General features: G+C 39.7%; 2 protein-coding genes and 1 long non-coding RNA gene across 3 annotated transcripts; 1 reads left to right on the forward strand and 2 right to left on the reverse strand.

Moving 5' to 3' along the window:
* Positions 1-26121: 26121 nt before the first annotated feature.
* On the reverse strand, positions 26122-37055 carry LOC133724114 (calmodulin-binding transcription activator 3-like). Its single transcript, XM_062150868.1, has 13 exons — positions 36786-37055; positions 34901-35020; positions 33862-33977; positions 32794-32882; positions 32543-32585; positions 30964-31168; positions 30713-30802; positions 30210-30526; positions 29439-29951; positions 28568-29259; positions 27487-28045; positions 27027-27350; positions 26122-26374 (listed from the first exon to the last, which is right to left on the reverse strand). The coding sequence occupies exons 1-13, from the start codon at positions 36823-36825 to the stop codon at positions 26270-26272; spliced, it is 3213 nt and encodes a 1070-aa protein (XP_062006852.1). The 5' UTR covers positions 36826-37055; the 3' UTR covers positions 26122-26269.
* Positions 37056-37793: 738 nt separating this feature from the next.
* On the reverse strand, positions 37794-39516 carry LOC133720012 (uncharacterized). Its single transcript, XR_009851790.1, has 3 exons — positions 39250-39516; positions 38439-38574; positions 37794-38331 (listed from the first exon to the last, which is right to left on the reverse strand). It is a non-coding gene; the product is annotated as an uncharacterized LOC133720012 (long non-coding RNA).
* Positions 39517-42269: 2753 nt separating this feature from the next.
* Positions 42270-47471, forward strand: LOC133724128 (cyclin-dependent kinase C-1-like). Its single transcript, XM_062150870.1, has 12 exons — positions 42270-42548; positions 43485-43566; positions 43765-43855; positions 43961-43990; positions 44122-44231; positions 44348-44420; positions 44530-44650; positions 44763-44880; positions 45511-45650; positions 45794-45851; positions 46326-46396; positions 46726-47471. The coding sequence occupies exons 1-12, from the start codon at positions 42439-42441 to the stop codon at positions 47204-47206; spliced, it is 1485 nt and encodes a 494-aa protein (XP_062006854.1). The 5' UTR covers positions 42270-42438; the 3' UTR covers positions 47207-47471.
* Positions 47472-60948: the final 13477 nt, after the last annotated feature.

Here is a 60948-nt window from a genome sequence, read left to right on the forward strand (position 1 = left end):
ATCTTAACAGGACCCGAGGGACTGAACGCGGAATACGCGTTGAAATTCAACTTCAAAGCCTCAAACAATATGTCGGAGTATGAAGCACTCATTGCCGGCCTACTCCTCGCCATCGACTCAGGCGCTGACAGCGTCAACATCTTCAGCGACTCTCAACTAGTCGTTAACCAGGTCAACGACAGCTTCCAAGCCAAGGACCAACAGTTAGCGGCATATTTGGGGTACGTCAAGACACTGCTCAAAAAGTTCAAATTTCACACCATCACACAAATCCCCAGGGAAAAGAACGCCAAGGCTGATTCACTGGCGAGACTGGCAACCGCCCAGCCACATCAGAGTCCAGCGGACACAAGAGTGGAGTGCCTTGACAAGCCAAGTATCACAAAGACCCTGGCGGAGATCTTCAGCATTGAAGTCAATCCCAGCTTGATGGACGAGATTATCGAATACAAGCGCAACGGGACATTGCCGGAGGACAAAGTCAAGGCGCGACAGCTCAAGCGGAGAGCAACCCGCTACAACATCCAGAATGGCAAGCTCTACCGCCAGGGGTTCACCCACCCCAACCTCCGCTGTTTAACCCCAGAAGAGGGAAAGGTCGTGCTGGCAAGGATCCACGGCGGAGAATGCGGCAACCACTCGGGCGCCAGATCCTTGGCCAATCGCACAATACGACAAGGCTACTTTTGGCCCACACTCGGTGATGACGCCCGGCGGATATCTAGATCTTGCCACAAATGCCAATAGTTTGCTGATCTCCCACATGCACCGGCAGAGCCGCTGTCAATCATCATCGGCCCATGGGTTCACTCTACGTGGGGCCTCGACTTGATGGGAAAATTCCAAACCGCTAAGGGCCAGTTCAAATATATCATTGTTGCTATCGACTACAACAGCAAGTGGATTGAGGCAGAGCCACTGACGGCAATAACTACCGCCAAGGTAATTCACTTCCTCTGGAAGAACATCTATTGCCGCTATGGTGTCCCACATACAATCATTACAGACAATGGCACACAGTTCAACAATAAAGAACTCATATCCTTCACCGCCAACCTTGGCACCAAGATGAGTTTTGCTTCTGTCGCCCACCCCCAAACCAACGGCCAGGTCGAAGCAGCAAACAAGATAATCAAGAAGCTACTGAAAAAGAAACTCGACAACGCCAAGGGTTTGTGGGCGGAGAAGCTTCCAGAAGTCCTATAGGCCATCAGGACAACTCCAACTTCCGCCACCGGCGAAATCCCTTTTTGTATGATGTTCGGAACAGAGGCTGTCCTACCTATTGAGGTCACTCAACCTACCGCTAGGGTCGAAGGCTACTGCCCAGAGACCAACAGCGACAGCGTCAACCTGGACAAGGACCTCCTAGAAGAAAAACGACACAAGGCCCATTTGCACAACTTGCAAAACAAGCAGCGGGTATCGCGTTTCTACAACGCCAGAGTCAAAGCCCGGAACCTCCAATTGGGGGACTGGGTAATGAAGGAAGTCATTCCACCGCCAACAAAACTCCGCCCAACTTGGGAAGGTCCATACAAAATCGTGGAAGTCGCTAGCCCATGCACTTTCTACTTAATGGGCAAGGATGGCGTCACAACGACCCACCCTTGGAATACCGAACAACTTCGGTATCACTACAAATAGTCATGCAGCTACCCAGGAGCATCTTGACTTAGCTAAATTTTTGTTCAATATTTAGCTAAGGGAAGCTACCCAACGGGTACTACCCCACTTTTGTAAACGCTGATCAATCAGCTATCAATGAAACGAGGAATTATTCAAACCATTGTTCCCAAGTCTAGCACCGAGGGCAACTGGCAACGCCAGCAATCGTCAGCGGACCACGTCCGCTACATGGTGCACTTGGACCAATCTTAATTCCTTTAATGTTTCATTGATTGACAAAAGAAAACTCTAAGTCAAAACCCTAGCGGTACAAGCATATCATGACAAACACCAAAATTCAAAACTTCATTTCATATAAAGGGCTGGGACTCCCCACCCCAAAATGTTCATTACAAAAAAAATATATATTACGCCTCAGCGGCTACACAAAAAAAAAAAAAAAAAGAGGAAATCCCAACATCTGTCAGTGGTTGGCCTCGGCATCTTCACCTTCAGCATGCGGCGGCGGCTGTGCACGGCTTGTTTGGTCAGACCCTCGGGCGGTGGGACTTGGAGTCTCTATGGTACCATCCGCCCGAGTATGAGCTGCCAGGAAACCACCACGGGACACCTCCGACTGGGTAGGAGGAGGAGTCCGCTGGGAGCCATCCGCCGGGCGTGCGCCACTCTCTCCGCTTCCCGAGCGAGCGCCTTCAGGTTGGGCGGGGACCACACCCTTCGCCGGCGGGGCATTCTGAGCTGGCGGCACGTTGGGCTGGGACGCCTTCGCCCAGTCGATAGAGCCCTTCTGTGTCAGCATCTCCACATTGGCTAGGGCCCCAGCCTTCGCCGCCTCAGTCATTGCCTTTTTATAATCCGCCGACTGTTTGAATGCCTCAACTGAGGCGACCGCGGCGCGGCTCCCTTCAGCTTTCAAGCGGGCGACTTCACCCTCTATGTAACGTCCCGAACCTAAATTTACCCGTTTATTAGTCATTTGGACGGTAAACGACAACTACTTTCACTTTTACTGTCGTTTCTGTACTTTTAGTGGCCCTAAAAGTCAACTTTTTGTTCGGATTAGAATTTGAGAAAAGTTTCTTCACAAAAGTTGTAGAGGATGTTAAACCGAGCGCGTGCATATGTGGTTCGTAAAAATCGGAGCTCATATGCGAAAGTTATAGGCGAAAAAGGAAAAGTACTGTTCATAGTAAGTTTCTATAAAAAGGGAAAAATCACTGTGGTAAGTTTCCAATTTTGGAAACTTACCGGGCTCTCTCTCTCTCTTCTCCCCTGATCCCTTCTCCTCCGGTTCGGGGTTTTTTTTTCGAATTTCCGGCATAACTTCCGATTCCGGCCACCTGACGGCGTGCCACCGGTCATTCTGGGACCGCCTCTCCCTTCCCTACACGCTGGTACCTTGGGCTTTCGACGATTTGGCCGAAAAACCTCGATTCGAAGCAAAAACTCCTCCGGGTGCGATTTCGGTTTTTCCGGTGATTCCGCCGTTTCCGGCCGTCTCCGACCACCAAACTTGGATCGAAGGGAGCGCCTTGAGCCAGCGAACGTTTCCCCTAAGGCCTCTTGCTCCGATTTGCATCGTGGAGGTCGAATCGACGAAGAACATCCTAGGGTCCGAAGCTTGATTTCTGGGTTTTCTTCATCGGTTTAATCCGAGCTCTTAAAGGTAAAATTGGAACTTGTTGCAGTTGAGAAATTTGTTGGGTTTGTTGTTTTGCAGCTACTGTCAATTTTTGGTGGCCATCGGAGGTGGTGGCCGCCGGCACGTGGGCCCCACGCGCCGCCACTGTGGGTGGCGCGTGGAGGCGAGTAGGGTATTGATTTAATTCCAATTTTTAGTCCATTAAATTGCATAATTGTTGTGGAGCTTGTATGTGAAGTTTGGTGAATTTTGGAGGAGTTTGGAATTGTTTGTGAATTTTCAAAGTGTGGAGTTTCGGTTGTTGATTTGTGGGAATCCGACCTTCGGATTTCCCTTATTCCGTCATGGAATACCTTAATCGACGGATTGATATAAATGGTGAAGTTTGGCTTGAATTCGAAAGGAGTTGGAGTTGCTAGCTTACGTGGGGTTTTCGGGATTCAATATAGAATCGTATTGTTTTATCGAATTGTTGTTTACGGAATACAATTGTGTACAGGACGAGATACTGACTCATCGCTCGACGAGGATCCTTACCCTTGGATACCACGCTAGCCGTATACTGTGAGTGGACTTTTGTTTTCTAAATAATGATGCATGCAATTGTTTTTCCGAAATAAGTATTTATTTAATTAATGATCATATTATTATAATTCGCTTTCGGGAAATTGATATTGATTTATCTTGATTTTGATTTGGGAAATGGATTAGCGATTTAAATTAATGTTTTAAGTTATCGAGCATATTAATTGGATTTGAGTATTCATTACTTTATCGATTGTAATTCGAATTAAAATTTGTTATGCTCAATTTTGAATTTGTGATTTATATTGATTTTCGATGAAGTATTTTCCGAGGTGAATTCCGGAATTAAATATTGTTTTCATTCGTCCGTTTTTGAGTTTCCCAAAGGATCTTTGAAATTGGGATTTTCGTTGGGATTCATGAATTTACTTTAACCTCGCATATTGGTTTATGAACTCAAGAGTGTTTTGGCGTGCGGGGTCACGTCATTGAAATATTATTTTTCTTCTTGTGAAATATTGGGGAAGCCCTTTTGTTTTCGATTTTCGTGGTTTTAACCCACCATACCTGGGTCGCTATATTATATTGCTAGCTAGCCTATTAGTACTCCTCCCCACTTACTATGTGTTTGTGGGTGAGTAGAGCAGAGCATGAGATGCTCAAGAGTGTGGGACACTCCGACCCGAGCCTGGGAGGCTCCCTTTTATTCGTATGGTGAAAACGCTTTCCCCATACTCTTTATCTTTGACTAGCGGGGCTAGTCCGGTTTTCCCTTATACCAGCGGGGCTGGCTTGGTTTTACGAGATGCTTGTTTTTAAAGTTAATTGTCTTTACTCTTGTTGCGTGCATCGGTTTTTAATGAAATAAACGTGGTAAAGTATAAACTCTTTTTATTTTGCAATTACTTATTTTTGTCCACTCACGCTAACGTTTTTATATACTTTTCCCCTGGGCCCTTCGTTTTCAAATGCCCAGTCTGCAGAGTAGCTGGTTCGGCATAGTAGGATTCGGGGCATAGCATCTGCTGCTATTGTTTTCATTGTAGGTTAACTGTTGAACCTACCTGTATTGTTATTTTCTTCTTCCTCTTTTAGATTGCTCTGATAACCTGTGGGGGATAAATAATGTAAAGGTTGGAAGTTACTTTGGTGTAATGAAGAATATGTTATTTTCGGATTTCAGTTACTTATTGTGAAGTTGTTGGGTTTTGGGGAGCAGGGTGGCTCTAGGAGATTATGGATGATTTGTTAGAAGTGTGATTGTAATTCTACAGGTTTTGGGTAGTCCATTTTAGGGGTGACTCTGCCGAATTTTGGTAGAGTTATTCCTAAGGTGGGCCCCACAGGGCCACCTCGGATTTCAGGGTGAAATTCAGGGCAGGTCCTGTCACTCTAGCTTCTTCACCTCGGCTAGCCTGGCGGCGGACTCCCGCTACAGGATATCAATCTTCTTATCCTTAGCGGCCACCCGTTTCTGCAGCAGGGACATGTCTTGCTCCAGCTTGGAGACATGTTCATTCCGCTCCAAGTCCCGCTTGATGGCCACCGCCAGCTTCCCGGGGGCGTCTGCGGCGTCACAGTCCGCCTTTGTCAGGCGCCGTTCCACCTCCGCCAGCCTGTCCCTTGCCTCAGCCAGCTCTCTCTGAAGACCCTGGACCTCCTCCCTGAGCTCCCGCTTAACCCGGGGCTGCTTCGACGCCGCCAGGAACATTGCGTGGAGCCCAACCGACAGGTGACCAAAGGCCGAGCTAAAGGGCGACTAGTCAATGGCCGTTGGGCTCGAGATCCCCGCTAGGCCGCCAAACCCCAGCCGCTAGCAGAGGTGGTAGATAAATTCCCGCTCACCATCGGTCATGAACTCCGCGTACGCGGCGAACGAGTCCAGGTCACTCGCCGGCGTCTCTCTCTCCTCGACCACGGGAGCCTTGAGCGGAGCTTGTCGAGCCCTCTTCTGCTGGCGGGCCCCAATGGTCTCCATGTCGTCCCCCTCTTCCTCATCAGGGGAGTCATTCTGCCGGCGCTTTCGCTGGAGCACCCTTGTGTTCCCAGCGGCAGGCCTCGATCCCCTCGCCGGCGGCTCCTCCCTTGCAACGGTAACGGTCTCCGCTGGCGGCACCGTCTTCTCCTTATGAGAGCCGCGCCTGTTGGCAGGCACCCTCTCTTTCTGCGGCGCGGCGGTAGCAGATCCCTTCTTCCCGCCATCCACATTGGCCCCTGCCTGAACGACCGGCAGGCCGTCACCACCAAGGTGGGAGTGGTGCGGCATAGGTAGCACCACTGGAACCTCGGACGGGCTCAGCGCCAGTGTTTCGGGGTTCACGACCGTCTGCTGGGCCGCCAGCCCGGAGGCATACATGGTCTCCAGGAAGTTGTCGATCTATGCGCAGTCCATAGCCTTATCGAAAGCGTCGCGGCTCGCTTTGTTACCTGGCGGAGTTTCTAAAAAAAAAAAAAAAAAAAAACAAAACAAAACAAACCAGTCAGCCTGAGGCACTCTGATCGAAAGTACAATGTGGCGGAGATTTCTTACCAACGACGCGAGTCAGTCGTTGATCGACCAACAACTCCCAACCGGTAAGAAGGCGAAAATCCAACAAGTTGCGATTCCGCCAGCAGCCTCTGATGCGTGCCACGCGACACTCTTCTTCACGCGTCAGGTTATAGCGCAAGCCCGCTGCACAAACACAGTAATCGTTAGTAGAAACACAAGTCCATGCATAACAGAAACCGCCAGCTATGTTCAGCGGAGACCGGTAAGCAACCTCGGATATGTTGAAACTCCGACTTAATCCTAAACGTCGGCTCCCCCTCGTTGGACCCAGCTTGGTATTCCCACCCCGCCGTGGCAACACAGAAGCTCCCCCGCCAGTAGGACATGGAATCCCTTAGATTCTCGATCAGCTTAGGTGCTCCCTGGCGGCGGCTCAAGTTCACCTGCCCTCTGCAACCTTGGCGCTTCACGTACACCAGCTCATAGAAATGAAGCACTTCCGCCACAGTAGGTCCCTCACAACCGGACAACCGCCATAGTGAGTTCAGCGCCAGCATTAACCGCCACATATTGGGACAAATTTGCCCAAAAGCAAGGCCAAATTTGCACACCAAGATTTGCAGATTTGGCACCAGCGGGAGTGTCACTCCTTGGCGAAATATCGCTTCATGCACGGCGGCAAACCTCTCCGGCAGAATCGATGCCTTCTCGTCCACCGTCGGCGGATGCAGCTTCACCGAACCTGGCAACCGGAACATCCGCTTCACCCGATTGACGGCGGCAACATTTATCCGCCCTCCTGCCTCGTCAACAGGGGTGCCGTCTTGGATGACCCACGCTGACTCAGCATCCTCCCCCGCCGTCTCTCCCCCGCCAGCGAAGCCACTGGCAGCACTGTTACTTGCCAACCGCTCGTCAAGCCTATTTTTGGCAGCGACGGCCTCCCCTGCCCTAGAACTCTCTGGACGCGAGGCACGACCCATAGCTACTTCCCAAGGTATGGTTTGTAGCGGTTCTGGCAGTGAGGTTCCTGCATGGGCAGATGGACGCAACGAGTCAATAAATATTCTATCCGCCACGCTGAACGACACGTCAGACCCGGAATCCTCACTGCTCGAAATCTCTACGACGTTAGCCATCCCAAACCTTAAAACCCAAATCAGTTAGCTCAAACAAAGATCTAGCTTATGCCTATATCAGTTATAGCCAAGAACATCAAGAACAGTTTACCCAGAAAATACCAAAACAAGAGCAAGCACACTCAACCCAGATTCGACCATCTAGCAAATCCCTAAACACCAACCCTCTGCCAAACACCGTAACCCACCCCCAAATCTCACTTCACACCCTAAGGGCACACCGGAGAAGAACAGATAGCACCCCAAAACCAGAAACAACAAAACCCAGAAACCAACAGATCCAATGAAACAGGGAAAAGAATCAAAATACCAACCTTAGTGGCGAAAACTCCGGTGTGATGGTGAGCAATGGTATTCAGTGGGGAAAATCTTCGTTTTTCTGGGAACGATATCTCCAAACTCCAGCAGCCTCTTTCTTCAGTCTCGGACGAGCAGAGCGTGAAGACGACGAGTAAGAGTTTGAAGCCTTAGCAAAGTGTCAAATCTCGCTGAGTTCCCCCCCTTTTATGTCAACATCAACGAATTCTAGACCGTCCACTGAAAAACGACATCGCACACTAGCCGTACACATGTCCCACGTCTCCACTTACTCTCCGGATTAACCGAGGCGTCGCCTGCGTTACGGAATCCATAATTACTCGCATTAATGACGAGAAGACGACCAGACTTAGAAGACAAGCCTCCAGACGCTAACCCTCTACGAGTCGGCCACGTGTCGACCACCATCAGACGAAGCGTCTAATGGAAGTAACCACTTGGGAAGAAATCACTAACCGTCCGAAGTCTCCGCTGAGCGAAACCCCGCCAGCAGCACTTCTCCCTTGTCACCTTCCAAGTGACGAAGTCTCCGCTGAGCGAAACCCCGCCAGCGGAACTTCTCCCTTGTCACCTTCCAAGTGACGAAGTCTCCGCTGAGCGAAACCCCGCCAGCGGAACTTCTCCTTTGTCACCTTCCAAGTGACGAAGTCTCCGCTGAGCGAAACCCCGCCAGCAGAACTTCTCCCTTGTCATCCTGCAAGCGGGGCGTCTTCCGCTACACACCTCTAGCGGAACCCCTTTTCATCTTGTAAGCTGCGTATTTTGTTCAGCGCAATATCGCTCAATAAAATACCGCCAGGCACGTCTACTGGACGCTGCTTCCTGCTACAGTCAGCAGGGGGATATCCGCCAGCGGTGAATCCCGAGGCCACGCCTCACTCTGACAACGACCGCCACGTGGCGTTACGGTCAGACCGTCCCTATGGGACACGGGGACTTGTCAACAGTCTACGACGGCCCTGATCAGGCACGTTGACCCCCGTCACTTGGGTACTAAAGATTGGGCTCGCTACCCAACACCCTCTGCTCCGTGCAGCTCCCCCTCAACAAACAATTTGCCGACCATCCGGAGGTCTATCTTCGCCGGGGAGTGGGGGACTCCCTGGGGGGCCTAGCAGGGGCCCACCCGAAAGGGTATAAGGCATTTGCTCAGTAAATCCATGGTTGACAACGCACTGACGCTAATTATGCTGTTGCAAGTCTAGCGGAAGATAACGCTTCAAACCGCTGAACAACTCCCCAACCAAGATTGCCCTCCTTGACTGGGGACTTGGGGGACTTGTACATACATGTACATTTACAAGCATAATTAGCTATAATGGGCTACGCTCATTGTACCGCCAGAGGTACTAATTCCCGCCAAAGGAATAACATGCAGATACACAGCCAGGCGGGCTACAGCCTGAGCCTCGGATCACCCCCAGATCACCGCCGACGCGCCGCCACGCGCCGTGCCAAAATGGCATCAGAAGCTCCCAAAGCTGGGGACTGAAGCACATCAGTCCCACATCGAAAACAAGGAGAAGATCAGACTCCTCCTCACCTATAAAAGGTTCTCTCCTCTCTCCTCATTAATTACGCATTTACTACTCATTTATTGTTATGCTGTCTATATGTTTGGACTGACTTAGGCATCGGAGAAGTGAAGACCGCCCAACGCGGTCTCCCTCTGACGCCCTGTCTTTCATTTGACAGCTAGCGAAGTTCACCAAGTCTACAGAGTAGCGGTCCGCCCACCGGACCCGCATTAAACGAAGGTTTGGCTACCGCCAGACTTTAAGCATTAACAGAGAGGTAGGTAAGTGGTGCTAGAGGGTATATGGGGTTTAGACCTGGAAGAGATATAAAGCAGCCGTTGAGGAGCAGAACCAGGAGACCAACCCCATGATGAAATCTAGGGGGAGGGGAGGGAGGAGCTTAAGAGCTTTGAAAGTTTGGTTTGGGGTCTGGGAGAGCTGCAAATGCGGTGATGATGTACGGGATGAGATAATACACTTACACAGTAGAATTACTGCCGAATTGGAATTTTGGGATGAGAACTAGGTTTTGCAAAATTTAAGGAACCGAGTGCGATTAATTAAATATAAAACAATAAATTTTAATCCAAATTATCCATATATATGTCAACCCTTGAATTGAATTTTAAAAAAGAGTCCTTGACCCAAAGCACCAAAAATTGGCCAAAATTATCTCACTTACCCCAACAACAGATTTTTATTCTCACTTACCCAATTTCAAGTAAAATGACAATGTGGCCCTCGGCTTAATTAAAAAACTACATCCATGCCATTGATCTCTCTCTCTCTTCTCTCTCATCCATCTCCGATCAGACTCTCTCTCTTCTCTCTCATCCCTCTCCGATCAGACACACACACACATACCACACTCTCTCTCTCTCTCCGACACCACCAACCAACGCAGCTGAGATGACCGGCTCGACGGTCTCCTGTTTCACAATCATGGCGTGAATCCTTCCGCAGCTGGCCTCGCTTCCGTTTCCTGAGCGAAGAATCGACGCCGGAAATCGCACCTGCCAAGGCGCCGAGTGAAGGCTTCGGCGCAGCGCGGATTTTGTACTGCACGGTTGCTGTGATTTGGAGGGGGATGGAGGGGATTGGGCCCGGCCATTGGAGGGGATTGGATCTGGTACTGGTGCTGGTCCCATGAACTAAGGGTTTTCGATGGAGGTGATGCAACACTTGCAAATTGAGGTTGCTAAGGTCGGCCATGACGTCCTCCATCTTCGTTGCCAATTGAGGTCCCCGGTTCTGCACACTCTCTCTCCGATCTATACTGTTTTATTTGAGATTCGATATCGGGTCGTAGCTTAGATTCGATTCGATGGTTGTGAGAAATGTTGTTAGTTCGAATGCAATAATTACCGGGTATATGATGTTGGGGAGTACTTGATCGGAATCCATGGTTATCTAGTTAAGCGGTTATGTACAAGTATTAAGGCTTTGTTTGGCCTAATAGATCGAGAGAAGAAGATTGGGAAGATTGAGGGGTGCCCAAATCAAATTCTTGCTTCTTCTTCTTCTTTTTTTATGTTTTTTTTTTTGCGGTAAATTGGTTCAGAAGCTCAAAATGAAAGAAAAATGGAAGAAAAAAAAAAAAAAGTTCTATTGGGGCAATAGAGGCCGGTTAAAGATCTATTGGGGGGTAATAGACGTTTTGAATTGATGTAATCTTTTTTTTTTTTATGTAATCAAAGTGTTATTTGTCTAAATTTAGGGATATTAGTTCTCATTCTGGCGACTGAAAGTCCTATTGAGGGGCAATAGACGTCTATTGAGGGGCAATAGACGTCTATTGGGGGGCAATAGACGTCTATAAAGGGGAAATAGACGTCTATTGGGGAGCAATAGAGGCCTATTGCCCCCGAATGGCAATAGATGTCTATTGGGGGCAATAAACCTTTCCGGTAAGGTTTTCAGAAAAGTCCAGTGGGCGGCGGCCGGTGACCGGATTCCGGTGACGGCGCTCCGGCGAAGTTCCCTATGATTTCTCTCTCTTCCATTTTTTCTCTCTCTCTCTCTAAGTAACAAAGGTGAGGGTAAAATGGTATTAAAAAAAAATTAAAAAAAATCTTAATGGGGTATTAGGGAAGACCTCCTTAGAGTGTTTTGGGTAAGAGAAAATTAAAAAAACTTAATGGGGTAAGTGGGAAAAAAAATCTCTAGAAATGGGGTAAATGGACAAAAACCCTTTAAAAAATCGTCTGCGTCCCTGAAGTACTCAAATTTGCCAAATTATCCATTTAGGCAGATTTAGTCAGCGTCCCAATGATGTAAATTAGTTTGCTAAAGCTTGGATAGGTTTCACTGGTTTTTCTTGCCGGATTTTGTATGTAAGCTTTGTAAGCTATGGCCAATTGACTGTTGATTATTGAATAACAATCAGCCTCTATTCAAAAAAAAAAAAAAAAATTACTATGTATTTGATCGCTCATTACCTATTTGACAATTTCCCATTACATATGTAGCACTCGTAGTGCAAAGTTAGGGCTGCCACTTGGTTTGGTAATTACCAAACTGACCGAATACCAACTGATGTTTTAAGTTGGTAAATCGACTTTTTAGTAATCGAGACCGATAAAACCGAAATCGAAAATTACCGAAAAAGTTGGTTTGGTTCTGGTAAATACCGAATCTACCGATTATCTAAATATTAGCTTTATATACTATGGTTTTCAATACACATACATGTATATTAAGAAATAAACATAAAATTTTTCATAATAGTATGAACATTACTACATATACTACATTAATAATACATGTATTTTACTACATATACTACATTAATAATACATGTATTTTAAGTATACAAAAGAAAGCTATAATTAGGAGATGAGTACAAAGTTTATGACTATAAAATTGAAGAACCTAGTTTTGTTCGTTCTAATTTTAATTACAAAGAATTAGTTGTTCTAAAGTTGGTAATACCGAAAACCGAAATACCGAATTTGGTAGTTATGATTAAAAACCGAAAATTTTGGTTGGTAATTGATAGCTCAATTTTGAAACCAAGCTTTGGTTTTGAAGTTGGTAATACCTATAACTATAACTGATTCAAACCGACCAAGTGACAGCCCTATGCAAACTACAAAGAAGAGTTAAAAGCTTTAAAATCTACAGTTTGCTGATGAGCTTGAGAGGACTTGGCTATGTATCCATTTATGTTTCCCTCTGTTAGACCATAGAGTGAAATTTGAAAGGACAAGTTAAACAATTTTCGGGTTAATATTAAACTAAATATTATCGTTTTTATTTCGGTAATTATAGACTGATACTGTAAATGTAAGAGTAAAGCCAAAGCAGAGTAAAGCAGCAGGAGTCCATTTATAAACAGTCTTCATTCAGGCCAGAAAAAGAAAATAAAGAAACAACCCTTCATCAAAAGTCAAAACTCAAAACAGAGTAAATCTAGCAAAGCACCTGTCGCTTTCTACTCTCTGGTCTAATATTAGCATAATCTTATGGTAAAGTTATAATATGCAGAGTCTCAAAACTAATGTTTTGTATGCAGAGTATGGATGCAGAGTATAAATTAGCCGGACAATTAAAAAGAGTACATAGATATAATATCCAATAAGTCGTCGTCGAAGACGCTTACGTGGTTACTCTGAAAACATTGGGTTTGCTTTCCAGGCTTGCACCTATTACTCTGATTGTACATTTGGGACAAAACTCCTCGTACCATCAACTAAGTTATATATCCAGAGTAAGCCTGGTCAACTTTTGAAACTACCACTATGCTACAAAAGAATCAACTCGTGGGAATAGATTGCAGAGTATTTTGAAAAAGAAAAATTAATGTACATATGCTTTCATATATATGCAGAGTAAATAAATTAAACTTGGAGGCGCATCCCCACGCGTTTCATGACTTTAGAATCATCCATGGCTAAGCTGGACACATAAGTTAATAGTAGTACTCTGCAAAATAATACTCTGCAAACTTCTCTTACTCTGATTTTAGCCGCTGGAGGGTCATTTTCCTATATATAGACGAGAGCGAAGTGTGATACTGGAACAAAGAAACAGCAGGAAGTGGAAAAGAGAAGGAAAAAATCATAGACTGATAGACAGATCAGAGATGGATCTTAACGATGCGGTTAATCCTCAGTATCAACAAAAGTAAGTAGAGCTCGCCTTTGTTGATTCGATTAAATTTATCTTCTTTCTAACCTAGTTTCTGCTTGTTTTTCAATCATCTAAAATTATACATTCTAATAATGTTACCTCTTTCTCTCCATATATAGCAGCACAAGGCAAGAAGGTCACACTTCTCCTGGAAAATTTTTGCACCAGTGCATTTTTTTACCAGTCATTGGCATTTTCGGATGGCTACTCCAACTGAAGTACACATCTGCTAATGCATCTCCATTCGTCACTGACTATGTCACCATGCTGATGTTTATCGTTGCTTTCTTTGTTTACTTTGGCTCCTTGACTGTGAAGCTATTAGCCCATGCTCCCAATTCAGACATGGGAGAGTTCATCAACAACATTAACTTCTTGTTCGGAACTCTGGCCTCTGTTTTGCTACTGCTTATCCTTGTTCGAGCTTTCGGGTTGTTTGCCCTCCTCTTATGGACGGTTTATCTTGTGAGGGATGTTGCAACTAAAAAGTCGTACAGGAATGCAGTTTGTGATGTCTACAACAAAGTAAAAGAGATGATTAATGGTCACTTGGTGGAGATTAATGCTGTACAACCCCAACCCCGGCCACATATTGTTGTACAAATCCAAGATGCAGGAGAACCGAATGCTCTTTGACGAAACAGAAGGAAGGCACTTTAAAAGAGAAGAAAACGGAAGGGAGCAGGCAGATTGTAGTTAGCCAGGGTATTTTTAGTATTTTAACAGACAAATTGTGGCCTTGCTTTTGCTTGTATTTGTATGTTATTGAAATGACGAGAGTCCTCTTAATGAGGACCACTAAAATGAAGATTAGTTAATGTACCAAACTAGATCAAATCAATAGACGGACCAAATCTGTCAAATATGAACCATTCATGTTCATAACTAATAAATCACAATCATGAATGTCATTCATGTTCATAACTAATAAATCACAATCATGAATGCTTTAACGATTTTCAATTTTTTTGAGAAATTGTATAAATGATCTAAACATAAATATTTAAACATTAACCCTCAGGTCTAGCGTTCGAATCCCAGCTCCATCCCGTGGCCAGCAGATTTGAGGGACCCTTTGGGTTCGTGCGTCTGCGGTGCAGTGGATTAGTCTGGCTTTGCCAGGCTTTCGCCGCAATGTCGGTGCAGGTGTCCTGGCGCTGGGATACCACTGCATGGGTGTGTGAGTTACTAACAACTAACCCGATCAAAAAAAAAAAAAAAAAAAAATTTAAACATTTAACTGTTGATTTGAAAAAATGTGATTGAAAAGTGAGTCTCACCAAAAAGTTATCAACTAGTTCTCATTTTAGTGGTTCTCATTAGAATGGCTCCTTGGAGTGAAATTTACTTTGATCAAAGTTACAAAGGAAGTTTTCTCACAATATTGTTGCTTATTTTCTGAAGGAGGATATTGGTTCTTATTCACATAGCTTGGTTTGGCTTTATTATGTTGGTGAGGTTTACCAACTTTTTTCATATTTTTCTTCTTTGGCTGCATATGAGAATTTTTATGAAAATGACCGATCGGCATATTATTATTGGAAGATACTAAATTTACCTTGGAGGTGTAATTGTTTGTATCTTGCATAAGAGCATCTTGACCTCTTTCTTCCTCCTCAACGCGGATGCGAGTCGTCAAGGTCTCCAAGGAAATCTCCTTTTGTTTGTGACACATGGATTTTTGTAACTCTCTCCAAGTTAATCTACAAAACTTCTCAATATTTATTTGAATAACAATGAGTAGTTCATTATAATCATAAACATTATATGAGAAATAAGTCAAGAGATAAAAAATAATAGTTATACTCATCTTTTTCAAATTGAGATCTCTCATATTGTCGAATGGTTTCTCTTGTGCACACTCCATCTTGATGAATCTCCTTAAAATTGTTGGTGAAATTACAATAAATTATCATTTTTATATGAGAAACTCGTTGACAATAGGCTGAAGCGCGGGTATCTCGCTCTCTCTAAGGAGATTCAAGCCCTCTGCGGAACAATGCCGGTGCACTAGAAATCTCTTGACTTGTCCCCTCCAGGATACAACAGCCCAACAACAAGTTGTATGGCTCACACCAATCTGCACAAATTGGAGGAACCCAAAGATCCACCAAAAGAACACCTTTCTTTGGCCAAAAAACACATGCACAAGACACTTTGGGGGATTTTGGAAAGAAAGTTGATGGATGAATAGTAGTGTTTCGTAATAGTATTACGTAAAAGCAGGGATATATTTTAGCATGCAACAAATGGTGTTATTTATAGCGGCTCTTAGGACACTCCCTACAATAAATAGGGTAGTAACCAAAAGCCATAGGTTACAAGAATTAAAACCCAAAATAAAACACCATGAGTTACAAAATAAAATTCAAAATAAATTCTGAATTTAAACACACAAATAAATTCAGAATTTAAACACAAAATAAATTCACCCAAATTTAATTTCAATAATAAAATATTAAAATGTAACAACAGTTCTCATTTATGCATTCAATATTTAGCTTCATCATTCCCTGATACAAACGCTATATTTGTGTGTAAGTGTGAAGTAACAGCACTGCTTGTAGTAGCACTGTCATTTTACAAAACCAGCACAGCATAAATCCCTAAATAACTTGCATCAAAATTTTGAAGAGAAAAGGGCAATGCACAGAAGCATGACCGAAAAGATCTAGTGCAGTATTAAGATTTAAGACAACTTTAAAATCTTTTAAGGATTAAATACTTGTTACTCCTCGTACTTTTCCCTGAAAAACAGTTTGGTCCCTCGCCTTTTAAATTAAACTGAATAGTCCTTATTCTATCAAATTCTCATATAACAAGTCCAAAATGATCCGAAATGACTATTATGCCCCTCATTTCCTATTTTTATCATTATTTTAATTTTTTTCTCTATTTTTTTAATTTTTCTCCCCTTTTTTTTTATATTTTCTCTCTCCCTCCTTCTCTCTCTCCCCTGACCTCTCTCTCCCTCGACCTCTCTTCTTCTGCAACCACCGGAGAACACCAGCGCCGCCCTCTCCTCGGGCTCCCCCGCCTCCATCACTGAGAAGCTCCAGAACGCCATCCGCCTCCTCGAGTCCCAGCTCCGCTCCGAGGTCCTCTCCCGCCACTCCGACCTCCTCTCCTAGCTCTCCTCCCTCCAGCACGCCGACCACGCCCTCTCCACCGTCCGATCCTCCGTCCACACCAGATCTGAGCTCTCCGACCCCCTCCGCTCCATCACCGTCCGATCCTCCGTCCACACCAGATCTGAGCTCTCCGACCCCCTCCGCTCCATCACCGCCCTCACTCTCCAGCTCTCCAAAACACGGCCGGCTCCGGCAGATTCAACGATTACGTCGGCATCTTCGGCGGCGGAGTCACTAGACCCGCACAGCAGCAATCCCAAGGCTCCGACTTTAATTTGGATTCCATGTTTTCGGGTTCGGGTGCCAATACGTCGTCGTTTGACGACGGCTTTGATGTGTTTGGGAGCTCCGGTGGTTCGGTTAATAGTAATGTGGAGGAAGATGACTTTTTCGGGTCGTTTTCTTCGGCTCCGATGCAGAGTGCTGCTCCGAGCAATGACCTGCTGGGTGATCTCGGTGGAGTAGCAAGGAAATTGCAAAGTACGAGCAATAGTAATAGAAATGGGAATACGACCGGAACGCTGGCGAACAATGCAGCTGATTCTGATGATTTGTTACCTGGCTTTGGTGTTAGCAATGCTTCCAATAGTGGGTATGTATTTTCTGAGCAAATGTCAGATGCGTTAATTAGCTCTATTTTATGTTTATGCTATTTTGATTGAAGTTGCTTTGATAAGTGGTGGAGGAGCTCGGAGGTGGCGTGGAGGTTGGAGAGCTGGAGAGTGAGGGCGGTGATGGAGCGGAGGGGGTCGGAGAGCTCAGATCGGGTGTGGACGGAGGATCGGACGGTGGAGAGGGCGTGGTCGGCGTGCTGGAGGGAGGAGAGCTGGGAGAGGAGGTCGGAGTGGCGGGAGAGGACCTCGGAACGGAGCTGGGACTCGAGGAGGCGGATGGCGTTCTGGAGCTTCTCGGCGGTGGAGGTGGGGGAGCCCGAGGAGAGGGCGGCGCTGGTGTTCTCCGGTGGTTGCAGAGGAAGAGAAGAAGAAGAGAGGTCGAGGGAGAGAGAGGTCAGGGGAGAGAGAGAAAATATAAAAAAAAGGGGAGAAAAATTAAAAAAATAGAGAAAAAACTTTAAATAATAATAAAAATAGGAAATGAGGGGCATAATAGTCATTTCGGATCATTTTGGACTTGTTATATGAGAATTTGATAGAATAAGGACTATTCAGTTTAATTTAAAAGGCGAGGGACCAAACTGTTTTTCAGGGAAAAGTATGAGGAGTAACAAGTATTTAATCCATCTTTTAATAACATTTGATTACATATTATATGTAATTCATCAAAAGATATATATATTATATATTCTGCAGTTAGGGCTCATCCTAGACTTTAAATGGGTACCTGTGTATATATGACGAAGGACAGAAGCGCCAATAGAGAAGTAAATACTTCATTCCTAGAAAAGAAATTAATCCATTGTAGGCCAAAGGGCAGGGAAGAAGTGAGGCTCTAATTTACCTTGGTTTCCTGAATCTCAGTGACAACATTTAACAGTCGATGGTATTGATGATCGGACTAATATTTCCTATGTTTTTAGTGCATTTCTCTCTACATTTTACATAGTTATTCTCTTAACATTATCATTTCTAACTTAGTTTTGTGTTTTTAGGTAGTTTTGAGTCTAAAATGAAGGCAAGGAGGAAATGAGGCACAGAAATGGAAAAAGATGGAGAAATGAAGTTTTCCCAGTTCTACTAGGAAAAGTAATCCCAGTTGAAGTAGGAATCCTAAGTCAACTAGGAGCCAAGCTCGTGGAAATGATGAGAAATGGTGAAAATGCAGAATCCCAGTTGGACTAGGAAACTTGTTGGCATTAGGAGTTCTGATGATACTAGGATACCTGAGTGGACTAGGAGAGCCCAAGAACAATCATGAAGCTTCTAGATGATGTCATGGACGACATGTGCAAGGCATGTGGCGGCAAAGCAATCAAGATTAGACAAGGAATCCTAATTGGATTCATGATACGCATCAAAGTCAAATCCGATTCAAATTAGGAAATCTGCCTGTGCAGATCAGTCAACTTTGACCCTGAGAGCAGCTCATAACGAACCAAATGATGATCCTTATATAGTTGGAAAGCTACGGATGTCTAGTTTCCAGAGCTTTTTGTAGTTCGTCAATATCAATTTTCTAGAAGAAGTTATGGCCGATTTGGTACAAGAAGGTCAAGCTGCGCGTGAATCGGACTTTTGACGGGAATTTCTGTTTTGAGGCCCAAATCACATTGGGAAGCCCATGGCCAAATTTATTCTTCATATTTCAGATAATACTGCATGTGTGACGTCCTAGAGGCTTCCAGAAGGGTTTGGCATCATCCTTAGAGAGTTTTAAGGGATTACAACATGCAAAATTACGTTGCTTGTTGCTCACACCCCTATTTGGCCGAATTTAAGGAGTTTAAATCAGGAAAAAAATATTTATAAATTCAGCAATATTATCTCCTTTAAAGACTCATGGTACAAATCTACTTAATTCTTGAGGCTCCTCATTGGTTGGATGACGCAGAAAAGCTGACATGGATTTATTTGATTGGTTGGAGCTGTGTGGACCAATAAGATAATTCCTAGAAATTAAAAGAATGATCCAGAAGGCTTGGAGACTAAGTGTGACGTCCCCTATATATAGATGCATCCTTGGGACGTTTTATTCATCATCAAACCCTGAATCAAATACTCAATCCTCCCCTTTTTTCTCTCAAAATTTCGTCATCCTCTCTTCAAGTCAAGAAGCCGTGATCAAGCTCCATCAACATCTCCTTGCCGTAGTCCTCATCTTGCCTCCACCACCTTTGAAGCTTTCTTGCATTCTTGAGATCTTCAAAACGTAACCATGTCATTTTCTAGTTTAATTTCGGTTTTCTTCTCTTGTAATTCAAAACAGATTTTTGTTTTGTTATTTTGGATGTTTTGAATTCTTGTTAGATTAAAGTTTGGATGTTAAAGATTGATTTCCAATAGCCATGAAGCATGTTTTGTTTTAGGTTTTTCAGATTATAATTTTCAATTTCAAATATGTCATGATTGTTTGTTGATTTTGTGCTCCAATCCCTCCCTTTATGTGATTATATTCTTTGGTGCGCAACTTAGAATTGTAAGCATGTAATTGCATCCAAATTAAGATATGCTAGCGTTCTGGGTCTTAATTGCTTAAGTGGAAAACCTATAGTTCCTTAGGTAAATCAACAATGAGCTTTGCATGATAAGATTAGTGTTCTAACTTATTGTCTTTGCTTAAATCAATCAAACTTCCACATATGCTTAATGCGTTAATTGTGTTTGGTTGGGGAATTGATCACTCACTAGCTTTGCATGCTTAATAGGGTTAATTATGCTGCGTTCATCTAGTTAATCTAATTAAGGGAAGTAATAAGGACTTTGTATGCGTCCATCTCTGTTCTTGATTGATTTCTTTCTATGACATGTTTGATTCGAAATTTATGTTTGATAATATGCTTAATATGTTAATGGTTGTTAATTATATCTCTACTTCCTCCATTCACCTACTTCTACTTTGATTCAGATTTGTTTGATCATATGTATTATATAGTTAGATTTAGATACAAACTTTCGAAATCCCCTATCTTGTAATTTTGTAGATATATACTTTGTTTTATTTTTTTTTATACTTTGTGAATAATACTAATTTGTTTAACATTTTTGACAGGAAGTATACCCCAATCCCCGGCTTAGAACGATACCCTACTTATTCTATACTACTATCAGATGCAGGGTTTAAATTGGCACTCGCTTTGATCGAGCGTATCAATTGATCTCTTGCTTCAAGATACTGAACCATGGATTTCACCCTAGCAAGCGCCTTTCCTCTGTTTGCTTCCTTCCTTCTTTCAGTAAGTCATAATCATCATCCGTTGTGGATAAAACTTGCATGTTGGAGCCCTCAGCAAGACGTTCTGGTCTGAACCCGCGCAACCCACTTCCTTTTCTTCTCCAACGCAGGATGATCTTGTCTATAATTCTTACCGACCAGACTATCTTTTTATAGTTTTTCCTCACCTGGTGACCTCTTACGTGGGCCTATAACCAAACAAGATAAAAGTCAAAATTCAAGAATGTTTTGGTACAAGAACAAAGCTTAATCAAGAATTTAGAGTAGATACAACGCCTGAAAAATATAACGGGAGGAGAAAAAAAAACTTATTAAGGCAATATACCTGAATTTTGACAATCTGTTGTCGGATTATCAAAAAGTCTTTTCTACACTTCCAACTACAAAACTTATTTTGTATTCGTATTGCTGCAGCATCCACATGCTCATCATGTTTCCCTGCCTTAGAATTCTCTTCTATACTCGGCGGATCACAATTAGGTGAGGTAGAGCTTAAAGACAATAAATTTTCGAAGCGCATACCGAGTGTTTCATTTGAGCAGTAACTGAAATAATCTTTAGAATCAACATCTTGAGTTTGGGCGATTCGGTATTCAAATTCCCTTAATTGACTACAAACCATCCTATTGGAACATGTCACATAGAAAGGAACCCTTCCAGCCTAGTGTATGGGAGTATAACAATAAAGAACACCATCTGCTATAACCTCAGCAGGAACTTCAACTTCCCCAAACATACATGACCATTTACAACTTTCCGCATGTTGACTTTTCAAAAATCTTCCTGTGATCAAAACCGACCTGTATAAATTGAAGAGAATAAATGAGAAATATAATATAACAGTGAAACAACCTACAACACTTTTTGAATCCTTGGTTGTCCCCCTAGACGGCTAGACCAGATGTACGGTAAAAAAGAGTTGCATTAATATAAGAGCAGGTAATTTGGAAAATGAAATAGTGGATTACCATGATCTCAGTGTTTTCATACGCCCAGTTTGGTGAGAAATCAACAATGCTAAAGAGCTGGTCATGAGAAAGAGAAGGCCCCAACATATAGCAATCCAAGCGTACTTGGAGGGGAACACTGAAGTTGTCAACCTCATTCTCACTTTGAACAGTATCCCAGTATGCCTCAGAACCGGACTGCATTTGTGGCTCATCCACATCTTCCAATTCTTCACTCATCCATCGGTTGAAACTGTCGAGCTTAATAGCAGAAGGTTGATCAGCTGTTCCCTCAATGCTATCATTTCTCTTTGGAATAGTTTCTGTGTTTGAAAGATGAAATTGAACGTCATTTTGCTTGACTGAATCCATAAGCCCTAAGAACCAATAAATGGAGAGAGAGAGAGAGAGAGAGAGAGAGAGAGAGAGAGAGAGAGAGAGAGAGAGAGAGAGAGAGAGAGAGAGAGAGAGAGAGAGAGAGAGAGAGAGAGAGAGAGTTTGTGTGTGTGTGTTTCTGGCGTTGAAATCAAAAACCAATATGCAGAGATGAGTCACTAGGCCGCGTTGTTAAAGGGAAATCCCATTGGTTTTGTGTTTTTATCACAAAGCTCTCTTCAGAGCATCAGCAGTGGGAACCCAAATTTGGGTCCAAACCCAAAGGAATTAGATGAACAATTCTTAGGTTCACCCCTAGGGTGAACGAGCATATTCACTCCCATTGTCGATTAACATATTTTTATTTAATAAATTTATAATCCAACGGTCCATATCTTAAGGTCTCGTTTGGGATTGCTTCGTTTTTTTAAAAAAATCAGCTTTTGTTCAAAATTTTAGATTTTATTGTGCTTGGTAAATAAATAAAAAGCAGCTTTAATTGGAAGTTATAGGGTACTAGCAGCAGATTTTAGAAGCAGCCCAGAGGTTGCTTTTAGAAGCTGTTGTAGATCAAAATACATTCTGCAGTTGTTTTATGTATGACAACACTTTTAAAAATATTATTTACCAAACACGAAACTGTTTATTCTCACAACATTAGCAGCAGCAGTTTTTTTTAAAAGTCACAGCAATCCCAAACTAGCCCTAAATAAACCTTTAAAGATCATCTTCGTAAAAAATCAATCGAATCAAAAATCGTTTAATTATCTAATTGAATCAAACAAATGGATGGTTCTAACAACACTTACTACTATTATGATGAACTGTCCATGTGTTTCATAGAAATGACTAACTAAAAGATCTTCAATTTGATTCGTTTGTTACAGAGCTAATCTTTGTATTATGTTATACAACATGAACGGTCGGATTAGAAAATTATAAAATTATTATGCCATAATCGCAAGAGAGGGTGAATATGCTCATTCACCCCTAAGGGTGAACCTAAGAATTGTTCGAATTAGATTGTACGGGGTCAGAAAAAAATGGACTCAAATCTGCTTTAGACTCATTTAGTCATTTGTGATATCAGATTTGGTCTAAGAAAGTACCTAAGTCAGTTTGGACCCAAATTTCGAGGCCCAACTATCTGTTATGGCTTGCATTAGTTCATACTTTACAGAGTGGTCCTCACCCAATTTAAATTTTCTTTTGAATTGTATGGCCAAAATTCATTGCTTGGTAGAATCAAACAGCCAAAAATATGAGTCCAAAATATAAGTCTTGCATCACTGCAGCACCCAATAAAAGTATGTTTATTTGTACACTATTCAGATGGAATCAAATCACTATTCTAGCTAATTTGGACCCAAATTGAGTCCAAAAAGTGAGTCTCCACCGCTGATGCTCTGACATATGTGCGTGCTATTTTTGGCCTTTTGTCTTCATCGACCAACACCGTTTATGAGTTATAGGTTAACGCGTAGTTGGGCACCATAACTCGGCTTTTGGTTCATCCCGCATCGTTAGTTCTGCTTACCAAAAATGGTCCACTTGAATCTCTTGATTCTATGGCGTGGCTTAACAAAGCAACCACGCCGTCCTACCTATTTAAAGTTTGAGAGCGCGTTGCACCCCGATACCTCAAATAATTGGGTTTACTTGATAGAACTCGTTCACGGACTCCAGCTATCCTATGGAAAACTTAGAGAAATGTGAAATAATAAATAAAATAAAAAATAAAAAGATTTTCTAATAAAAATGTGAAAAACAAGTGGATTACAATTACATGGCCATAACAACTTAAACTATAAATTCAGTCTTCACCGATGAGTTCATTTTCCTTATAGTCTTTCAAAGATGGTCCTTTTAAGTGAACATGGCTTCTAACTTATAAATTTTGAACTGACGTCATTTCCCCACAACTATAATACAGAAAAGGGAAAAATGCATAGACAGTGTCTGAACACTCTGAGGACTGTCAAAATGATACCTGGATTTTCAAACGTATCAAAGTGATACCTGGACTTCTAATTTGTTGTCAACGTAGTACCTACGAGGACTTTCCGTCACGGCTCCGTTAAATTTACCACGTGTGAGGCACGTGAGGTACAAAATGAAGGTAAAAAGACTGATTTGCCCATATAAATGACATTTTTATTTTTATTTTTTTTTGGTAAAAACATATTAAATATTTTTAATAAAAAAGATCTATTTACCTTTAATTTTTTTAATTAATTTTTGTTCACTTCTCCACCTCTCGTCTTCTTCCTCTCCCCTCGATCAACCACTCTCTGAAAAGACTGACTTGGCTCGCCGATTTTCCCATTCAAAGCATACCCATTGATCATCGAATGCCACAAACTCAAATTTCTATCAGGCATTCTATCAAACACCTTGTGTGCATCTCTCATACTCCCACACCTCTCATACATTTCGATCAATTTCACATTCAACTCGATATCTCCCCCTTCATGTACTGTTCAATCTTTCTCCCAACCTTCAAATCGTCACAAAACTCCAGTAACATCCAAAAAATATGGGGCACCCAATCACTCCTCCCTCCTCATCCACCACCACAGCCGCCATTAGATCATCTACGGCCACCACCACCACCACCACCACCACCAATTGGGTCTTACCTTCTTCAAACTCCAGTAGCTTCTCTGTAATGGCCAGAAAACATCCAGAAAACACCATAATCAGCAGAAACGCCATGACCCATATACTCCAAGGCCTCTTCGACCTTACCCTCCTTGCACAAACCCATCAAGTCCACATCTTTTCGTGATGCGTCACTCACATTTCGATCGTTGGACTCATTTGTGGGTTCATTTGGGTTCGGGTAGTTGCTGTTCTTGTGTAAAGGTTGGGTCTTGTAGACGGGTTTGGAGCGAGGCCTGGTGGTTTGCGGCTGGGAGGAGCAGTCGTAGCTCCTCGATTTCAGGCACACAACGCCGACGCAATTGACCTCGACGAAAGGATCAGCGGCGCACTCCATCGCTGATTTCAGATCTTCATTTTGGAGAAGACTCCGTCCTTCATTTTGGAGGACGAAATTGAAATTGGGATTGGGATTGAGATTTGGATTTGGATTGGGTTCTCTGTAAACTTTGATGGTACTCAAAGCAGGACTTGAGATCGAGGAAGGAGGACGGAGAGCCCAGCTAGCTATGAACACCAGAATAGAATCATGATGATGATGATGATGAATATGAAAGCCCAGCTAGCTATGAACACCAGAACTGATTATCATCATGAAGAAAAAACCCATATTCAAAAAATAAAAGAAAACCCAATATACGTGAACAATCAATGGAACTTATAGAAAGGTAAAGGATGATGATTCTTCGTTCTACCTAACAATTCTGCTTGTGTTCTTCGTGGCTTGAATACCCAGAAGCGAAAAGTTGAAGGCTTTGGACTTTAGAGAGAGAAAGTCTCAAGCTTTGGACTTTAGAGAGAGAAAGGACTCTTTTTCGGAAGAGGTAAAAACGATTCTGCGAGAGAATGAATGAATTCATGAATGGGTTCAAGAACATGAACAATTGGGATTTCTTTTGTTTTTTTTTTGTTTTTTTTTTGCTTTTTTTCTGGGTTTGAGAATATGAACATGAAGATTGGGTGGAATGATGCGTATGAGTTGTGGGCTTGGTTCATACCTATCGAATTGGGATTTTTTTTTTTTTTTTGAGAATATATTGGATTGATCTTGGTTAGTAGAAAAAGCAAAAAAAATTAATCATCTTTTATTTTCAATATAATAAATTATTCTGTTTTTATTTTAAATTTTAAATTTATTCATTTAGGATTTTGATGGAGTGGAAAAGTCTTTTTTGCCCTCATTTTCGGCCTCATGTGCGTCCCACGTGGTCAAAATTGACTGAGCCGTGACGGAAAGTCCCCGTAGGTACTACGTTGACAACAAATTAGAAGTCCAGGTATCACTTTGATACGTTTGAAAGTCCAGGTATCATTTTGACAGTCCTCAGAGTGTCCAGACACTGTCTATGCATTTTTCCCTACAGAAAATAAGAATAAAAGAAAGAACATAGGGCCAACCCTGAGTTGTGGCTAACCCTACAAAAGGAAAAAAAAAATTTGAATTAACAGTAGAGTTGCACTTTTTTTCCCTTCTTTTTTTTCTGAGATGTGTTACGTTGTTTTTACATGAAATTTTTAAATCATCTTCTTTGACCAGGCAAAGAAAATGGTGCTGGTGCATATCTTAAATTTGGCTCTAACCCGGTACAAAACCAAGATACAATTTTACCTTCACAACAAAGCTTCAGTTCGTTACATTCTCAATTTTGATGCCTGAAGATTCATTATCCATGCTTTTTTAGAGCTAAAAACAAAATTTAAAAAAAAAATAGAAGTACTCTTTTACACATACAACAGCATCAAGAGTTTAAGACAAACCACAAGCCTTTAGAAAGATGGTTATATAAATTGCAGTTGCAGGTCTATTAACAAGACAAATTTAATTTAAAAGCCAAAGCCATTTGTTGATACTTGACACTATCTAGTAAACTAACAAATCAGATTTTACAAGGGGGTTTTGTGAACCAGATGTCACTATGAAGCTGCTGTAGGCATCAAAACGTCATCATCAAACAACGCTTCAATGTCTATGAGGTCATCATCCATATAAGCTGATGTCCCTTCTGAACTATTCAGCACCTGCAACATCCATAAGATTTGATTAAACAAGAGTCCCCTCAGATCCCTATAACATAAAACATTCAAAGGTACCATTGATGACTAGCACCCCTGATGTCAACTGCATAATTGGTTGCACAATTATGAGAATTCTTGCATCCAGTGAATTAGAATATGGCTTCTTGATAGCAAAAGTATCATTAACATTTGTGTATCAGACTTAAAATTTTAAAAGAGCTAAGAGTTTAATGCCTAAAAGTGGTTCTCAATTATGTATTTCATGTTTAGCTTCATCATTCCCTGATACATACAGACTATTTTGTGTGAAGTGTGTAGTAACAGTAGTGCTGTAGTAGTGTCATTTTACAAACGCAGCACAACCTAAATCCCTAAACAACTTGCACCAACGTTTTGAAGAGAAAAGGGCAATGGAGAGAAGCATGACCTAAAAGATTTAGTGCAGTATTAAGACAACTTTAAAATCTTTTAATAACATTTGATTACATATTATATGTAATTCATTAAAAGATATTATATATTCTTTGGTTAGAGCTCATCCTAGACTTTATATGTTGAACAGGAGCACCAATAGAGAAGTAAATACTTCATTACTAAGAAAGAAATTAACCCATTGAAGGCCAAAGGGCAGGGAAGAAGTGAGGCTCTAATTTACCTTGGTTTCCTGAATCTCAGTGACAACATTTAAAAGTCGATGGTATTGATCTCTTGCTTCAGGATACTGAACCATGGATTTCACCCTAGCAAGTGCCTTTTGCAGCCTTTCCTCTGTTTGCTTCCTTCCTTCTTTCAGTAAGTCATAATCATCATCCTTTGTGGATGAAACTTGCATGCTGGGGCCCTCAGTAACAGGTTCTGGCTTGAACCCACGCAACCCACTTCCTTTTCTTCTCCAACGCAGGATGATCTTCTCTACAATTCCGACAGACCACACTATCTTTCTATAGTTTTTCCTCACCTGGTGACCTCTTACATGGGCCTATAACGAAACAAGATAAAAGTCAAAATTCAACAATGTTTTGTTACAAGGAACAAAGCTTAATCAAGAATTTAAAGAAGAAACAACGCCTGAAAAATATAACAGGAGGAGAAAAAATCTTATTAAGGCAATATACCTGAATTTTGACAATCCGTTGTCGGATTATCAAATAGTCTTTTCTACCCTTCCAACTACGGAACTTATTTTGTATTCGTACTGCTGCAGCATCCACATGCTCATCACGTTTCCCTGCCTTATGTGACTTGAGTGCAATAAGTGATAATGCCCGTTCATTGGAAAATCCAAATTTATCACCATCGTACTCTTTCAACTGCTTCCTTTGGAAAGATTGTACCCTGAACACTTGATGAATACGAGCAGCAGCTTGTGTCGCATTACAGACAGCAGTTAAAGAATCCCTCAGGGAAAGCCCATCCGTTAACTCCCCATCCCTGCTAGAACCTGAAACTGCTTTTGTTCCTGAAGTCTCTGCCGAATTTCCGTTCTTGAGATCCAAATTAAGAGATTCAAGGTGGGCACTCAAAGCAGATTCTGCAAGATATCCAGCAATCCCTTTGTGTCCTTGTTCAGAAGCTAGGTCTGCGGGTGTTTCTCCTGAAGGATATTTGGTAGTTGGATCTGTTAATGCTCCAGGAGCTGCACCCAGGGAGATGAGAGAAGCGACTGTGCGCTCTCTGAGAAATATTAAGAGAGCAAACAAAGAATATCAGACCAACCAATCAAATAACTCGGAAACAAACATAAAATGTCTCCAATGAAGACTTCGGGCGGGGGGGGAATCTAAATGAAAGATTCTGAGATTGGTCATATTTGAGCAATTCTGCGTAACTTATCGACCACTTTGACATATTGTTGAGGCTTTTATCAAAAATAATTGTTTTCTTCTGATACTTCATATCTAGAGAAAAAGATTCCTTCCTTTGTTTCTCCCAATCTCCCTAGAATATTTACTGCATAGTTACCCTATATTTTAAAACCTCATTTGACTTCTTCTTCCTACAATAACTCTGCAAGTTCCTTTCTTCTTTCTCTCATTCATTAGTTTGTCTTTAGTCATAAACTGTAACATTTAATGATAAAACAGTAGATTATGAAATGGGGCATTTGCCGCATTTCAAACCCAGGACAACGGTAATACAGAATATGGAAACGAGTAAATGCCGAAACCAGGAAAAAAAATCGTTAAAGATGATCACCTGCCACAAAAGGCTGCCCAATGAAGTGCCGTCCATCCATTCACATCACGAAAATTGACGCTAACTCCAGCAGTTATTGTGGGCAGTAAGACCCAGTCATAGCCAAGAGCAGCTCCAAAATGTAACACACCTTGGCCACCCTCGTCTAGAACACTAGGGCCTTTACCACCAGCAGCCAGCTTCTGCAAGAGCCATGCATGCAACTTCTCCTTAAGTAACTGTTGAAGCAACTGATCCTCTACTCTTTCCAAGGAAAAGTCCTCGTCTGACGTAAGTTGTAGCATCTTGTCCCATTCATCATTGTCATTTTTCAGCATAGAAGTAATTTTAGCGGTCAACTCAGAATTCTCTGCTGTACTTGCTGAATCACAATTAGGTGAGGTAGAGCTTAAAGACAATAATTTTCCGAAGCGCATACTGAGTGTTTCATTTGAGCAGTCACTGTAATAATCTTTAGAATCAACATCTTGAATTTGGGCTACCCGGTATTCAAATTCCCTTACTTCACTACAAGCCAGCCTATTGGAACATGTCACATAAAACGGAACCCTTCCAGCCTTGTGTATGGGAGTATAACAACGAAGAACACCATCTGCTATAACCTCAGCAGGAACTTCAACTTCCCCAAACATACATGACCATTTACAACTTTCTGCATGTTGACTTTTCAAAAATTTTCCTGTGATCAAAACCTGTATAAATTGAAAAGAATAAATGAGAAATATCAAGATACTTGAGAAACTATAATATAACTCTGAAACACACTACAGCACTTTTTCAATCCGCTGGTTGTCCTCCTAGACCAGATGTACAGTCAAAACGTTGCATTGATATAAGAGCTGGTAGTTCGGAAAATTAAATAGTGGATTACCTTGATTTCAGAGTTTTCATATGCCCAGTTTGGTGAGAAATCAACAATGCTAAAGAGCTGGTCATGAGAAAGAGAAGGCCCCAGCATATAGCTATCCAAGCGTACTTGCAGGGGAACACTGGACTCATCAACCTCATTCTCACTTTCAACAGTTTCCCAGTAGGCTCCAGAACTGGACTGCATTTGTGGCTCATCCACATCTTCAAGTTCTTTACTCATCCATCGGTTGAAACTGTCGAGCTTCTTCAGACCATCATCGAATCCCAACAGAGGCTTAATAGCAGAAGGGCGATCAGCTTTTCCCTCAATGTTATCATTTCTCTTTGAAATAGTATCTGTGTTTGAAAGATGAAATTGAAGGTCATTTTGCTTGTCTGAATCCATAAGGAAAGGCCCCAAGGACTTGAGTAAATCAGTGGTATCAGCTCCTTCATCGAGCTTAGTGGTGACATTGTATTCTGTATGTGATTGCAAGCTCTGATCCATAGGCCAGTTTGATGATCCTTCAGAAGTCTGTTGGCATGCCCAATTAATGTCAACGATTGAACTCAAAAAGACGAATTTGATGAGGTAATAGCAATATATATAAGGGAGCACTTTTCACATTCTTTCATTCTGAATATGCTCGATTTAACAAATGTAGAATGATAGGAAATTATTACTTCAAGTATTGTATAAAATTAATCACTTAATCAATGAAACATCCGATTTCCATAAGTCTCTACCATCCTCGAAAATTGTTACACAAACATGCATATAAACTGCTCTCACCTGCCAACTTTGTTGGACCTTTGGTCTATTTTCAGTCCCATACACGAGCCCTTTATCAAAACTGTCTGTATAAAGATGCCCAATCGTCTCAATCTTAGGAAAGCTTCCCATTGTATCAGAATGTGTTGCTGAAAATGATGACTGAAAAGATTGAATGCCAGTAGCACTGTTTTCCATATCGTCCCATAATGCAAATTCACGATCTTTCCTGGGCTCATAGATATCTCCAGCATCAATACTATCTTCCCTCTTATATGCTTGAGAGAGTGAGCTAAAATCCACCCCAGGAATGGTTGACAACTTTTCTTGAAAATCATCTATAATCAACAATTTTACTATCAAGTCAGTATGCCATTAAATTTAACAAATAGTAGCTAATTAAAATTTGATAAAAGACAATATATATATATATATATATATATATATATATATATATATATATATATATATATATATATATCTTATATCTATCTATCTAAAAGAATTTGTGGAATCAAGTTTACTTGAGAATGCAGGATAGTACGCATCAGAGAACTCAGAATTAATTTTCTCAGCCACAGGCTGCAACCGGGAACTTGCTTGGTTATAAAATGCTGCATTGCATATCATGTTAGGTTAAAATAAATAACTACAAGATAAAGGTGGAAGAAGAATACAACTGATGGAAACAATCAACAACTTTGTAACAAACTGCAAATTGTTCCAAAATATTTATAGCAGAAAAGCAATGCATGAGTCCATGGACAACAAGCACCTGATTCGGCATCTTCGAACTCTGACGCCTGAGCACTACTCAAGCTTGTCGCGTCCGTAACTTGAGAATGCATTTGGTAACTACTTGGATTGAAACTAGAAGAAACAGAATTCTCCATCTCAGACTGGCGGGCAATTTCTTCAGCTCCATTGGAATAGGGAATACCTTCAGTCTCTTTAACATGATTGAAATTTGTCCTATTTCCCTGATCAAATTATAAAAATTCAAGATGAATATTCATAAGAGAAAAAAAAAATTACTTAACATAATACTTTTTTTTTTTTTTACACAATTCTAAGCACTAGATATATTAAAGTGCATAAAGGATCAAAACAATGCACCAAAATTCTACTGTCAAATGCTAGCTAGCCTGAGCATAAGAACCAAGTCCATTAATAAGACATTCGGGTTTAGCATTGAGCTCATGCACATTATGGAGTACGATTATTGAATTTAAATTAAAACTTAATCAAGCTTCCCATCATTATAAGCAAATTCTCACTACCCAGAAGTATCAAATATTTGAATGGCTGAATACCCTCAAATTTTTATTCTAGAATGACAGAATGAATAAATAACATACCAAAGGAGCATGGACTTTGGGCTAGGTACAGTATAAAAAGAGAAGTAAACAGTCATTTGGATTATAATGTATATCAGGGACAACCACTTCTTCAAAATCTAAAAGAAATGAAAAATATAATTAGGTGATCTGGTTTATTAATGAATCCTCGCAACTCTTTCCTTCATCCATTTGCTCTTTCTAACGAAATAGGGACTTAAAAAAAATTACTAGTTCTGGACTGGATTGCAAGAATATGAGGTTTCTTTCATTTATTTGAGATTGATTCTGTCCAAGCAAAGGGATCAACTTTTACCAAGGCCGACCCTGATGCAGGACAAGTAGCAAAAGAACTGCAATACTACTAGGGTTTATTTGCAGCAGTCTCGATTGTTAGAAAGAAAAGGGTTTTAGAATAATAAACTTAAGAAGAAAAGGGATAAAACTACCAGCATCACACCAGTAGGGTTTCTAGGCATCACACCCAGAGAACTTAGGCATCACAACTAAGGTTAGGTTGCATCACACAAACCTGGAGAAAAGCAACAGCTTTCAATTTTTATTAATCTCAAATCTCCCAATAAAAGACTACAAAGGCCTCTATATATAGGGAGGCTAAGATAACTCTAGAATAACTAGGGATCCTAAAGAAATAATCCTAATAATTATGAGAATCCTAATAATAAAAACCTAGATATATTTGAACTACTTTCCAAATCTTGACTTAAAATATTCTGCTTGTATTCTTCATCAGACCCTTAAGAGGGAACATCTATTTTTCTTTTTCTTTTTTATGATCCTTTAAACGCACACTGCTTAATTTACTAGTACTTTTCGACATTGATTCAAACATGAATAATGTATAGGAGCCAAATCACCATAGTGAAAGATACGTTCCTGGTGGTATGCATTGTAACTGCATATACAATGTTTGGTCTTTCTTATAATAACAACTCCTACATAATTTGAACCCTGACAAAGATCTCAATTCAATGAAATGATAGAATAAAGCATTACCTTTACTTCCCGGTAGTGGACGAGAACAATGTGCGAGAGGTCCCTGCAGGAGAGGTCAAGTAGGTAAGACATCATGACAAGTTTTCACAATTTCATTAGCATGGTTAGTACAATTTTCTTCTTCAACTTTTATAAATGTACATGTTGAAATAAGAAGGCAGCCTTCGGGATTATGCTTGTAGATGCAAACATAAAGAGTAGTGCAATGCTTAGCCACAAATAACATTGTGCATATACAAATTAAAACTCACTCTTCAAGCATCCAATAACTGCGTCTTTGGAAATTTTCATTGTCTTCTCCATGGGCATAGTAGCAGTGCAACACATCAACACTTCCAGCCTGAAAGGATATACAATTATTATTTGATGACTTTAACTATAGAACAGAGGAGTGTCTGACAAAGTAACTCTTGATGCAAGCCTAAAAAAATTTAAAAAGGCTGTCTGTGGAAAGGAGAAAAACAAGAGGAGAAGCAGAGAAAGATCACCAATAACTGCTCTAAGAACTAGCTTATATACACACCTTTTAGCTGCTCAATAGAATTTATGCCACACAATTTGCAGTTTCAAAAAGGCAAGTAATCATAGAAAGTTGAGCATGTTCCTAATGTTTTCAATCTTTAACATACAAACGTTCCCGCCTACCTCATGAACTTTAAGCCAACTTTCTTTTCCTCTGTTTTCTAAGCAGAAATTTCTATCAGCATCATCCTGCCTCAGTTGGTATAAGTGCTGCTTTTACTAAATAAGTTTGCATCAAATAGGGATGCAAAGTAGCCACAACATGCTGGCTTTGAACTGGTCAGACTTGGATGGCAAGATTTTTACTGACCTCAAGCCTAACACCTGCCTCAAGGTTTGGCTTAAGCTTAGCGCTTGCTAGGAAATAGGAGCATGAACTCAACTCATTCGCTTTGATGAGTCGATAAATGACCGACCTCTATCTCAAGTTCACCCAAGATGAAGATAAGTACTCACAAGCGGATCGGTCTTAACATAGAACTTTTTTGTTTTACACCAAATTCCAAGCGAATACAATCCCATTCACCATGTTATACTTTACGAACTCAATTTAGTTTCTCTAAGCCTTAGCCCACCTCATTAAATTGCACTAACATCTTTCATCTGATTATGTACCACGTTAGTTTCATACCATAGCTCTTCGTCTTTGTGTCTTTGAACTTTATGTCAAATTCCTTAGGTTATGGAAAGAATATAAAGTAACCAGAAAATAGCTAAATGGTGAAAAACAAAATCCAATTAAATCTGTTATATATGAACATGTGTGTAAAATCTATAACATCACATTTGATGCTTACCTTGAGTCTCTCATGGGCCTCCTTCACTGTCTTTCCATCCTTTTTCTTCCTCCAGTTATGACCATCTTTCCTGAAATACCTCAGCACCTTTCGATCGAAAAGAAAAAGTGATCCACCTAAAATAAATGACGTGTGTCAAATCAAGGCAGGTTTCATATAAAACTAAATGACATTATAACAACACAAATCAAACCAAGCCGCATACACATTCAATCTAAATGAATGCACTTATAACTTCATAACTTGAAAAATGCAAATGTTGGGTCTTAAGTGTTAAATTTTTATGCCATCGAAACCCAATATTATTCAACCGTAAACTATGCAGAACACCACAGCTCTCATGTCAAAGAGCAATGCCAAAAGGAATGTGGTAACCGACCCAACTGATTCTTGACACAAACACCAACTGGCATAAACTTTCCCCCTCCTTAATCATATAATATTACAAGTCAAAACCTTAAGAGGATAAGTTGCTAACTTTCCACAGACTTGTAACTAGCACATCCAAATGGAATATAGAGTTAGAATAAAATTTCAATCAAGTTATTTTTAAATACACAATAAAACTTTACCAAGCATTTCAGACACTTTATCAATATGCAAGCATTGTGATAATCTTGTAAAATAGAACAATCTAAGATGAAAGCAAAAAAATGTCTCACAGTTTCAAGAGGCATTGATCTACACAGTTTCAAGAGGCATTGATCAACCAGTAACGTTTGTTGACAAATTTCTCAAGTAGTATCACATATGACAGTTGAAAGACATGCCAGACCACAATTGTTGTTAGGAAGAAAGAGGACAAGGGTAGGGGCTAGGTTGAAGGTGGAGCCAAGAGCACACCTTTCATTAAAACATTCAAGTAGATTGACCCAAATTTGGAAAATACCATTCAAGGCTTCAGAAGAGATAAGAATTTATGTAGCAAAACCAAGCAAAGATTTTATAAAGCATTGGTTAATCCTCCAGCAAAGGAACATCACAAGCAATATTAATCAACAAATCTAATGCCGCTGAAAAAAAGAAGAAAAAAAAATACCAGGTGGTGTACTTGCAGGCTCTGAAGATATATGAAATTTTTTATAATTTTGAAGAATTTCGCATATTTCAGCTGGGCGTAGCCATCGGTGTTTAGCTTCTAAAAGTATCTGCTGAATATCTGCATCCAATTTATCACAATTAGTAAATATTCATAGATAAGAGATAATCAAACCAACCTAGCATGAAATAATTGATGATTTTACAATTTAGAAGTAAAAGAGAAAGATGATTTACAAGATGAATGTTTTTAGTCATTATAAAGTTAAACCATTACTCTGACTGACAGGAGATGAGAATTATTTTTCCAGTTTATTGAAGGCTGAAGCCCATAGGGAAGTTACAGTAGCAATTCGACGCCATTTGAAGCTGGCTGTCAGATACTTTGGTCCGTTTCCAAGACTGACAAACACTGGTCCCTGGAGCATACAAAATATAGTTGCTCTTAACTCTAAGATCCATCTTGTATTTCATGTCTTGAGGCTTTAAAGGAAGATTGGAAGATCTGTCACCCCATTTCCTCAATATCATTAAGGAAGGCCAACAAGCAGTAGAACCTTTAGCCATCCATGACTATGCCTGGGGCAGGTGGAGAAAATACAGTCACTCTACAGCCACTTGGGAAGATTGGACGTTCATTGTTGTATTTCCTGAAATTTATTTCTGAGAACAAGCATCCCGAATAGCAAGAGTGTCTCTGTGTGAATCTCTTCCAAACCAGGCCACGCCAATTAGGCCAGCCTTTGGGCTGGGAATGACCCAGCGGATGACTTGACAACTCCAAAGAAGTGAAAGCAGTTTTTTTTTTTTTTTATATGAGTTAGTAAGAGCTATTTGCTACTATCGATACTGAGTCAACCCAGACCTAGCTGCGCAACAGAAGCTGTGCAAGTGCTGAGTAGATATGCAAGCGGAAAGCTGCAGATGGATCTGAGCGCTATCATTTTAAATAGCTACTAGGAAGCTGTCATCTTAGATAGTTAGATCTTTCATGATACTACCCAAAGTTCATTGACGTATATTATTCAAATTTGTACTTGGACAGGACATAAACTTGAATAAACAGTAGAGTTAAATTAGTTGGACAAAGTTACTTGGCCGCATTAGATTAATTACTCTTTTCCACAACCTTGTATAAATATAAAGATCAAGATATTTTTGTCAAAGTGAAGGCTTTCTTTCGAAAGGAGGATAAGCAAAGCCTAGTGTTATGCATCCTGCATAACTCAAGCATTGTAGTTTGATAGTTCAACAGTCCACAGTACTAAAGATTGATGTTCCTAAATGGGGCTGTCATAGTCGACACAAGGCAAAGCTCAGTTTTTACATTGATCAGAAAAAAACAGTCCACGCCGGGTCAGGAATGAAATTTGAAGAAAAGGGAGTTATTGTCAAGGTTAAATCAAAGAGAATGAGCATGGTTATGGTTTTAAATCAGACGCAAATCTTCCCACTGACAGCAAACTGAAGCCTAAATCAGGGATGCTTGCCCAGTTGACACCCATAGGTAACAACATCAAGCTTCCTTTCATCAAATATATCATATAATACTCGTTTTTCTAGTAGAGTTTTCCTCCTACTTCCTGCCCCAAATTCAATCCAGTTGATCAAACCCATGAACACTCCTAATCATACTTGTAACCTTGTTTCAGTTGACAAATAAAATAATAACAATAAAATTAAAAAAAATTAATATTAATAATACAAAGAAACACAGAAATACGATTACTAGTGAATCCCACCTTTTAACACTGAAATTAAGACAAGAACACACCTACCCAGAATTCAATTTCAATCAAAAATTCACATAAACAAGTACCAAAACCACAAAAATCCACAAGAACTAAACTTTTTACGAAATCGGTAAACAAAAACATCGAACTGACCTAATTGATTTCCAAGACCATAGCGCTTGGTCTCCGACATGAGCTCGTTGTGGATTGTAATAATCACAGTCTTTTCACTCCCAGAACCAACCAACCAGATGACTGATAAGACCAACACGTCCCTGTAACGCGGTGGCCTTTGATCTGAAGGTTGAGGTAACTAAAGATTTAAGATTGGGGAAGAAAACACCTTGTGCGATTTCAAAGTAAAAGGAAAGTTGGGCGAAAATAGTCGTAGCCAAAAGAAAGCAGGAAGCTTCTGAGGAAGGTAGAAATGAAGCACAGATGGAAGGCCACTGGGTGAGGGTGACCATTATATACCTTGGCCCACCTTTTTTGACGTCCATACAGGGCAAATTCCCCCTTTTTTTTTTCTTTTTATCTTTTTTTTTTTTTTGGGGCGGTCAAATTGACTCGGTTTCGGACTTTGCCTCCCCTCTTCCTTTTTGTCCTAGATTTTCTGAGGGGGCGTTTGCTGTTCTTAACTTCTTATGGGTGTTGTATTAAATATTTAAATGTACCTCGCAAGGTGATGGGTGATAGGGCAGAGGAAGCAGAATGTTCAAGCAAACCGTGTATGGCAGAAATGGATCGTGATCTTGGTTTGGTGGGTCTAAAGTCTAAACTATGTTGGCCTTCTTAGCTAGTTCATTCCATCTAAGAATGAGCAAACGGGGAACCCCGCCCCCACCCACAAATGCGGGGAAAACCCGCGGGTATCCCGCCCTCCGCTCCCGTTTGCTCATTCCTATTTTCATCTCTGCGGACAGACTATGGTGATGTCCATAAACTTGGATACATCTAGGGCTTAAGAATAGTGTGTGAGTTTCGGTTCTTGGATAGTATAGAGTAATGATGTTCCTCAAGATGACATAATTCCAGCTTGACATAGTTTATGCTGTGTGAAAAACTGTTTAACTTTTAAATTAAGTAGTAAAAGGTGTTTGATAAAATTAAATAAAACAGCTAATTTCAAAAATTGCATCATTAAACTGATGCTTATAGAAGTTGGTAAAAAGCAGTTTTCATAATTTAAAAACTACAGCTCAATATGATTTAAGCTAAGTTATCCCAAATTGAGCCTTAGCTTATTATATTGATTACTTTATGTGAATTGTAGTCTATAACCTAGTCCATGAGGTAGGGCCACGACTATATATGCCTATGTAATGTTTTTTTTTTTTTCTTGAAGTTTATTTATTATTGCTATTTATTGAGGGAATTGTGTCATTTTTTTTTCACAATCGAGCATAATTATACATAACATCTCATCCTAGTATGTCAGAATGTTCAAGTTGTTACCTCAGTAATGAGTAGGGGCGGATCCAGGATCCGAAACCCGTCTAGGCTAATTACAAGTGCACAAAATTTTTAAAATTTCTCTATATATATATATATATTTTTTTTTTTTTAGGTTTGGAACCCAATGGGAGGCTCATCCTCGTGCCTTTATTATTTTTTCCAATCAAAACATATAACAGGCATCTATATCAATTTTGTTGCCGAGTAGTATAAATGGAAATGCCTCAGTGTCAGCTGGACCTACCTGCTAACCGATGGTGAAATAATGTCAATAATTAGAACTTCAGATAATCAGGATAACCTTACAAGCTAGATAGTGCAGAACCACAGAAGAGGAAAAATTTAAAAGACCTGTATGAGAAACTCTTCATGCCAGTTCTGAAGTGTTTCAAATGATCTTAGAACATTCACATTATAAACAAGAACACACACATAAAATGTTGCCCCTGAGACTTTGAAACCTTTCTTGTCCTGCTGTGTCCCAAATCTGTCAAATACAATAGCACAGATGTGGCAAACAGAACTAAGATTAATTGATGTTTCAGGTGTATATATAGAGAATACATATTCTAGTAAATGCTTTAATTATTCACTTGCAAAGTCACCAATTTGTCATCAACATGAGGTTCCTTTGTGACAAAATCAGCACCAATTGTAGCTTTATATTGTCGAATGAACTTCTTATATATATATATATATATATATACATTCAGTTAATGATCCACACAGCACAAAATTTTGGATTATGGTTAATCACAGTAAATTGAAATCACACTTGAATAAGTTTGCATAACTGAAAATGGAACCAGTTTATTGGTTTCAGTTGAGTGCTTGCACGGTTAAGTCTATCGAGAATCTTAAACGGGAGAAGCAAATATGGTACAGGAGATGGCCTTGTATAGCATTTTTGTCCAAATTTGGGAGACATTTGACCAACAACAGCTAAAGCCTTGCTGTATCAAACATAAACATTGGATTTCAAGAATCAGACTTTGGCTCCTCAATTTTTCTTATGGTAAACAGAATTGATCAGAAAAAAAAAATCAACAACAAATCCATTAAACCCATTACAAAAATCAAGAGAGAATTGATCAGGAACACTATTTCAATCAACAAACCCATTAAACCAATCAAGAGATTTAGCAGAAAAGAAGAGAAATACCTCCCCGTTTGGAGCAAATCAGAAAACAAAGCAAGCTTGGATACAGGAAGAAGATGAGCAGATGACTGCAAGTCTGCAATGAAAGGAACTGCATGAAGAAGAACCCAACTCGAGGGACTCGATGTGCCGGCGTGCCGCTGCGCGTCTGAGGAACTGGTTGCAGATAATTTTTTTTTTTTTTTTGGGCTGGTAGAGATATATATATACCTAAGGGTTTTTATTCCAAAATCTTATCTAGGCGTGAGCCCATGTAGCCTTCCATGTCCGTCCGCCCTTGGTAATGAGTCATTTTTACATATTTAGTGAATTCTTTGCTCAGTTGTGCACTTGTGCTCAACTATCATTGGATTTAGATTCAATAGTAGATAAAAATAAATAAAATAAGTAAATTCAAACTACTTTACTATTCTGTCATAAAAAATAAAAATAAAAACTACCTTACTATTCTCCACACAGAGATGTGTTGACCAGGGATTTTATGGTCAATCACCGTCCGATTGAAATCGGACGGTTGACAACTCTCTAACTTTTTAAAAGATGAAAGTTGTCAACCGTCCGATTTCAATCGGACGGTGATTGACCATGAAATCCCTGGTCAGCAGCTGACCAGGGGAACATGACTCTTCTCCACAATGTGATTTAATCAAACCACAGTAATTTCACATGCACATATTGACTAGTCATTGGTGCACACGTAAGAAACAAAAAGTACAAAACCCTAGAGCTAATAAAGATACCACGCTATAAGTCTTGACTTTCGTGGTGTCTTAACTCCAAAAAAATAAGGGCCGCTAGCCCTTGAATTCCTGTCCAGATTCGACAACTTTCTCTATACATGAACTTGAAGATTCGTAACTAGCAATAACACAAAGTCATAATTACTAGCACACAACCTAATTCCTAATGGACAAACATGTTGGCCCCTTAAGCAAAATCACCAATATCGCATGAGATGATATACCACTTTTAAATAAATTACACTACCAAAGTTGTGTAATTAGGATTTAGGTATTCATTATTCTTACAACGATGATCTAAAAAGATGACATTAGTAGCATTGCGGTCAGATGAGCACAATCTATTTCGGATAAAGCATAACTTATTATCCTTCTTTTTTGGTGAAGGTACAATTATTGTCTGGTTGTGGTACAGATGAGTTGTTGAAGGTAAGATGTTTTTCCTGTGATGGTTAGTGCTTTAATATTGGGAACTAGAATATGTGTGAATTGTCTACAAATCATGTCTCTAATAGTGCTTTAGCTAGGAAGTGACATTATTTTGACTGAAAATTTTACCTCTCATATAAAAATATAAATTTAGATACACATGTATACATAAATACTGGGCTCAATTACATGTAATAGTATTTTTGATTAGTTGTGCGTGCTTACTGGGCTGCTTCTTTTTTTTAGTGTAATATCCACTATAATGCATGTAATATATATCTATATTGATCATTTCAGTTCAAGGGAAAAGACACACACTCAAGAAGGGATTGATGTAGTTCGAGTAAGGTGGGCAAAACAGATTGATGGATACATTCAAGATTAGCATGCATATGCAGATTTCTTATTTGTGGTATTATGAAGTTATATAATTTTGAAGTATACTTAGTGTAGTAGCTAGCAACTTTGAATTAAATTTGTCAAAACAGTAGTGGTGGTACATTTTGGATCTTTATTCTCCTTTAATGAGATAGACTTTTGGTATTTGAAGATTACTTGTTTTGGATATTGGACATTTGTTGGATGTGACTATTTCCAGAACTTTGAGGACATAATTTGTGTCCTATTATAGGAAAAGAGGTAGGAATGCATTATTTGTGTTCTCTTATCGATTTAAGGACTCCATCTCCAGATTTTTGAGGACACAAATTGTGTGTCCTAGTATAGAAAAGAGGACACATATGTAAGATATTTTTTGTGTCCTCTTATAGATTTAAGGACTCTATTTCCAGAGCTTTTAGGACACAATTTGTGTGTCCTTGTATGGAAAAGAGGACACTTATTAGATAATATAAGGATGCAATTTAGGTGTCCTCTTATGGATATAAGGACACCACATTCAAAGCTATTAGGACACATCAACTGTGTCCTTGTATAGAAAAGAGGACACATTTCCAGTGTCCTTGTTTTAGACTTATAATGACTCCCGGATAGAGGACTTTTTTTTTAAGAGTCCTTGTATGTATTAGAGGACACGGTTTCAATGTCCTTAAATCATGTTTTTTTAGTAGTGATGAGAAAGTCAAGGTGTATATAACTTGGGAAGATAGGCCTGAAGATTAGAGAGGGTGATATCTTACTTGGATCGAAAGTCGAAAAAGCAAATGTTGATAGGAATTTAGGGATGCCTCGAAGATTAGGGTTGTAATTGAGGGCAATGATCGAATCATCGCAACTACAATAGGGTATAATCGAGCCAAGCCTCTAAGATGATTGAGGAACGCATTTGAATTAGGGATGCAATTGAGGACAATCGTGACTAGTTGACAATGACTGAACTTACTTATTTGAGATCAAATTTGTAAATGAGGGAAACGACTGAATTACCACACAAGTTGTGGTCGAGCCGGTTCCGGCCAACTTCCAACCTATTGATCCACTTCCCCTTGGCTCGGCCTAGACCGACCAATTTCCAATAGTGCTCAAGCCAAGAATCTCAACAAGCCGAGTTCGTGTTGTGCTCGAACTTGCCCAACTAGTTTAACACCTATAACTGACTTACTTTTTCTAATTACATTAAAGTAAATCGTATTTAATCTTAACTCAATTCTCAACCTCCATTACTCCATCCAATCCAACCCAAGGATTAGAATTTCTAATCGGTTTTTTTTTTTTTTGATAAATAGGGTTTGGAATCCAATCAAGCTAGGAGGCTCACCCCAATGCATATATTATTATTCATTAAGTTTTGCCGCATCAAGGGACGTAATACCTATACCCCGATCGTGCATAATTGCGTTACATAAATTCTCATAGATGACATCCTAATGGGTTTATGTTTTTCAAAAAGTAAGATAATGTTTCTTCGTCATGAAGTTAATCAATTGTGCGCTTTAGGATTCCTCTAAAATATAAGAGAGAGCGTCCTAAACCCTGCCCGCGTGTGCCCGTTTCAAAAGCGGCAAATCCCAAACCCAACCATCCCCAATTCGATTTCTTCTTCCTTTCTTTGGGCTTTGCTCCGATGACCACGGCGGCATTTGGGCAGATCAACACCGAAGAGCTCCCCACCTGGGGCTCTCGCAGCGCCGATTGCTTCGAGAAAATCAAGCAAATCGGCGCCGGCATGTATGGGTAAGCCTCTCTCTCTCCCTCCCTCTCTGCATTCTCTTCCTTCTTTCCTTTACCAATTCAAGATTGGCCTTTTACGTCGATTAGGAATTGAATTTGTGAATGGTTCATGGTGGTGATCAATTGTTCATGTGAATTCGAAATCTTCTTAACCCTAAACTGTAAAACTTTCTTGGCCTCTCTGCGATTATAATTATCAAAAGCTTGTGTCTTTATTGTCTATTCTGTTTAGCTTGATGTAATTACAATAGATGATAGTTGATTGAAGGAGAGTGTGGAGGTGGTTTTATTGTTTGGTGGGAGGAGATTAGTGTTTAATGGGAATCGGAATGTGTGTTATTCTATTAGTGGAGTGGAATGTTACGTAATCGAAGATTGGTGCTTAAATGGTAATCGAAAGATTGGTGCTTAAATGGTGATAGGACTGAAGGAAATTAGAAAAAGTAGCTGTCTTGATGGTATAATTGATCAGGATTGTTTTATTATTAGGTATGGTCCGCACAATGTTGGGAAAGAAGAGGTTAGAGGTGGAGGGTTTTTTTCTTATTCCTGATCTTTGCTTTTGTGTGATTGGTTATTGTGTTGGATCAGAGGTTCTTTGCGTATTGTTTTTCTCACTCATTTTCAATGGAGATAATCACATTTTCTGGTGTGTACGTGAAAGACAGTCCCTCTGCAACAACAACCTCCCCCCCAAAAAAAAAAGGAAAAAAGAAAAAAAGAGAGGAATAAATGAAAAGGAAATCAAGTTTGTGTAAATTCAAGATTCCTTTATGTGGAAGTACTAAAAGATACAGTCAGGGGAATTCTAGGAAAGACAGATTTCTATGGTTAAAATGAAGAAACAAGTTTATTCTTCTTTGACTTAATAATAAGTGAAAGCACATCGGTGGTTATGCTTACTTTCTTTCTCCTTTTCAATCATGGGTGTTTATACAGCCAAGTCTTCAAGGCTAGAGAAATCAGAACTGGTGAAATTGTTGCTTTGAAAAGGATACGTATGGATAATGAAAAAGAAGGGGTATGTGTCCTTTCATTTATCATGTGGTATTGTTATATAAAATTACAATCCAGCACAATTGATTTCAATTTATGTGAAAGCTATTGTTATTACATTGCAACCCTTTTACAAACTCCCAGACCAACATGCACTCACAGAGGAGCAGACTTATTTCACATCTTACTTTAATTGTCTTGCATTTTTCCTTTGTTCACGCAGTTTCCTATTACAGCAATTCGGGAAATTAAGCTTCTGAAGAAGCTTCATCATGAAAATATTATTAAGCTGAAAGAGATTGTAACTTCTGCAGGTAGTTTACTTTCATATGTTCAATAATTACCTCGTTTTACAAATTTATAACAGTTTCTTTGATTTTTTTGCTGATTCTTTTCAATAATTTGTTTCTGTTTTCAAGGTCCTGAAAAGAATGATCAAGAGAATCAAGGTAAGAAAATACTGTTATTTAGTTATGTAATGCCTGTGATCCATATGATGACCTGCTTCGAGAGTGTCACTTGTACCTAAATTCTCATCACATGCAGGTGGTAGTTCTAACACGTGTTTTGTCGAATACAGATAGTAAAAAGCTTGAGGGTGGCATCTATATGGTTTTTGAGTATATGGATCATGATTTGACAGGCCTTGCTGATCGTCCTGGAGTTAGATTTTCAATTCCCCAGATAAAGGTAAAGTGTGTATGTGTGTGTGTGTGTGTTTTTTTTTTCTATATGTTCTTACTTTTGCATAGGATGTTTTTTGTTATGCCAAGTTCCTAAAGATTTTTTCACCTTTTATTCCTCAGTGTTATATGAAGCAGTTGTTAACCGGGCTCCATTACTGTCATGTTAATCAAGTACTTCATCGCGACATGAAAGGTTAGTTTCACCCAAAGAAACGTTTTGCCATATCCTTAGTTGGAATAGATCATTAAATCTTTTGCAACTCAGGCAATGTCCCAAATCTGAACAAAACCTTTTGTTGCAGGTTCTAATCTTTTGTTAGATAATGAGGGAAAATTGAAGCTAGCAGATTTTGGGCTCGCAAAATCCTTTGCTACCAACCATGACGGGCAGCTTACAAATCGTGTTATTACCTTGTGGTATAGGTAAGTATACTTCACAATTACCATGATAAATTCTCATGTTTCTAAAGGATTCATTCTTTCAAAGATTATGTCCCCATTTTAGTTAGTAGATAAATTGAGATGATTGGATCAGGCCCCCAGAGTTGCTGCTTGGAGCTACAAAGTATGGACCAGCTGTCGACATGTGGTCTGTTGGTTGCATCTTTGCTGAACTTCTGAATGGTTCGCCAATTTTGCAAGGAAGAACTGAAGTAAGACACCTTTCATGTTATCTTTTAGACTGATAATTAAATTGATGATTTAGTATTGCAGAACTATAGCCTGAGGTTTTAATTCAATTGATTATGGATTGCCTCAGCTTTTTTTTATGACAATATTTTACTGAAACAAATTAGTTTTAGGCCGTTCTTTTGAGGTAATATGCATTTTAAATTATAAATTTGTCAAGGGGCAGCTATGCTTAGGATGTAAATGAAGCAAGTTCTATGGCATCCACTTCCTGCGTATAAAATTGGCATCTTGCTGTAACATATTAGAGGATGTAATTATTTAGGAATGGTTTTTGATGTGAAATTTTTGAGGTGGCCAGTCATGACTATTAGTATTCGGTAGATTCAGTTCAGTAGAATTTCAATTGTGTCCATTGGTCGAAATATTTACATGGCCTTGAAGGGAGACCTTAAAATGATGGCCTTGTTGGCCTTGAGGTGGTCAGTCACATGTGGCCTCTATATGATATTGCATACCAGCATATATAACATTTTGATTCCTATTCTTAGACATGGGGGTGTAGGACTTTTTATCAAATAATCACAAAAACAGCATTTTTGTTCTTCCTGAGGCTTCTTTTGTAAATATTTATTTCTTTGTATTTATTGTAGCCTGACCAACTGAACAAGATATTTGAGCTTTGTGGATCGCCTGATGAGAACAACTGGCCTGGTGTTTCAAAATATTATTTTTATAACAATTTCAAGCCACCAAGGCCCCTGAAGCGACGAGTCAGGGAACGTTTCAGACGGTAAATAAAAAATTGATGAGCTTCTCCTGTATAATAACCTGCTATAAGCATTTGATAAAAAAATAAAATTAAGAAACTAAAAAGAAAAAAGCGTGCTATAAGCTACTGATGAGTTCACCCATTTTTTCTTTTTTGCACTACAGTTTTGACTGCCATGCTCTTGATTTACTGGACCACTTGTTAACTCTTGATCCAAATCAGGTATTACTTGAGTTTGGTTTATATAAACTCACCGCCATAATTATATCATGTATCAATTATATTGGCGTTTTCGTATTTTCTTATTAATGATTGAAATATTTTCTTTAGCATCTGATATGTCACTAGCAGTTGCACTGGCATGGTTTGATATCATTCTTTTGGTTTGAAACCTGAATTCAAACAAATACTGAGTTATTGAGCTGAATATTTGTTTGAAGGGTACAAGTTTTGAATTAATCGTAAAGTGCGTCAATAGGCTTTATTTAAGGAATCTAATTTTGTATATTGACAAACACTTTGAAACATCACTAACCGCGAATCAAACTTTTCAGCCACGTTAGCTGCTATTTTAAGTACTCAATTTGTTGATGCAGATTGACCTGCGCTCTTACTTATGTAGTACGCCACTGAGTTGTTATCTTGGGTGCTTTTTATAACTTTTTCCTTCTTATCTGCTTGTATCCTGCTACGTAGAGATGGTCTGCAAAGCAAGCACTGGATGCAGAGTATTTCTGGGTTGATCCTTTACCCTGTGATCCGAAGAGGTGTGTTTTGCTATTTCAAGTTTTCTTTTTGTTACCATTGACTTTATTAAATAGGTGTTCATGAGAGGCGTCCACTCATGTACAATCGTCACTTTTAGCGAGTATTCTCATTTTCTATTTTGCTAAAATCTCATGTATATTTGGGTTTTTCAAGTTAGCACCTCTTTCCTTTTTTTCTTTTTTCTTTTTTTGGTTGGGTTGGGTGGTGTTTGACCTGTTAGGTGGGAATTTGTTTGTTTGCCATTTGGGTCTTTTCTGAGATGTTAATGGTTTCAGGCTTCTCTTCTACATGAATAGTATCCATAATTGTGGTTATCTTTGTCATACAGCCTGCCCAAGTATGAATCATCGCATGAGTTTGAAACAAAGAAAAGGAAGCAGGAACAGCGACAACTTGAAGAACAAAACAAGAGACCAAGATTACAACATGGTCGCCTGCCTCCCTATCAACATACAGAGCCTCATCAAATGAAAGATACACAGCCATCATTTTCTGCTGGACCTAGTCACCACCCCTATGGAAAGCATCCTGCTCCTTCTGGAGGTCCAAGCATGTACCCACCTAGGAATCAGAGTGGGGCTTACAACCCAAGCCGTGGAGGTCATGTTGGAGGATACAGTGGTGAACCATATCCACCTCAAGGACGGGCTCCACAATATAATGGCAGCAGTATGCCAGCTTCTGGTCCTAGAGGTCCCCCAGGTGGTTACGGAGTTGGTCCTCCTAACTATTCCCAAACTAGTCAGTATGGAGGTCCTGCTCCTGGTAGAGGTCTGAATAATCGGAGTCAACAGTATGGCCGACAGTGACAGTAACAGTAACTAATGATCCGAATCAGAAAATTATACTAACAAATGTGTTTAGCTATATAGATTTTATTTGCGTCGACCTAAATCTTATGTGAATCATTCAATTTAGAGGCATTTGTTTGACCTCTTTACCTTCAACAGTTTTCATTTACTGATAAATTGAAGTAAACTCTAACTCGTTTATGAGTTATGACTGTAGATAACAATGCTGTTTTTGTAAAGTTAAGCTTCATATATTCTATTTCCTTGGTTATTGTTTGTTTCATTCATAAACTATAGCTATGTTTCGGTCGGATCATGATTTGCTGCGCAGTTTGAATGAAGATGAAAAAAAAAGCTGAGATGGGAAAAAAGGGAAAGAAAAGGCTTGGACAGCATAACCAAAATCGAAAATATTTCTCCAGCGAGACCATTTCCTTATTCGGATGTGACATGGTTCCCATCACGGACTTGGTAATTGAGCTTGGACCTCCATCCTCAGCCTCACAAGCACCATTTCCTATGATTAGTAGGAGTAAACATGGATTTACAACAAGAGAGTTCTCTATGCAGCAGCAGATGCATACTGAAGGCATACTTTTCCTTGAGCAAGTTTAAAAGTGACAATGCTCTACTATAGCTTTGGTACTTATATATGGTAACAATATCCTCTTTTATTTATCCTAAGTCGACCAAAACACAAAATCGTAAACTTTTTGCTAAGCAAGAATAAAATCCAAAACTAAAATGTAAGTTAAACGCCGTAATCATTGAGAATCTGAAATCTTTAAATGCATTTGTAAGGCTCAAACCTATATAATGTTCACATAATGTATGATGGACCCCAAACCACCGCGGCTAACGGCTTCAAAATTTACCTTTTAATAAAATCCGTCTTCCGGTCGTCCCTGAAACTTCTTTAGAAGCCTAGACATTCCTGAGGGTTGTAGTGTGACATGGTGGTATGGTTCATTTTTAGATGAATGTTACTAAGTTAGTAATCCACAGTATTCAGGAGGAACTATTACGTGTTAGATTATGACAATAATCAATAGTACTGCTCACCTAAAAGCTAAATCCTAAAACTTCTAGCAATTGTATACCCTTCGAGTAACAATTTTGTTAGGTGCAACACCACCAATATTTTCACATGAGGAAATAAATCTTTCCTTCTATGTTTGTCTTGTCTAATATTCCTTAAATATCAAAAGAGATTCCCTTTTTTATTAAAGAAAGAATCTTACTTAACGTTACCTTCCAGCATTAGGACTCAGAACCTCTGTCCACCACCTCTATATATGTAAAGCCTCCTAATTTTCAAACACAGTAAAACCCTCAAAATCTATAGCTTCTTCTCATAGCTGAGAGCTAGCCTAGAAAAAGAGTTCATAAAAATGGAAAGCAAAGGTTCTGAACCTGGAATAGTTTCTAAGGAGCCCAGCTTCAGCAGCTACCGCTCAAACACACTAGCAGAAACCGCTGCAAGAGTATCAATGGAGGAATCAAGTGAGCAGCACCATCTGGATTACGACTTCAAGTTTGATTCGCTTCCCGAATCTGAGAACAATGTCTTCCCTGTGTTTAACCGCGCCGCTCTTCTATTGGACAAACAAGATCAACAGGTCGAGGTTATCAAAAAAGATAATGTTTCACCTCCATCAATAGATGTTAAAAAACCAGAGGGAGTACTCCAACTCGTGCATTACAAGAAGAGCAACTCCATTGGATCGTCGTCGAGGCGGTGGAGCTTTAAAGGTTTGCTTTGTCGGAGCAACAGCGAACGTGGAGCTCCAACAAGGACCAAAAACAACAACACTGAAGAAGAAAAGGAGGGAGAAAAACTTGGATGCGACGGGTTTATACAAAATCTGTGTCCATGTCTTCCAACACTACCTGCTAACTCTTTGCCAACTCATCCGGAGGAAGTTGATGAAGAAAAAGTAGTGGTGATGGAAAAGAAGATTAGCTCCAAGAGCTCATCATCTGGTTCTGATGGATCCAACAACACAGTCTTCCCTTTACTTGAGCCCGAAATTGTTCTACTTAAAAGTCAACATGATCATGTGGAGGTTATGAAGGAACACGATGATTCTACATCATCCAACGTTGAGAAGCCCGAGGGAGTGAAGTACAAGAAGAGCAAGTCCACTGGAACTTTGTCGGGGCGGTGGAGTTTTAAAGGCTTGCTTCGGAGGAGCAGCAGCGAGCGAGGAGCTCCGAGAAGCACCAAAAACACTGAAGAAGGGAAGGAGGGGTCTTTCGTATTCTCGAGGTGCTTCTCATTGTCGTCAAGATCCTCCTCCAAAGTCTCCACCACCATGGAAGAGGGAGAGAAACTTGGACCGGATGGGTGTATATTACACCTGTGTCCATGTCTCTCATCACCACCTGCTGATTCTACGCAGCGTTCGAAGGAAACTGATCAAGAAAAAGTAGTGGTGATGGAAAAGAAACCTAGCTTCAAGTGCTCTACTGGTTCTGATGGATCCAAGAACAACAAATATGCAGACCTAGGCAAGGTTGATGACCTATGCAGAACAACAAAACGACACAAGTTACAGAACAATGATCATGGGGTGTACTTGAACAAGAATATTAAGAGCTGGAAGGCTTCTACTCCCTACAGGCAAGACACAATTGGGTTCTTTGCCGTGGTTAGGCTGTTGGCGATGTTCAGGTTGACATAAGTTAGAAACTCAACCAAATTCGAGTGATATTATTGGCCCGGACCACCACATGGTCATGCCACGTGGTAGCCCGGGACCATAGTATAATCACTTCTTGGCTTGATTGTCATGTTTAGTTTCATACGAGTTATTATTACAAGAAGAAGGCAGCCCAAAATTAATTTCCACGCAACAAATAATTTTTGTAAATGTTTTAGGTTAAGAGTTTTATGAGACTCAATGTGTTGCAATTCCATGATCTGAGTTTTGAGATTTTTAGGAAAGTTTAAAATTTGTGTTTTTGATTTTCCGTTGGGTACATGTACATTGATATTACAAATGGCAAGAACATGGATCTTCAATGGTTCATGTTTCGAATATATTAGCATCCCATTCAGAATGGTTTGAGCTCATGTTTGAACTTTGATGTTCGTTTTATTTTGGTTTCCAAGCTTCAATCTTCTTGGACATGTCCCAAATTGAGATTGGAGAGGGCAACAAAGGGATCCTCGCTGCTGGAATGAATTCGATTAAATTCGTGGGTTTTATGACTTTATCTCAATGATTGTTGAGTGACTACAGTGTCTATGGTTTCAACATTGAATGATGAACTAATGCAAGCTAGATTATTCTCTTTTCTGAAAGACTTTCTGAATAATGAACTGGAAGAAGAGAGAAATATATTGCAGATGGCTGAGGCTTGGCATGAAGCTGATCGATGCAAAGTTGCAAACCTAACATTAATCATGATGTGAACAAGCTAATAACAAATGTTGAACTTTCTCAAGGTCAAGCTTCGTTACCCTGGATATGCCGAACTTCTAAGGCTGAGTTGACCCTACAGGAAGTTAATTCGTTGAATATTCCAGATATATATGAAGGAATTTTCTTATGTTGCTCCGAAATCAGATGATATACTTTTGAAGAGTTCCAACCATATGAAGGTAAAGGGAGAGATGAAACCTTTGCATTTGTCACAGTGCTTCTAGCCATGATTCCAAATTCCATCCAGCAAGTCCTGACAATAATCGGTTAAAAATAAAGACCCTTTGCCAGGTTACTCGAATGATCTCAACAGTTATAGTGGTGGTATGCAAGAAAGTGCTAGAGGTTGGGCAAAAGGGAGTCATGGCCAGAATCAAGTTTCTTGTCCTTCATTAGCAGGGCGGAATCCCTCCATTTTCAGGGTTAGCCGGTGCAGGCATGAATCTAGGAACGGAAGTGAATGTAATGATAAGCAGGTCAATCGTCTCCTGATACTGAAATCATTGAAGTTTGCTCAGTATCAGAGCCGAAGCCATCTTATATGTCAAAGCTTTGGAATCATGCCCAACTAATGGTGAATAAGTTTTGGATGACAACAAGAGGAGGCTTTCAAACGGGTTACAAGAATGGTTCAAATGCCAAGCTTTTGGAAGCAAAAATAGAAAGCGCCCTCTTTTTAAACAGAGATTTGGGTGAATTATTTGTTCCGAGTAGGGCTATCACTCGGTCGGTTCGAATCGGTTATAGGTATTACCAACTTCAAAACCAAAGCTTTCGGTTTCAAAATTGAGCTACCAATTACCAACCAAAATTTTCGGTTTTTAATCATATCTACCAAATTCGGTATTTCGGTTTTCGGTATTACCAACTTTAGAACAACTAATTCTTTGTAATATAAATTAGAATGAACAAAATTAGATTTTTCAATTTTATAACCGTAAACTTCGTATTCATCTACTAATCATAGCTTTCTTTTGTATATGGGTCCGGTTCAAGGAACACATATTTTTACACCATTTATTAGCCTTTAGATGAAACTACATCCAATGGCTCTTATATCTTTAGTAAATGATGTGGCAAGTGTGTAGGAATAAAATACATTCCTTTATTAAACATACAAAAATGGAAAAAGGGATACTACATTGAGAAAAAATAAAGCACATGGCTCAATGAAACAACCAAGCGCCACCATCATTTGCAACTGAATCAATCGCGCCACCATGTTCTTGGCAAACAATGACAAATCAGTTTTTCCGCGACTCTCTTTCTTTTGTTTTTCTTTCTCTCTCTTTGTACATAATATGCTCTCACTAATATCTAGCCAAGGATTGGCCGGTCGCCATAAATGGATGAACCAGACCTAGCTTGTATTTTTATGCAATTTCTTTCTAGCATCATAATTGATGCATGCGGTACTGAGAAATTCTTAATGTGAGGATTTCTGGATTGAAATTTTGACTAGATTATCATTGAAAATTAGAAACGTACATGAGTTTTCAATTCATGACATCGAGAAAACCTACTGCCATTCCGTAATTTCATATTTGTGCAATCTAAGATTGATCCATCGATATGTACCCCTGTACATGGTATTCGATCGCATCTTCCAATACTGCTTGACAGGTTCTTAATAAGCTATCTCACTTCAATAATTCTCTTCACTTTGATCTACTTGGGATATCTGGTTCATTCATGAATATATTTGGATCGTGCAGGGAGATAATTATTTATGGTCTCCTTTGGGGGTTTACTAATGGCGCACCACCATAGACAAATAGCAAACATCTTTTCTGCTTTGCATGAATTATGAGAGAGAGGAGGGGAAGGGGGCTCTGTTTGTCGCTGTCGAGGAACACATATGGTGGTATGGCTGGCTCAATTGTGGTGGCGGTAGGTTGTTGTTTCTTTTTTTGTTTAATTTATTTTCAAATTTCTTATATTTAATAAAGATGATATGGTTTATTTTATATGAATTGCCACATCATTTAGTGAAGCAATATGAACCATTGGATATAGTCAAATCTAATGTCTAATAAAGAATGTAAAAATATATGTAAAAATATGTGTAAAACTTTATGTCCCTTGATCCTGACCCTTTGTATATATGACATCAAATTTTATCTATTTTCAATAAAACTAGGTTATTTAACCATCTTAGACTAGGTTACTCAAAATACATGTACTATTAATTATGTAGTATACTGAGTAATGTTCATACTATTATGAAAACTTTTATGTTTATTTCTTAATATACATGACTGTGTATTAAAAACCATAGTATATAAAGCTAATATTTAGATAATCGGTAAATTCGGTATTTACCAAAACCAAACCAACTTTTTCGGTAATTTTCGATTTCGGTTTTATTGATTTCGGTTACCAAAAAGTCGGTTTACCAAACCTAAAGTATCGGTTGGTATTCGATCGATTTGGTAATTACCAAACCAAGTGGCAGCCCTAGTTCTGAGTTCTAAATACTCACCTTATCATAGAAGGTAAAAGTATAGATCACGGCAAAGAATTATATACTTGTTACAGTTTTTTAAAGTACAGATCACGTCAAAGAATCTTTTACTTGTTACAGTTTTAAAATCAAAGGCAGTGCTGATGGACAGGGTACATTGTAATATTGTATCTGCAACAGGAAACTATTCAGTATTGCACAGTAATGCATCAGTAACTTCTGTAGTTTAGCATTGAAATTACCATTGCTTTCAGATTAAAGGCCGAATATTCTGCACACAAGAACTTAAGAGCCGGAAATCTGGAGAAGCTTCTGAACATTTAAGCCAAGAAAATTTTCATGGGCTTCAAATGCTTCTCTTCCCTAAAGAGAAGAAACATGTAACAAGAACGGACCTCTGCAACTACGTTTGCGAAGCTTTAGCACGTAGATTTTCTATCATGTGAAGTAATATAAAAGCATGATCATGAAATCAAAGATAGCATGAGAAACAAGAGCAAAAATGATAAATACGAGTAGTAGTGCTAGATTCTTAATAATGTTCTTCCTTGTTTTCATGAATTGGGGAGATTATATGAACACCACATGTGCTTACAAGCAATGTAACCCAACATGAAACAAGAATTCCCAATTCCACCAAGCAACCCAGTTTTAGAAAGCAGATTAGGGTGAGAAAGTACACTTTGAGAAACTGCGGTTGCATAGCTACAAAAAGAGTAGTAACAGGGGAGGTCTAATAACAAGCAACTCACATAGTGGACTACTACTTCATCTTTAAATTCCCTATTTAATTAGAAGGCTTCTCAGTTCTGGCACGGGTTTTGTTTCAGCAATGGATTGGACACTTTTGATTTCACCGCCTTCCTCCGTGGTGGTTCTGGTTTCCCATAAGTCTTACTCTTTTTGTCAAGATATTCTTTCAGATTGAAATTCCTCAATATATAACTCCACGACATGTCAAGGGCAGGAGCAGCTTCTCCTGAGTCTGGCGGATCATTGATCGAGTTGGGGCAAAACGGATCCCAGTGGTCACCATTCATACCACAACGGAAACAAGACATGTAAGCAACACGATCAGAAAATTCTGGAATGTAGTTACCATTCTTATCCACATATACTGGCAAAGGAACATAACCAAATCCCTCTGGTAAAGGAGGTTTCCTAGTTTTGGCACGGCGTCGGCGTCGGGTTTTTGGATCATGACACGTGCAACAACAATGAGCATTTCGTTTTCGTTTGCGTGACTTTGTACATGGTGTTTGCGATTCCCCTGATGAGATCTTTTGGTTTTCCGATGAGTAAAGGAACATAATATTAATAAGAAATATAGCCATCAATTTTCTTCAAAAGTGATTATACATACCTTTAACCCAGTTTGGGAGGGCTTTTGAAACTGCTTTTCCTTCCAAAAGCGCTTCTGAAATTTTTTGGGCTGTTTGGTAAACCACTTGGGGGCAGCTTTCGGCCCGAAGCGCTTCTTCCAACTGGAGAAATCAGGAAGCTACAATTCGTAGCTTTTTGGTTTCTGCTTTTGCGGGAAGCAAGTCCTGATGCGGAGGTTTAAATGAATTTTAATGAACAACCTAAATTGTCCTCTTGCTTTTCTGAAATTTACATCAGAAAGTCCTTCGTTCTCATTTCACTTTCGCACCGCTTCATCGTCGACATTGTTCCCTTCTCTCTGTCTCAATCATCTTCTATCTCATTGAAAAAGGCAATGTTGTTCGATATTTTGACATGGATTCTAATGAATGCATATCTCAATCTGATCCCAAAGTTTCAATCTTTCTTGAATCATCATGTCATCACGGACACGCCTCTCATCCTCCAGATCCAAGTTTCACACAATTATAAACAAGATGACCCAGATGGTGATCATTCTTATTTAATTCTACGTATTCGCTGAAGATTTCTCTTTTGAAATTTTGGTTTTTGTTGAAAGTTTTGCAGAATCACCTACATAGGTTCTTCGATGTGTTATTCTCTGCCTCATCCTACACGACCTGTTTTTCCTTTCCTTTTTGTCGGGTGTGCTATTATCTCTCAAAAATCGTCATTTTCAATAGTGTGATTGCTCTCAAATCAGTTTCATGTTTATGTTTATTGCTTCTGAAAAGTTTGTATTGCTCTTGACTAACCGTTGTAGACTGGGCATGGCAAATTGGCAAGCAATCACTTCCTTACTCTCAGCCACAGGTAATCACATGAATAGTCTCGGAGGTTTGTGTGTCTTGGAGGTAATCACAAATTGGCAAACAAGAGTTTTACATTGTATAATCTATTCCATATAATCAGTTGCATAGTTGTGTCTCAGGTTTTTGGTGTGTTAGATGGTCGAATGTTTAGTAACTATGACTGTTCAGAGGTTTAGATGAAAAGAAATCTAGAAAAATAAATGCAGAAGGATAGAGAGGAGATGAGATCGAGAAACGAAACAAAGGGAGATACCATGTTACCAAGCTTTTTTATATTTTGATAAAACTGATCTGGCTACTTTGCTGCAATTGATATCTGTGCTTTTTTTTTTTTTTTTGCTTATTGTGTTGTTATTCTGTTTTTTTTTTTTGGCAAAGATTGTTATTCTGTTTGGTTGCTAAAATATTAATGTACTTGCTGCAATACTTTTAGTTGTTAGGCCAGATAGAAGACTCGAAGAGTATGGAAGCTTTAGCAGCCATGAGCTTTTCATTTTAATTCTATTCAAATGTTTTGCTGGACTACTCCTATCTAATTTTGTTCTGTTCCTCGTGCAATATGAAATATATATGAAACCTTAGGTATATATATGGGCTTTGATAATTGCTACAGGGAGGCTGAATACTTGTGTGGTGTGTTATTGATTTTTGGATGGTATGATGGAGGCTAAATTCAATTATGTTCTGCTTCATTGTTCCAATTATGTTCTACTTCATAGTTCCAATTATGTGGTGTGTTATTGATCTTTGGATGATATGATGGAGAGAAACAAAAGGATCTTTGAGGAAGCTGAGTGTGAGGAGGTTAATCCTCTATGAGATAGGATTCGAGGTTAAGAGTCTCTTTGGCCGTTTGTTTTCAGGAGTGTAGAGATTGCTCTGAACGTCATGCCTATTATTGTCTTAACCACATGTAATCACCTCCTTACACTGTGGACAATGAGGAAAATGACTTGGCTATTATTAGTTTTATTTTTGTCATTTCTCATGTCTGGTATGAGAAGCTTACAATTTTGCAGGCATTGAGGGCATAAGACAGTTTTGTTATCGTAGAAGTTACAAGACGATGCAGTTTATGTGATCATGGCATTTAAGAGAAGCTCTCCAAGATTTGAGTTGTGAGATCAAGTTGTTAACCAACAACTTTGAGCCGGTGTTTTTGTGCGAAACTCCCAGCGAAGGCAATGAAGCTGATTCTTTGGTTCAAAATGTTGTTACGTTAAGCAACCTTCATTTAAGTAGGGAGCTTGTCTTAGCTAAGATAGATTTTCTTGAATAATTTATTCATTCATGATGTTGTTAATTAAGGTCTTGGAGGGATTTCTAATCAAACGAGTTTTATCATTATTTTTCATATGAGACTTTTGTACTCCTGCAAGCTTCATCAATGAAATTCCTCTCATTAAAAAAAGAAAAGAAAAAAATAACTAGTTTATAGGAGCAAAATATATGCAAATGTTTCAGTTTGAGTATTCATGTCTTTTTTGGTAAATATATACAACAACAACTTTTTGCATTCAGTTTACCAAACACCTTCAAACTGCTTTTCATTCTCACAGCACTTTTGAAAAACAGTTTACCAAACACTCACTACTTCTTCTCACAGCAAAACCAAAAGCACTTCTGGCCACAGCAAAACAAAAAGCAATTCTGGCCACAGCACAGCAATCCCAAACTGGGCCTCAATCTCCGTCTGTTTGCCGCGGGCGATGGTGGCTTCAATTTCTGCCATACTCTAAACCTAATGCGATTTGGGATTGGGGAGGGAGGGAGGTTGGCTTTTATACTGGTGGGTTACACGTGGGAAGCCTTAATTTTATTCTGAAATAAAAAGAGGCCCAACAATGGGCAGATCTAGCCCAACAACTGAGGCAAAACCCATAATGTAAAACGCTGTGGCCTGCGGTTCAGGTGCCAAGCTCTCGTAACTTTTATGTAACAACAAGCATGTGGCTCCATTCTCAAAAAAAAAAAAAAAAAAAAAAAAAAGAGCATGTGGCTCGTTAATCAAAATTTGACACCCTTTTTTTTTAAAAAAAAAAACAAATTTGACTGTCTTAGAGTCATTACTATTCATTCAGATTTTGCATTTTTAAACTCGTTTAGTAAAAATATATAGCCATTTCAGAATCTTAATCATTTTAGACAATTGTTTAATTATAATATGAATTTATATAGCATACTGTTTTAGGGAATCGATATTTGAGAGAGGAATTGTTGTGCTTTCATTGATAATTAATATAGATCTCTTTATATAGAGGATTACAAGGCATAGAATCAGAGTTGTACAAGGAGTCAAGGAAAGATAATCATACATTGATTGGATATCTCTAAGATTCTCTAAGATTATCTCTAATTCTAACCATATTTCAACTAGAGCAAGTAATCTCGAGTTTGGTTCAGACCCAAATTCTGGATTTACTTGAACACTCCCTCTTGTGTCGTCCAAAAGTGGTGCTCCTCTCGTTGCCCCATTAAAAACCTTGCCGAGTAACAAAAACCCTGTGGGACAAAAATAACCTCGGTCAAATGGGAAAAAAGCACAACACACCCTTCACGTTTTGAGATCAATATAGATATCTTCCCCTGATGTCTGCATCACCCCCTGATGATTATGATCATGAGAGTTTGGATAACTTCCACAAGCCAATGCTTGCAACATGTTTTTCGAACTTGGATTTGGGCAATGACTCTAGTAAACAAGTCTGCCACATTGTCTTCAGATCGAACCTGGTTCACTCTGATCTTGAGGAGCTTCTGTTGTTGTTGATTGTAGAAGAACTTGGGTGATATGTGCTTGGTATTGTCACCTTTGATGTAGCCGTGCTTCATTTGTTCAATGCAAGCAGCATTATCCTCATAAATGCTAGTAGGCTCATCTGCGGTAGACTTCAGACCACAATTGCTTGGAACATGCGTAATTATGGATCTAAGCCATATACATTCACGAATTGCTTCGTGAAGAGTAATAATCTTTGCATGGTTCGAAGAAGTAGCGACTAGGGTCTGTTTAGTAGACCTCCAAGATATCGCGGTCTTACTCATGGTGAATACATAACCAATTTGGGGACGACCTTTGTATGAGTCAGAGAGGTACCCAACATCAGCAAAACCTTTCAAAACACTTATGTCGTTTTGGAATGGGGAGAGAGAACGCAGACCACTGTTGGTGGCGTTCTTGACATATGGTGAGTCTGAATTCATCGTCTCTCTGAAGGGATAGAACAAGCCCATATCAATCGTACCACTTAAGTATCGAAAGATATCCTTAACACCAGTCCAATGGCGTCATGTTGGCGCAAAGCTATATCTAGCTAACAAGTTCACGGCGAAAGAGATGTCCGGTCTTGTGCATTGTGCTAAGTACAATAATGCGCCTATTGCACTTATGTATGACACTTCTGCCTTTAGCACATTTTCGTCGACATCTTGTGGACGGAATGGATCCTTCTTTGGATCAAGACTATGGATGACCATTGGAGTGCTTGAAGGCTTAACTTTGTCAGTATTAAAACGCCTAAGCATCTTTTGGGTATAAGCTGATTGATGAATCAGGATACCATCTTCACGGTGCTCAAGTTCCAAACCGAGGCAAAACCGAGGAGACCAACGTGAAGACGCAGCAGTGCGGAGAAGCACATACGGGAAAAAAAAAAAAGCAGGAGCCATAGGAGAAGAAGAAGTTTCATTCAATCCAAGGTTCAAATCCATCTCTCATCGTCCTCCTCCATCATTTTTTTGCTCGTATTAAAGGCCCCATGCTAAACAAACATGCCAGAGCGGCGTCTCGATAAGCCATGTAGAAAACCAGGGCCGGCTCTGAGGGCTGCCATGTGAGGCAGTCGTCTCAGGCCACCGGTTCCCGGGGGCCTCTGATTTGTCTACTCATCAAAGAATACTATATATATTTTGTTGAAACCTTCCACCATGAAGTAAAACATGCATCAGCCCAGCAGTTATGGGTAGCTTTTTTTGTTGTGTTTCCCAACCAAGGTTTGAATCCCAACTTCAGTTACTGGATTGAACTTTTTTTCATCTTTATAATCTATTCAAAGTCGCTAGCCTAGAGTTTTTTTTTTGTTAAATATACAACTTATTTAATTAATAGAAGAAAGAAGAAACACACATTGAAGTATTGAACTTTTTCTTTTCTTCTTTGTTTTGTCCAATAGAATAAACCAATATGAATAATGTCTTACTAATTACCCAAAAAAATTATTTGAACACTTAATGTCAATTTATACGAGATTATATTCGCCTCAAGCCACACAAATCTTAGGACCGACCCTGTTGAAAACCATGATGACCATGCCGGGGCAGCGCCTCTAAGGATGGCATTTGTACCCATTGGGTATTACCCGCTGGGTATTACCCACCCAATAATAATTCGCGGGTAATACCCATCAAATAATTAGCGGGTGTGGGTATTTACCCACCCATTTCTAAATGGGTAAAACCCATACCCACCCATTTACCCATTTTGTTTTGTTTTGTTTTTTGTTTTTAAATACTTGCCACTATTTTTTTTTTTCCATAAAATATTTTTTTAAATACTCGCCGTAGAGACCTATGGGTACATGTCAATCAAATATTTATTTCCGTAAAACAATTTTCACAACTTGACGATTAAATGTAAAATAATAAAATTCGGATCGTAAATGAACCATCCTCACGGATCGCCTTTTGAATCGTCTTTTCACAATTATACGATGATCCAACGGTCAGATTCTCACGGATCGCCTTTTGGAATCGTCTTTTCACAATTATTCAATGATCCAATGGTCAGATTTTCACGGATCGCCTTTTGGAATCGTCTTTTCAAACTTATACGATGATCCAACGGTCAGATTTTCACGGATCGCCTTTTGGAATCGTCTTTTCACAATTATTCAATGATCCAACGGTCAGATTTTCACTGATCGCCTTTTGGAATCGTTTTTTCACAATTATACGATGATCCAACGGTCAGATTTTCACGGATCGCCTTTTGGAATCGTCTTTTCAAACTTATACGATGATCCAATGGTCAGATTTTCACGGATCGCCTTTTGGAATCGTCTTTTCACAATTATTCAATGATCCAACGGTCAGATTTTCACGGATCGCCTTTTGGAATCGTTTTTTCACAATTATACGATGATCCAACGGTCAGATCCTCACGGATCGCCCTTAAGATCATCCTCTCAAAATTATATGAAGATCCAACGGTCGGATCCCCACGGATCGCCTTTTGAATCATCTTTGCACAATTTACGATGATCCAACGGTCAGATCCTCACGGATCGCCCTTAGGATCATCCTCTCAAAATTATACGATGATCCAACGGTCGGATCCTGATAGATCGCCTTTTGAACCAACTTTTCACAATTATACGATGATTCAACGGTCAGATTCTCATCCGAGACCACACAAAGTCATCGTAACACCCGTATAGGTTTTCTGTTTTTTTTTTTTTAGAATAAGAAAATTATAAAAATGCCCCATATGTTGGTTGAAAAATAATAGTTCTCAATTAAAAAAAAAAATTGGGTGTGGTCTACAATTTTATATGGGTATTTGGGTAAAATTTGGGTACCCACGGGTATACCCATAACCCACCCATTTTTATACGGGTATTTTGTAATTACCCATACCCATAAACTATGGGTATTACCCATTAAAAGATACCCAAA

Source organism: Rosa rugosa, chromosome 1 (genome assembly GCF_958449725.1).
Source record: "Rosa rugosa chromosome 1, drRosRugo1.1, whole genome shotgun sequence".
Classification (NCBI taxonomy): Eukaryota; Viridiplantae; Streptophyta; class Magnoliopsida; order Rosales; family Rosaceae; genus Rosa; species Rosa rugosa.

Excerpts from the sequence above, each read along its gene's own strand:
- LOC133724114 (XM_062150868.1), bottom strand. The coding sequence starts at position 36,825 with ATGTCGGAGACCAAGCGCTATGGTCTTGGAAATCAATTAG. Across the intron at positions 29,260-29,438 it reads ATGAAAACTCTGAAATCAAG|GTTTTGATCACAGGAAAATT; the intron begins GTAATCCACTAT and ends CAATTTATACAG. Across the intron at positions 28,046-28,567 it reads TGGGCAGCCTTTTGTGGCAG|AGAGCGCACAGTCGCTTCTC; the intron begins GTGATCATCTTT and ends AATATTTCTCAG.
- LOC133724128 (XM_062150870.1), top strand. The coding sequence starts at position 42,439 with ATGACCACGGCGGCATTTGGGCAGATCAACACCGAAGAGCTCCCCACC. Across the intron at positions 45,651-45,793 it reads GTCAGGGAACGTTTCAGACG|TTTTGACTGCCATGCTCTTG; the intron begins GTAAATAAAAAA and ends TTTGCACTACAG. Across the intron at positions 45,852-46,325 it reads TAACTCTTGATCCAAATCAG|AGATGGTCTGCAAAGCAAGC; the intron begins GTATTACTTGAG and ends CCTGCTACGTAG.